The 72,089-nt window shown below is 42.8% G+C and overlaps 1 protein-coding gene and 1 non-coding gene across 2 annotated transcripts; both read left to right on the top strand.

Moving 5' to 3' along the window:
* Positions 1–17,886: 17,886 nt before the first annotated feature.
* LOC124594058 lies at positions 17,887–58,773 on the top strand. The gene is made up of 6 exons (XM_047132407.1): positions 17,887–18,073; positions 26,599–26,739; positions 34,482–34,798; positions 44,987–45,169; positions 45,257–45,360; positions 56,811–58,773. The coding sequence occupies exons 1-6, from the start codon at positions 17,887–17,889 to the stop codon at positions 57,160–57,162; spliced, it is 1,284 nt and encodes a 427-aa protein (XP_046988363.1). The 3' UTR covers positions 57,163–58,773.
* LOC124597359 lies at positions 36,481–36,599 on the top strand. The gene has a single exon (XR_006978527.1). It is a non-coding gene; the product is annotated as a 5S ribosomal RNA (ribosomal RNA).
* Positions 58,774–72,089: the final 13,316 nt, after the last annotated feature.

Below are 72,089 nucleotides of genomic sequence, written 5' to 3'. Positions count from 1 at the left end.
AGTAGAGGGCGTCAAAAAACCGCAGCTATCTGCCCTGGATGTTACAAGCTGAACTTGCGAAAAAAAGAAGAAAAAACTGATTGAAATGATGAAGCACCTGTCAAATAATGACTACATACAGCTTTACAATAGCTAAATGAACACTCTCTCTCTCTCTCTCTCTCTCTCTCTCTCTCTCTCTCTCTCACACACACACACACACACACACACACACACACACACACACACACACACACACACACAAACGCGCGCGCGTTTCTCGAACACTTCCTTGATGACTCAGAATACCATCCTCAAAATTTACAATTTAGGAAAGAGGCAGAGTAAATCGAGCAGCTGGATGGTCACGCCAGATTTTATTTTCAGATAATCCAACGCTTGTCGGAACACTTACTATGTAGCTGGTTTCTTCTCCACGTTGTTTCTTCTCGTTTCTTTGAGTGCGTTTCACGAACACATAAAATCCGTTTTACACTCCAATCAACTTTATTCGCTGCGCTCTTCTTCAACAAAATTAACAACGGACTGAAAAGGGTCGCAGGAAATTGTGGTGCCGGCACTGTCTGCATAGAACACATGCATTCCTTACAGAATGTAGTGTGTCCTCTTATTCAGTGACATGTATATTCTTACAACAGACGCTTGTCTCACTTTAATTCTTTCCACATTTACTCTAAAAACATATGCTGACGTTATTAATATCTCCAAGCATCGTATTAGCGATAATTTGTTATAACATCGAACGTGTGAATAGGTTTAGCAGTTTGAATATACAGGCTGTTTCACTACATCAGAAACACTGTCTGCAGCGTTGCGCGGGCACCAGTAACCTCGCAGGAAGGTTGCGACTGATGTATGACGCTCCGGCCTGTTACTCAACTGTATCAGGAGCGGTAACGGTTGCAGCCGAGAACAAGAGCAGCTGACGAGAAAGAGATGAAACGGATTGCTGGTTGGCAGATACCAGTTGTCCCGTAATCATACACTGACAAAAAAAATCGCAACACCAAGACGAAAGTTGGTAGGGGTGTTTCTACGTCAGCCGCGAACAAGAGCAGCTGATAAGAAAGAGATGAAACGGATTGCTGGTTGGCGGATGCCGGATACCAGTTGTCCGGCAATCATACACTGACAGAAAAAAAGTCGCAACACCAAGACGAAAGTTGGTAGGCGTGTTCCTACGTCTAAAAGATGATATCTATTCAAATTTCGCACCAGTCGCATAAGAGTGGCGCAAATCAGGTTTGCTTTAAAAGCACGCTGCAACGGTCATGAGCCTTAGTTACCTTTGAGATTCGACGAGGTGAGTTGACATTAGTCAAAATCGCCTTGAAAGCGACAAAGACGCCGTTATCAACACGTCACTGAGTCTGAACGAGGTCATGCAATAGGGCTACGAGACGCTGGGCTTTGCTTCTGCGATAATACGGAAAGACTTGGCAGAAATGTAGCCACTATAGACAATTGTTGGCATCTGTAGTCACGAGTATGTACGGTTGCAAGAAGACCGGGCTCCAGATAGCCTAGTGGCGCCACCGACAGGGAGGACCATCGTATTCGGCGTATGGCTCTGCTGCATCGCACTGCATTTGCAGCAACAATTTGAGCAGCAGTTGGCACTACTGTGACTCAACGAACTGTTACAAATCGTTTATTTCAAGGACAGCTCCGAGCCCGACGCCCTACAACTTGCATTCCACTGATCCCAAACCACCGCCATTTGCGACTTCAGTGGTGTCAACTGACAGCTCATTGGAGGGCGGGGTGAAGGAATGTTGTGTCTTACGATGAAAGCTGGTTTTGCCTCGGTGCCAGTGATGGCTGTGTGTTAGACAGAAGGCCTGCAACCAACCAGTTTGCCTGCTAGACACGGTGGAGCTATACCTGGAATTATGGTCTGGGTTGCGATATCGTATGATAGCAGGAGCACTCTCGAAGTAATCCCATGCAACCTGACAGCAAATTTGTACGTCACCCTGATGAATCGACCTGTTGTTCTGCCATTCATGAACAGCATTCCAAGGAGTGTTTTCCAATTGTTGTAAGGTGACATGAACTACAGAACGTCGACGCGTTGCCTTGGCCAGCACGATCAAAAAAAAAAAAAAATTCAAATGTGTGTGAAATCTTATGGGACTTACCTGCTAAGGCCATCAGTCCCTAAGCTTACACACTACTTAACCTAAATTATCCTAAGGACAAACACACACACCCATGCTCGAGGGAGGACTCGAACCTCCGCCGGGACCAGCCGCATAGTCCATGACTGCAGCGCCTGAGACCGCTCGGCTAGTCCAGCGCGGCTAAATACGATGTATTTCTTTTCTTACGAACAGGTACTTCAGTTGTGGAAAATCAACTCAAAACAAATCATTCAGATAAATTCCAAGCAATTAATAAAGATACAGCCGCTGTCCGTGCCTGCATTGCCTTTTCCCATATTTAGTACAAGTCCTTTTTTAACATTGACAGGAAAGCAATTTATGCCAGAATCGTGACGAACATGCTTTGGTATGTTAATGACGCAAAAACAAAAACAAAACAAAATACTGAGCAGCAGAAACGAATCATTATCTGTCGTAGGAAGTTCGCATTTAGAAGACCCCTACAAAATGCTTTGCCCTGCTATAAAATTCCAAGTCTTAGACACATTTTCCAAAAACTTTTTCCACAGTTCAGGTAACATCTCACGTGCTCTCGCGCGTTCTGTAACTTCTGATATGTGGACTGGTTTGCATAACATGCCAGCTTCCTGAGATAAACAGCTCACTAGTTATGAAACTTCCTGGCAGATTAAAACTGTGTGCGGGACCGAGACTCGAACTCGGTCCGGCACACAGTTTTAATCTGCCAGGAAGCTTCATATCAGCGCACACTCTGCTGTAGAGTGAAAATCTCATTCTAGTTCATTAGTTGTCTCCTGAATTCCAGCTGGATCACCGAGTTCTTGCTATGAAGTCTTTTTCAAGTTCTCCCGCTGGAGAAAATATGGCAACAGAGCTTAACAAGTCGCAGACCGCTGTGGTGTTCTAAGCTAAATGCATTTACTCATTCATGACAGTGGCGCTAACATGGTCACAAGTGTTCGAGTGGCTGAGTATGTTTCGTCCATTCGCTTGAGTCAATGAAGGTCCAGCCTGAAGCAGCAGGAGTGATCGCTACTGGTAGACGTCTCGTAACGCTCTTCAGTCATTCGGTATTAGCTCAACTGTTGGCGATTCGAAATGAGCTAAAGATACCGGAACATCTTTTGGTGTAAGGTATCATCACGAAATGGAATTCCACCTTTCAGATAGTAGAGTGCCAGTTGCAACAAAATGAAGTTCTGACGCTATGGAGCTGATCACGATATACTTACTAATTTAACGTCTCATCAAGCAGTGCTTGATGGAGCAGTGCGTTAAGGTTCTGAAGCTCTTCGAAGAAGTAATAAAAATAAGTTCTCTTCAGAGACCATGCGGTTCGGAGGCTTGTCTGATCTGTAAACTAGGATAGATGGTGGTCTGTGGCATTTCTGCCAAAAGAGCACAATGCTGGTGCAATCACTTTGTTTAAGATTTCAGAAATTTATGCTGGTTTGGACAAATCTGGAGTTCGATAGGACTTCGAGCGAGTCTTCAGAGGTCATTAATTAATTTCACAAACCTCGCACAATTAGTTTCGACTGAACTGTCCAAGAGACCAAACTGAGAATCCGTTCCCTGTGGGTTGGAACTGTACCATTATGAAATTAAATTTGAATTGTTCTTCCTGTCATGAAATGCTAAATTTGGTAATGAGGTGTTGCGCTCTTTGTTCATTGAGTTACTTGTACAAGGTATATTAAATATTCAAAAGGATCAATACAGAGGAAGTTCAATTTTGTTAAATATTCTTGTGGTCTAGACGCTTACTGCTCAGCCTAAATTCTCGCTCCTCTTCAAATGGTATCAGAGCGTGGTTTCAGTCCATAGACCTCTGAGTTATGGGTCTACTTTCCTTACTATACTCCACGTGATTGTGTTTTTAATAGCGCCCCAGTGAGGTGTCGGAAAGCTTCAAATGTGGTCCTAACAGTGGAGCTTTACTCTTCCCATGTAATGAAGCGATCTTATATTGCTGAGGTGCAGAGGGTTGCACACTTTTATCATCTGCCAACTGGACAGCCCAACCCACTATGATCTGTAGAAAATACTGCAGCCTCGTGTAAGTGTGGGGAACGGCTGGCGGAACACACCAGCCCAGGCGCCGCGAAATCGAGGAAACACTCATCCCCTCAAACAGAGAAACTGCGGGCCCTTCTGAGGGACAGTTACGAAACGGATCGTGGCGCTCTTCTGTACAACGGTTTGCAGGCGAACGGTTCCCCAGGCGCTGACCTGGCCTCCAGTCATGTCCTAAGTGCACCCCGTGGCCACACAGAGAATTATTAAAATTAGCAGCAGGTAATCTCAGCAATGCTTCCAGAATGAGATTTTCACTCTGCAGCGGAGTGTGCGCTGATATGAAACTTCCTGGCAGATTAAAACTGTGTGCCGGACCGAGACTCGAACTCGGGACCTTTGCCTTTCGCGGGCAAGTGCTCTACCAACTGAGCTACCCAAGCACGACTCACGCCCCGTCCTCACAGCTTCACTTCTGCCAGTACCTCGTCTCCCATCTTTTAATCTCAGCAATCTTCACACATGCCCGCCGCGCGGAGTGGCCGCGCGGTTAGAGGCGCCACGTCACGAATTGCGCGGCCCCTCCCACCGGAGGTTCGAGTCCTCCCTCGGGCATGGGTGTGTGTGCTGTCTTTAGCGTAATTTAGTTCAAGTAGCGTGTAAGTCTAGGGACCGATGACCTTAGCAATTTGGTCCCTTGGAAATTCGCAGACATTTGAACATTTCACATACGCTCCTTGGGAATTGTACCGTACATTACGTATCCATTAACCTTGTAAGAACAAGATCTGCCTGTCATACTACTGATTCAACACATTTGCATAACTAGAATGAAGTGCGGGGCTGGCTACAGATGCATTTCATCTTTCATCAGATTCTAACCTGCGAAGCACTTCGAATGCCTGGTATCCTGTTTGCCTGAGAACATAAATTACCAGAAAAATTCGACAGCAGTCTTTCTGAAGCAGGATAATCATAACCTCTTACACACCTGGGGCTGTACACAACATATCTTCCATTGATAATTTCTGTCTAACTACGCTATAATACAGAAGTTATACACCATAAAAAAGCAATAACTCTTACTGATAAGTATTCGTTCTTTTTACAGGAATATTAGATGTGATCATACTTGATAAAGTATATACACTACTGGCCATTAAAATTGCTACACAAAGAAGAAATGCAGATGATAAACGGGTATTCATTGGACAAGTATATTATACTAGAACTGACATGTGATTACATTTTCACGCAATTTGGGCACATAGACCCTGAGAAATCAGTACCCAGAACAACCACCTCTGGCCGTAATAAAGGCCTTGATACGCCTGCGCATTGATTCAAACAGAGCTTGGATGGTGTGTACAGGTACAGCTGCCTATGCAACTTCAACACGATACAAAAAATGGTTCAAATGGCTCTGAGCACTATGGGACTTAACTTCTGAGGTCATCAGTCCCCTAGAACTTAGAACTACTTAAACCTAACTAACCTAAGGACAGCACACACATCCATGCCCGAAGCAGGATTCTAACCTGCGACCGTAGCGGTCGCGCGGTTCCAGACTGTAGCGCCTAGAACCGCTCGGCCACCCCGGCCGGCAACACGATACAACAGTTCATCAAGAGAAGTGACTGGCGTATTGTGACGAGTCAGTTGCTCGGCCACCATTGACCAGACGTTTCCAGTTGGTGAGAGATCTCGGCAATGTACTGGCCATGGTATCCAGAAAGGCCCGTACAGGACCTGCAACATGCGGTCGTGCACTATGCTGCTGAAATGTAGGGTTTCGCAGGGATCGAATAAAGGGTAGAGCCACGGGTCGTAACACATCTGAAATGTGAGACGTGTAACCAATCAGCCCGTACCGTCACGCCGGGTGATACGCCAGTATGGCGATGACGAATACACGTTTCCAATGTGCGTTCACCGCGATGTCGCCAAGCACGGATGCGACCATTACGATGCTGTAGACAGAACCTGGATTCGTCCGAAAAAATGACGTTTTGCCATTCGTGCACGAAGGTTCGTCGTCGAGTACACCATAGCAGGCGCTCCTATCTGTGATGCAGCCTCTAGGGTAACCGCAGCCACGGTCTGCTGCAAAAATTCGTCGAACTGTTCGTCCAGACGGTTGTCGTTTTGCAAACGTCCTCATCTGTTGGCTCAGGGATCAAGACGTGGCTGCACGATCCGTTACAGCCATGCGGATAAGATGCCTGTCATCTCGGCTGCTAGTGATACGAGGCAGTTGGGATGCTGCACGGCGTTCCGTATTACCCTCCTGAACCCACCGATTCCATATTCTGCTAACAGTCATTGGCTCGACCAAAGCGAGCAACAATGTCGCGATACGATAAACCGTAATCGCGATACTGTACAATCCGACCTTTATCAAAGTCGGAAATGTGATGGTAGGCATTTCTCCTCCTTACACGAGGCATCACAACAACGTTTCACAAGGCAACGCCGTTCAACTGCTGTTCGTGTATGAGAAATCGGTTGGAAACTTTCCTCATGTCAGCACGTTGTAGGTGTCAGTACCGGCGCCAACCTTGTGTGAATGCTCTGAAAAGCTAATCATTTCCATATCACAGCATCTTCTTCCTGTCGGTCAAATTTCGCGTCTGTAACACGCCATCTTCGTGGTTAGCAATTTTAATGGTCAGTAGTGTATGTGTTTCGTTTCGGCATTGGACCCTGCAAATTTGTGTATCGAAGTCTGTGCTCTGCTGCCCTAGTATTACGTAAATGGAAGATTCCCGGATGCAGCTTGAAGGTGTGCAAGTAAGAGATCAATTCCGACACACAGTTTTAACTTGTGCACATTTATATAGTGCTTGTTATTGAACAAGTCACTCCCCGTAGCTGGGTGGTTAGCGTAGATTTGCTACAATGCGGAAAACCCGGGTTCGATTCCTAGTATTTTTGCGTGGTGGGAGGACTGGTACGAGGTGCACTCAGCTTCGTGATCCCAATTGAGGTTCTACTTGACAAGTAGTACCGGTTCCACGGTCTGGAAAGTAGGCGAAACGACCGGGAGGGCGGTGTGCTGATCACATGCCCCTGAATATCGCACCCACATGACGCGACGAGGCAGAGGATGACACGGCGACCGGTCGACAGCCCTTGGTCTTACGTGGCATGGAAGAGAAGCTAGTTCCTATTAAACGAGGTGGTACTGTAGTCAAGACTTTAGTTTTATGGTGGTAAGGATCATCCAAATTCATGTTTTTCGTGTTGTTGGCTCTAATGAGATCACGTCCTCTCTCCTTGACAGACTGAGCTGGAGTTTCATCCCTAATCACGTTGAAATCGGTAGGGCGTTACTCTATCACCACCCTCCCTCAATGATCACCTAAGTTTAAAGGCTGATTAATTTTAAATAAAATATTTAATAAGTTCTAACTATCTTTGGACTTTTCAACTGAAATTAGTTCTGAAATCGTAACTTCCAATAAAAGAGAAGTAGTGAAAGTTCCGTAAAGGAAGTGGTGGCGGAAATACGTCTGCGCTCAGTGCAATGCTCGCCGGACAGCTTTTGTGCGAGGTTTGTGAAATTAATTAATGACCTCTGAAGACTCGCTCGCAGTCCTATCGAACTCCAGATTTGTCCAAACCAGGATAAATTTCTGAAATCTTAAACAAAGTGATTACAAATAATAAAGAGACGCAAAAAATCTAGTTGAGCCTCATCATGTCTTTTGAGAGATTTTTATTAATCAATCTTCCGTAATGAAAGTCAGTAACTTATACAATGAGCAATGGCATCGATAACGCAAAATCCAATTACACTCACATCTCCAGCACAGCTCTAGACCTAAAGGTAATGACATTACGTGCTTCTCCTTGCTAAAGAATAGAAACAATACAACGTAGCATGGGGATCAAACTTACGGAGTGCAACAGACTGCTACCGTTACTCTGCCAATATAAAATTTGATTTGCATTCCTCAGTGAAACATACCGAAATAAAAGGTATATCAAACCCCGCCTTCCCCACTCCCCTGCTTCCCCTTCCGCCCCTCCCCTCCCGATGACTTCGTCGTAATTCTCTACTTTAATCTCCTAAACACAAAACTGTGTATTTTTAAGGATTTCACGCTTTCTCGATGACGATACATTAAGTTTGCTACAAATGAAACGTCAAACGATTCACTCAGCTGCGTTGGTTCCTCGTCGGACTGGACTATACGTAATGGCTTTTCCGCGCCGCTATCGGAAGGGACATGAACCTCTGGCTGAACGCAACCAGGTCGACGAATGTTTCGGGCATCGCCCATCCAGCGCGTCTCCGCGTGTGCCGGGATTTGTGCTGCCGGCCGACGTAAATCACGGCGTGAAATAAACAGAAACATTCGTTACATGACAGATTCAATTTATGGTTTGATTTTATTTCTCAGCTCGGCGGCTTTTATAGCGGCCGTCTTTCCATCGCAGGCCGAGAGGGAAGCGGAGAGTTTGTTTTGTTCATTTATCTCTTCCGAAAGCGATTCTGATCGAAATGTACCATGAGCGGAAGTCTTATTGCTGACAAGATATATTGGTGACAATTTTTCTTCTGATAGCTTGCGAAATAAGCTGAAATGCAAACACGAGCGGGATGCGCAACCGTAAAGGAAACTGTAAATAGGAAATTTCTGTCTCAAGGGAACACTGCTACGTCAAGAAAGAAAAATCTACTTTGTCGCAGGTGCCTTGTACAAATACTTCCTAAGCTTATAAAAATATTCATTCGTATACCCTTTATTTTTTACTAGCATGTTACATAGAACGGTTTTAAAATTCAGATATCTGCGCTTGTATCTCTCTTCACGTTACGTAATGTGTTCCAGCAAATGATTTCAGACTGATGTGTATGTATGGATTCATTGTTTCTAGAAAGAAGTAATTTGATTCTAAACTGCTTCGATAATTCATAAATGTTATATCAATACCTACTTACAATTTTTCATTATCCCTGAATCCGATTTAACGTTATCAAGCTATTTAAAAACTATCCTTCTTATTTATATTACTGATATTGGTACTGTATGCGGAGCAGCTTTGATAGTTTCTGGAAACAAGAAATTCCAGTCTGAATTATTTAGACAGCTGACCACAGTTACACAAAGTATTGGCAGCTTGAAGTTTACTAATTTCTGTCATTTCGGAAGTGAGACGTTCACAAACAGCAGATATTTGAACTCAGGTGATTTTAAATAGACACTGCAGGGTGCGGGTGAAGCAAATGCACTAGGCGCAAAGTAAGCGTGTTTTGTACGAAGTGTCTGCCGTCAATGCGGATAGTTACATCTCTTTTCTGAGAAGGAGTTGTAGGTAACATTCGCGATGCACTGAGAATTGCTTAGTCATTCAATCAAAAAAGGATGTTAGAAATAAGCAGTACCAGTCATCTCATTCACCCATCAGTTCGAGGTCTAATGAACCACCTACAAAATCGAAAAATAAATTTAAAAGTGAAACCACTCAAAGAAAATTCTGTTTCCTTCTAAAAATTAGCTATACGCTAATGTTGACGATACGGAGGGGGATATAAGTTACCTGACAGCTCTCTCATTGGGAACCACTGTTCTAAAAAAAATTGTTCAAAAGGCTGTGAGCACTATGGGACTTAACATCTGAAGTCATCAGTCCCCTAGAACTTGCAACTACTTAAACCTAACTAACCTAAGGACATCACACACATCCATGCCCGAGGCAGGATTCGAACCTGCGACCGTAGCGGTCGCGCGGTTCCAGATTGAAGGGCTTATAACCGCTCGGCAATACAATACAATACAATGTCTAGCTTATTTCAGGAGCTACCTGCAACTCGGAGAAGGCATTTTCATGAGACATTTAAGTGTATGTGATGTATATATTTCAGTTGCACTATCATACATGCATGGTATGAAGTTCAAAGTATGTGTGTAGGTGGTGGACTACGAGAGGAACAATGTTCGTTTCACGAGGTGTAGACTCCTTCATATAGTGTTGCAAGTTAATACTAGTATTTGAAAAAGCACGCAACTGTGGGTATTTCAGCAATCACTATTACGGTCTTATGAAATAGTGACAGTAGTAACTGCGGTATCCCATATCGATACCACCTCACAGGCTTTGTTATGTTGGTACTGGAATTGCAAGTTTCCATTCGATATCGATAGCAACTGCACAGTATCACATGGTCCCAGTCGCGTGCGTCCGCTACGCCACATCTCCAGCAATTCTGCACTCCAAGCGCCCTCTGCCACCGCAATATAGGACGGCCGGTGGCAGCCATTCAGTCACTTGCACTTGGAGCCTCTTCACTGTGACCCCATTCGTGCTTCATCCTTGTTGAAATCTCAATAGCTGGCCTCTGTTTCTTGTTGCATCATTTGTAATAACTCTTCGTTTAGAAAAATTCAAGAAAAGTGAATCTTCTCTTTGATGTGTTACTTGTTCACTCACCATTTCTGTTCCTGTCCTGCTTTGCTATGATAGGTCATACACAACATTAACTATCTTTCAAAAATAGCTTAGTTTTGTGATCAGAACACAATATAACCCTCTTCTTTTTGCCTCTCAGAAAATCTCATTTTACCCCTCAGGGGGTAATTACTTTCAGGTTGGGAAGCACTGTTATGGCATATGGTTCAAATGGCTCTGCGCACTATGAGACTTAACTTCTGAGGTCATCAGATCAAATGGTTCAAATGGCTCTGAGCACTATGGGACTTAACGTCTGAGGTCATCAGTCCCCTAGAACTTAGAACTACTTAAAGCTAACTAACCTAAGGATATCACAAACACCCATGCCCGAGGCAGGATTCGAACCTGCGACCATAACGGCCGCGCGGTTCCAGACTGTAGCCACCCCGGCCGGCGTTCTGGCATATCTAATCAAAAATGAGTGGCTTCAGTTAAGTCTGGTATATCTGAAGAAATTTTTGAACTTTTTCTCGCGGACTGAGGCCTTTATCAAGGTGTTACTTGGTGTTAAAGTGATGTCTCCTGGGCGGAGGGGGGGTTGTGGCTAACATATTTCTCTGCTGTTCTTACCTAGTTGTTACTGTAGACTGCACCGGTCTAACAAGAAGTCATAGCAACTGAAGTAGGTGAAGAGATTTTGTGTTCCATTTTCCGGGAATCGTTTTTCGGCGGAAGCGGGACGCAACTCTTAGAGGTACGGAAATACGCGGCCGCCTTTGGACGCAGGCGCGCGGCGCCGACGCGTGTAGCTGGCGCGTTCCTGTCCACGCCAGCATATTTGCAGCTCAGCAGTGCAGGCCAGCGAGCGCGCGCGGGGCCAGCTTTGACTGGCGCTGCCTACAAAGCAGGGCAGGTAATGAGGCGTGCCGGCTGCCGCCGGGGCCGCCCCCCTGCTACCTGAGCAAAAGCCACGCCCGCCAGAGGCAGCGGCCGCCACTGCGCGAGAACTTAGCTAATTTCGTCCCGCCGCCACACTGTCGCTCTCGGGATATTTCTGACAATATGCGCGACGATTTCATCTTTCATATCCAGTAAACAGGCGCTATTTGGGAAACCTCGCATTCTCACAATAGCCTAAGCGCTCAACGTTGGTATGTTATCAGAATTATAGCTCAGCGTGTACTATTTTTTCATGTTTCAGTTTCCAAACTTTTCAGCAAGCTTTCGGGGAATAAGGTAGGATGAAACCGAGAGTCACGAAAATGTGAAGAATTTTTTTCCAGGTCACACAAACGATGTCTTATCAGGAGACAATCTCTAAAAGGGTGCAGGGTAAGCACAAGGAGGTAGACATAGCAGCAGCCGGTAATGTAGGCGTAATTGTGTTGGGAAAGAACAGGATGCCGCGCGGGATTAGCCGAGCGGTGAAGGCGCTGCAGTCATGGACTGTGCGGCTGGTCCCGGCGGAGGTTCGAGTCCTCCCTCGGACATGGGTGCGTGTGTTTGTCCTTAGGAGTATCAAGGTTCAGTAGTGTGTAAGCTTAGGGACTGATGACTTTAGCAATTAAGTCCCATAAGATTTCAAACACATCTGAACATTTTCAAAGAACCGGAGTTTCAAGCGCTAATAGAAGTCGATGAATCTCAACCAGTAATAGGTGCGGGAAGCTGGCTAACGGCTAAGTAATCTGAAATTTTTATAAAGGACCTAACCGTGTTCAGAAGGGACAGATTAAATACAGCTGGACTGTTTACTGCTGTCAGAAGTAGTTTATCGTGTTGGGAAATTGAAGTAGATAGAAAGTATCTACTGTGTGGGCATTTACATTTGACAACCGGAATAGAGTGATAACCACGCAGTTTAGTCCCTTTAATCTACAAACCAACCAACCAACCTGAAAAAATTAACAGTTGGTGCCTTTTACCGAACATACCCCCACCCCACCCCCCGAACTCAGATGATACAATTGTTGAACATTTCAAAGAAAACTGGGATCTCATATGAAATAGGTATCCCACTCATACTTGGTGGTGACTTCATTCCAACTTCAATATATAGTTGTCCAATCCCAGACTTCTATAATCATCAGAAAACAGTCGGGCAGGATGTCGTGGAGGGCTCCTAGATGCGCTCGAGAGCGCTAGATATACATCAAATATTTTCCAAAGTTCAAATTTAATATATATCGCGGGGAGGCATGTTTCGTCTGTGCGAGCGATATATTTATTCCTTGACTTACGTAAGCGTGGCTCCACGGCGAGCGAAGAAATGTAAGAAAATGGGTATGTGACCGGACATCGTTGCGAGAGGACGTGTATGAAGTGTGTGCAATGAAACAGTGATTGTTAGCCACCGTATTGTATAATTTTTGTTTATTTGAGATTATCAAGCGATATGTAACGTTAACGTGGAGTTGAGTAATACAGTCTGGTGCATTTCTAAGGTAAATTCTCGTCTTCATTTTTGATCAAAATATTCTGTGATGAACTGTAATCTACGACAAACTTGTATAGGACTTCGAACATTTGGCGATTGATGTTTGCTGCTTCAATAACACTGTCAAAAGCATAGAGAAAGTTTTCTCCGCTAAAACGGACTCCTTTCACTCGCAATCATCGAATAACCAAATGCAAATGACAGTATCCCAGTTCGAGAAGGTAATATAGAAGTTTTCTTCCGCTTACATTTCAAGAATTTTACAGGCGACCGTCGGAGTCGGCAGCTGCTTCTACACCACGAGAGTAACTTGTCTACGTGAACGAAATTACGTACGCTGTGGGAGTAGCCAACGCCGCTCTGGAAATTGATACTGTTCTTCACATACATACAAACAGAGACACTACACATACTAGTTCAATAACAACGAGTTTAATATTACCAGCTTAAAAACATTAATTTCTTCTTTTGAGCTATAATATAGTGCGATGGACTCGCAGTACCGTCAGCACAGCGAAGCATCGTGTGGCAGCCGTTTCGTTACGGGGCGGCTGTCGACCCGCGATCTCCGGCAGCATCCAGCTCACTCTGCTTTGTTGCTGGTGTGACAATATCCCTCGGTTTTCATGATACCATTATGCTCCGCTTGCAGTCTTGGGTACTCGGTTGTTTCCCCGAGCTGCGATAGCTTCTGTTTTTGTCGCAATTCCTCAACATTTCCTACTAGCTGGCAGTCTGCTGGTCATTGAAACATGCGGTTAGGCTTCTGTGAGCTGCCAGTGTAGAACTTGGACGAATTTTTAGTGTCCGAACGCGTAAAATATGTTGGCGAAAATACATGTTTAAAGTCGATGCTAGGCATAAAGCGTCGTCCGAATTCGTGCTAAATGCTTTATGTGAAAATTATTTTTAATAATTAGTTCAGGAGCCCACTTGAAGTGTAAATGGTTGCGAAAACATACTTGAACTTTTAGCGACAAATGATCCTGAACCAATAGGGAGCGTCATGACAGATACAGGGATTAGTGACCACAAGGTCGTTTAGCATGACTGAATACCGTAACATCCAAAGCCGCCAAAAATAATACAAAATACATCTATTTCAAAAAGCCGATAAAAATTCGCTTGACACTTTCCTAAGAGACTGTCTCCACTCTTTGCAGTCTGGCTGTGTAAGCGTAGACGAGACGTGGTTTAAGTTCAGACAAACAGTATCGGCGTCCATTGAGAGCCATATACCAAATAAATCAATAAGAGATGGTACTGATACCCCGTGGGTCAAAAAAAAAAAAAAGGCCAGAACACTGTTGCAGCAGCGATGGAAACAGTACGCCAAATATAAAGGAATACAAAACCCCCAAGATTGGCAAAGTTTTACAGAAGCTCGAAATTTAGCGTGAACTTCAATGAGAAATGCTTTTAATAGTTTCCACAACGAAACTATAAATCCGACAGAAAACGCAAAGATATTCCGATCGTCCGTAAAGTACGCCAGCGGCAAGGCGCAGTTAATACATTCACTGCGTGATAACAAATGGTTCAAATGGCTCTGAGCACTATGGGACTTAACATCTGTGGTCATCAGTCCCCTAGAACTTAGAACTACTTAAACCTAACTAACCTAAGGACATCACACACATCCATGCCTGAGGCAGGATTCGAACCTGCGACCGTAGCAGTCCCGCGGTTCCGGACTGAGCGCCTGAACCGCTAGACCACCGCGGCCGGCTGCGCGATAACAAGGGCGATGTTACTGATGACAGTGCCACTAAAGCAGAGTACTAGATACGGTTTTCCAAATTTCCTTCACCAAAGACAAGTAAATACTCTAGAATTCGAATCAACAACAACTGTCAACATGGGTAACTTAGAAGTAGGTATCCTCGGTGGAGCGAAATAGGTTAAAGCACTTAATAAAGGCAAGGCCTCAAGTCCAGGCTGCATACAAGTCACGTTTCTTTCACAGTACGCTAATACAGTAGCACCATACTTAGCAATCATGTACAACAGCTCGCTAGTCGAAACATCCATACCTAAAAACTGTAAAGTTGCACAACTTCCACCATTACCCAAGAAACAAAATGCGAGTAATCCGCTGAATTACAGACCCATATCACAAACGTCGATTTGCACTAGGCTTTTGGAACATATGCTGTGTTCGAACATTATGAATTACCTCGAAGAAAACGATTTATTTACAAAAATGGTTCAAATGGCTCTGAGCACTATGGGACTTAACATCTGTGGTCATCAGTCCCCAAGAACTTAGAACTACTTAAACCTAACTAACCTAAGGACATCACACACATTCATGCCCGAGGCAGGATTCGAACCTGCGACCGTAGCGGTCACGCGGTTCCAGACTGTAGCGCCTAGAACCGCACGGCCACATCGGCCAGCATTTATTTACAAACAGCCATCATGCATTCAGAACACATCGATCTTGTGAAACGCAACTAATTCTTTATTCTTGCGGGGTCGACAGGAGATATCAAATTGATTCCATATCATCAGATTTCGAGAAGGCTTTTGATACTGCTCGTCTCAAACGGCTTCTAATCAAATTGCGTGCCCATGGAGTATCGTCTCAGATGTACAACTGGATTCGTAATTTCCTGTCAGAATGGAGACAGTTGTTAGTAACTGAAGGAAAGTCATCGAGTAAAACAAATATAATATCTGACATTTCCCATGGAAGTGTTTTTGGCTCTCTACTGTTCATGACCAACATAAACGATTTAGGTGACAGTTTGAACAGCCCTCTTATACCGTTTGCAGATTATACGGTCATTTACCGTGTAGTGATGTCATCTTAAAATCAAAAGCAATTGAAAATTGAATTAGACAAGATATCTGTATGGTGCGAAAAGTGGCAATTGACCCTACACAATGAAAAGTGTCAAGTCATCCACGTGAGTCGATATCTTAGGGCATCTATGTTCTTTATTTGTATTTATTTGCATGTAGGACGAGGAATTTACTATGGATCTTATCAGTAAACAGTCCAGCTAGTAAGGGAGAAAACGTGAGTTGGTAAAGAGATCAACTTCCGGATCTCATGGTCCCTCTTGTTCTGTTCGCGAACCGAATAGTCCATGAAGTTGCGATGGGCGCGAGTGCATGACAGTTTGGATGTTCTGGCACCGTTGAGGGTGGGGGAAGAGGGAGGCGGCGGGGGTGGGTGGAGAAGAGGCGGGCGGGAAATACTCCTTCGCAATATTTAATAAGTCGGTAGCGTGCAATCCTCCCTGTTTCTTGAGGGGATCGAAACGCTCCTCCTTCGCTAAGAATCCAGTGTTATGTGCATGGCATGACAGATAGCGCAGCTTTTCGTCTAATTTCTTTTCTAGTTCGGATACTTTTGTAACTACTTGGCAAATGGACGTCAGTAACGTTTCCACTTCCTTCTTTTCCTCATCACACGCGGTCAGCTGTTTCTTCACTCTAACATCTATGCCTGATACTAAAGTTTGCAAATTCGTAACCTTATCCCTATCGTCTTTTCGCGCAAATTCCACCTTTTCAGTTACTTTATTTTCAATAACAGGATCAACAGTATGTTCAAGTTTCTGTTCAATCCTCTCTAATTCCGTCTCAAAGCGTCTATTTTTGCTTCCTATTTTTGACAGTACCTCTGTCATGTCCTGCTTAAGACCACCGATTTCGGTATTCATTACAATTACTTTTTTCTTCATTTCACCTACTTTCGTGATAACAACTCCAATATTATTGTTCACAATCTTGATTGGTTTGGACTGAGAATTAATTGATTCGGACTGAGCATTAATTTTGGCACTAACTGATTGGGTCCGCAGCTCGTGGTAGTGCGGTAGCGTTCTCGCTTCCCGCGCCCGGGTTCCCGGGTTCGATTCCCGGCGGGGTCAGGGATTTTCTCTGCCTCGTGATGACTGGGTGTTGTGTGATGTCCTTAGGTTAGTTATGTTTAAGTAGTTCTAAGTTCTAGGGGACTGATGACCATAGATGTTAAGTCCCGTAGTGCTCAGAGCCATTTTTTTTTAACTAACTGGTTGGGACTGAGCATTAATTGTACTGATCAACATGCTCAACAAATCGCTTATATTTCAAGCTATTACTGGTTTTGACTCTAGCTCTGGTTCTTTCTTAATGGTTTCCTCGTATCCACCGTCACTAGATTCGGTTTTTAATTTTATTCCGAATTCCGTAGCGTCTGTCAATGCCAGGAATTCCATTTTTGTCAGTTCCTGTGTTTCAGCGGTAGCGCCTCTGATGCTAGCCGCGGCTTTCTCAACAATGGGTTCCGCTGCCAGCGTTCCCCTTTGTTTTGCCGATTGCTCCCCGTTACGCACAATCAAATTATCAGTTTCATTTGTGTCCATCATGTTGTCTGTTTTACTGATTAGTGCAAATTTAGAAATTTTGTGGCTTATTTCCGCCACTTACTACTGCAGTACATGAGTGACTTTAATCGTAGCGAAGGAGTGACCCACTTGATAATTCTTTTGTTTGTCACTCTTTTGTATTATTGCCTAGAGTGTTACATTTCTGTGACTTTTTATGAAATAAGGTAATTAGTGATTATACTTCATTTCACATTTTATGGCGAAAACATAAAAGAGAAATATGAAGATTCACCTAGAACTGCGGAAGAGTCAGTTCCGACCCGCCCGGCGCAGTCGCTATAACAATCGCATTTTTCATGTAGCTTCATGCCTATTGTTAGTGTGTGTTCGGTCAACAATCGCAAAACTCGTTTTTACTTCACTTCCGGCTGACGTTCCAGTTTTCAGCAGGGGACGAGAGGATGAGAGGTTCAAACAAGTCTGACCTTGTATGCAGATATTGCGCACCCAGAGTTTTCTACCACGAAAGCGGGTTTAGTGGTCCATTCTGTCTGTGTAGATCGTGCTTTTAACTTACGAATATATTATGGGCAAATTTCTACGCACAGAAGAGGAGATTATAAATGCTCTAAATGAGATTTTAGATAATGAATCTGAGGGCGAACCGCTGGAGTCTTTACCTGAGGAAGAATTTCCATCGCCAATAGTTCCGGATTCTTCATCAGAAGACGATGTTACTCCTGAGAAGGTTCTACTGAAAGCTGATGAGAAAGGTATGCTTCTTATGTGTTTGTTTTAGAATAGTTTTTGTTTATGTATATGTTGCGTAGACACAAATTTCAATTGCAACACTTATGTTTATACTTTTTTTTCATGTTGAATTTTTACAAGTTATATATTACATTTATGAAGGTGGTTTTTTTTTGTTCTAATATTACACAAAATATTCAATACTAAATCGCGTTCTAATACGTATAACTACTATTGCAGGAACAGCTGCCACAAAGACTAAGTCAACTCGAGGAAGTGGACGTCCTCAAGGTCGGCGTGGACAACAACATGCCCACGGTTCTGGACTACTTCAGTTTCCTTTAGGTAGCGAAATTGTAGCACCCGATGGAACTACCTGGAAAGTTGGAGTAATAGGTGACTGTTCAGCTGGAAGATATGGACAACAGAATGTTTTCAAAGATAGGACAGGACCATCTCCGCATGCAAAACGAAACGTGAATGAGACCTGTTACAGTGCGTGGCATCTAATGATAACGGACAAAACTTTGAAACATATTGTAAAATGTACAGAAACTGAAGCACGCCGAGTACTGAGCTCAGATGAGTGGACTATAAAAATTGAAGAACTGGAAGCTTTTATAGCTATATTGTACGTCCGTGGTGCTATTGGAGCTAAGAGCTTAGAACCAGACACATTGTGGTCAGTGAAGTTGGGAAATAATTTTGTGAAATCAGCAATGGCTCGTGACAGATTCAGAGAGATAATGCGTTATCTCAGATTTGACATTAGATCCAAAAGATCAGAACGACTAAGAGAAGACAAGTTTGCTTTGGTATCAGAAATCTGGAATGAGTTCATTGCGAATGCACAGTTTAGCTACATACCGGGTCCATATATAACATTCGACGAACAGCTTTTTCCTTCAAAGTGCCGTTGCAGATTCTCGCAGTTTATGGCCTAAAAACCGGACAAATACGGACAAGAGTATTGGATGGCGGTAGATAAAGACTCAAAATATATTGTGAATGCTATCCCTTATCTAGGAAAGGATGACACTAGGCGGAGTGATGAGCGTCTTGGTGACTTTGTTGTACAAAAATTGATGCAACTTTACCTCAACAAAGGAATAAATGTAACATGTGACAATTTTTTCACCTCCTTAGCGCTCTCTGAGACACTGACAGCTAATTCTACGAGTCTTGTGGGCACAATAAATCGATCTCGCAGGGAAATACCAGTCTGTATCAAGAAGGCAAGAGAACAGTTATACAGCACAGTATTGTTGAAAAACGATGATACCACACTGACTGTTTATCAGGGTAAGAGCAACAAGAATGTCCTGATTCTGAGCACTATGCATCCTTACGTGACGACTGAGGATGGTATAAAAAAGAAGCCAGATACAGTTACGTTTTATAACTGCTCTAAATATGGAGTGGACGTGGTCGACTAAATGTCTCGCAAATACTCTGTCAAAGCACCATCGAGACGTTGACCTGTTCACACATTTTACAACTTGCTGGATTTGGCTGGGATAAATGCGCGGATATTGCTCAATTCTCTAAATGATAAAAAATTGAAACGCAGGGATTTCATCCTGCAGCTGGGGGAGGAGCTTGCTGAGTAGTACACAGCGACTAGAAAGACTAGCGTCCCTGTCAGACCTGAAGATATTCCTGACAGACAAAAAAAGCGAACACGTTGCTTTGTAAAGTCTAACTGTGAAGGAAACAAATCATTTGTAAAGTGTCACATCTGCAAGAAAACTGTGTGCAACAAATGTACATCAAAAGACTATTATTTGTGTTCATTATCTAACGGTAGCCAGTAAAAACACTCAGCAAATACATGTAAATTTTGAAATATAAAATTGTAATTTGTGTAAACCTTGTTTATTTTTGTTAATTTCATTCTAAATTTCCTAGTGCTTCTAACAATAGCCGGCCGCGGTGGTCTCGCGGTTCTAGGCGCGCAGTCCGGAACCGCGCGACTGCTACGGTCGCAGGTTCGAATCCTGCCTCGGGCATGGATGTGTGTGATGTCCTTAGGTTAGTTAGGTTTAAGTAGTTCTAAGTTCTAGGGGACTGATGACCACAGTTGTTAAGTCCCATAGTGCTCAGAGCCATTTGAACCATTTTTTTCTAACAATAGATTCACTAGCAGTAACAATAACCCACTGACATAGGGGAAATAAAGGAAAATATAGCGGGTCATTAGTGACCCAGCCGCGGTTCTAGGTATGTCCAAATATTAGCAATTCTAGTGTTAATTCGCTACGAATCTGCACAATGCAAAATTCGTGCCAATAAACATACCAAATGGACACTCGTCCGTCACCAGCGTCGCCACGTGTAACCTCTCTCTTCCCAATCGACCTACTGGGTAGCCATATACTGACCGTGAGCGCATATGCCTAATGAAATTTTACAGTGAGTAAGGCTATCGTCACGGAAGGAAAATAACGCCGGTTAGTTGGAGAAAAATGTGCAACAGACTCTTCTGAAGGAAGAATCTATTCTAAACTTCAGCTAGATACTGACGATAATTTTGAAATGGGTGGAATATAGTGCAATCGCTCACGAACCACAGAGGGGGGAAAAGGGCACCAGGTAGTATTTACTACAAAAATTACTGTTAATACAAAGAAAACAATGACTGATTCTAAAGGAGATAATCAAACGGTCGCCAGCCCGCTATGGCAAAGAATCTCCAGATCCTTAAGAAAGATAATGGCAAAGGAATTAATGCAATAATCACTGGCGTGGCAACAGAAGGTTGTCACGCTTTTCCACAGCACAACTGTTCACGAGAAAATAAATGAATCATAAAGCACTGAGTTTCCAGTTACTTATTCTTGAAAGTAAAATTAAATGGAGTTACTGGTTAAATAAATGTAACTAAAACTATGTTACGTAAAAAAATTACTTTCAGCAACCTCAGGGTAACATAATGCAAAATTTAAAAAAAGGCAAGTAACTTACTTCTGATTATTGAAAGACTGAATTGAATTCTCTTTAAGCAAATGAGCAACTGATTTTATTTTTAAAATAACAACAATAAGATACATACCAAGCCAGCAGAAGTCACTCGCTAAGCTAAATATAGAGTAAATGAAATGTGCAGTCTTAATTTGTGCTGTATCTTTAGTTATTAGTTTTGCCAGTGAAATTTTACATCACATTAAGTGAATGAAGTTAGTATTTAAAATTGCAAATTATTTAAGCCTTTGTTATGCAATACTGAGGCAGAAAATTTATATTGAAACAAGTCATTAGCAAACGCACAAAACTGGCAGGAAATAGTTAAACAATTTTCATATTCTTACGACACTCGGTGGTTGCATGGAAAGGAAAGGGACCCTCCATGGTAATAATGTCTGAGGACAGTGACAACACAGTTGCCCTACAAGCTTTAACTATTGCAGTTTATTATTCGAGTTACTCATACGTTGTAAAAGAAATGTCGCTGGATAATGCCTAAGTAAGTTTATAATTTCTTACTTAAAACGGTCTTACGATGTTGTAGCTGTGCGGATCACGAAGAATGTAGCCGACGACAATGCTGAGCTGCCGCAAGTCGTCTTCAGAGCCACGGAAAATTGTGGGACAGGCAATAGCTAGAACTACAGTTCCTCCGTTTGCCCACTCCTTCCGTGCTTTCAATACTCGCGTGTTAACGAATCAGCCGAGTCTATATTCGCGCGGGCATAGTTGCATATCGCGTCTGCGGGAGCGCCCAATGAACACTTCCGCACTCTTTCATCACTCAAACTGCTCTGCTTCCTCTCTGCTCGCAACGCGACAGACATTCCATACGCAAAGATAAACAACGGCACAGCTGCTGCCATTTCGTCTGTGCCATCGACACACTGAAATAAAGTTCCCTTGGCTATTACCCAGCAATTTATAATATTTTTATTATAATTACAATCAGTTATATACAGGCAGAAATAAATACACTATTACATCGCTTACCTATTAAATATAGTTTTTTAAATAAAGCTTACGGATTCAGAACCAGAAGAAGAGTACACGTTATCAACTGATATTAAAAGGCGAAAACTTTGGATGGTGCAGAAGGTTTTTTATCCGCATTTTCGGTGTTACAAGTGAACATGGACGGTGAGGGTACGGTGGCAGATTGTGAGCTTTGTTGAAATTTGTGAGCTAGGTAGCTTTTCCCAGCCTTCGCTGTCAGTCGTCGGAATGATCGGACCCCAGTCGACAGGCACTGTTTCTAACAATGTGAACCACAGACTGCTGATGGCTGGACCTTGGTCTCAGCACAGCCTCTTCAGCATGATGAATAAGGTCACCAGCCACACAGACACATTGTGGACCATGTGGTCCTTCCGAACCCATGCTGCCACTTCCTAATGGTTACCTTACTTATCGATTGTCACATTTATTTGTAGTTCACTGTTACCACCTGAGTTTTCTTATTGTTGTTTTGTAATTTGAGATAGTGAGCGGAGCTGTGGACGCCAAGAAACGGAGTGCGAAGTGGGGAACTCGGAACGCTTCCGATGTATTCTTCTGCCTGAGTTCAAAAGACGGGTGACAGCAGAGGAGGTAGCCAGAAACATTTGTGCCATGTATGTCACTGGACACAGCATGACAAGAAACGTCTTGGATGTTCATTTTATAGATATGACATAGTGTATGCCCCTCATCTGTGTACAAATAAGCATTTTATATTTTTGACACGACACAAAGGTCATGTTCCTTCTTTTTACTTCTTTGTGAGATTTTTTTCCTTCCATTCATCACCTTTTACAGTTATTTTGTTTTACAAGAAGTTATTTCAAGGTTGTGCAGATAATGCATGTGCCGCTGTCAAGTAAAAATCATGAATAGCATTTAAAGAAGTTTTAATAGATAGTGTAATTGTAAAATGTATTGAGTGGAAATTCGTGATGGTACATTTTAAATATGTGACAATGCATGTATCTCTTCTTTCTCTCAAATGTTCGGTGTAAATTCATTTGTAGAGTCTTGTCATTGTTCTCATTCTGTTTTAATCTGCTTCTATGTAACTTGACTGATAAGTTGATACTGCTATCTTTAATGTTTTATGCATACGGGCCTGAAGATGACGCCATGAAGCGTTGTAACTGGTAGCGACAAAATAAAATGAAACATAAGGACGGCTGTAGGTGTTTTTATTTTTTGTCACGATGGCAAGAAAATGGTTTTCTCGTTTTAAGGAGGATCGTTTTAATATTAGTGACTCTCTACGTTCAGCAAAGCCTTCAGGGTTGATGAAGCCCGCTTAAACCATTAATCAACAACGATCCACTGCAGTGTACTCTAGAGCAGGCTCATCGAAGAATTGTGCCCGGCGGGTTTTTGTAAGGGATATAGAGTCTCATTCTTACTGTTAGTAGTAGAAATCGGATCCTTAGTTTGCTGTTTTGTACTGTACATGTCAGGATGTGGCTGAGGTGGAAGTCGGGTCTGAAAAAGAACAAGTGTTAATTTTTCAACTCCGGTCGGCAAACTGCCTCCCGTTTGTTGAGAAAACATTTACTGATGACCTAGCCGGGGTACATTATGTGAGTTTAGCGGCCCTAAGGCGCAAACAGATTGAGCCAGGGCTCGAAAAGTGCACGGAGGCAATCGGCCAATGCGTCTGATCTCGTCGGGGGCCTGTCAGAAAAAAAGGGCGATCCACACGCCTCGTTTGCGCAGCTCGGCGCGGTGGACGCTCACACATGATCTCCTGGACCTTTCTGACTGGCTGCTGTAGGAGCTCTGCCTAGGCAAGTGACGCTTCCCTAAGCGTCACCCCGTCAGCAGAAAGGTTGTTTGTTCGTCGAGCACGTGAACAAACCGTGGGATAGCGGCACATACTGGAAAAATCTGGTGTGTCGCCAACCCAGGGCCCGTGCACGGCTTTGTGAAGATCCATTGCCATCCATAGCTCACGCATTTAGGAAAAATTTCCATTTTCTTTTATTGAAAATAAAGGACTCCCGTACTCAATCTGTCAGCACCTGTACAGTACGTAATGATTCTAACCGACCATGTTTGAAAACTTATTAAAATAGGATTAAGGTTATAAAGCTCTTTAATTCTTACAGTCAACATTGTTAAAGAAGACAATTAACATTTTACACGTTTTTCTTTTTCAAGGAAACGATTTTGTCTAGGCTTGGTATAATATTCCGTGAGACTGCTAACCTCAAAGAATTGGTCAGACTTTTATCGCCAAGGAATGAACGGTTCTTAGTTTTAGCAAGTTTTAAAAGAGAGAAAAAGCGCTCACAAATATACGTGGAACCAAACATTGCGAGAACTTTGGCCGCTTGCTTTTGCAAAAGAGGATATTTCTCTCGTGGAAGACAGCTGTAAAAGTCATCCAAAGTTTTACACATAAGTAAGCGGTCCTTCAGGCGGATATAGCACTGTAGGTCAATCAGCTTTAGTTGAAGCACTTGTGAGACGTCCTCTGCCCGAAGGGAAAACGGGCAAACAATTATATCTATCGGCTGGCGTTCGGGCGGTCCGCACGGCCAGCTAAGCGGCACAGCTCGGCCACTGCAGCAACATAACGAATTCGCCCGGGGCGCTGGCCGCGGGCGATCGCGGGCGCTAGCGCCTCAGGGGCACAGTTTGGACGGGCCTGGTCTAGAGCAGGCAATGTGGTGAAATGTGCTCATTCCACCATCGTGCGATATTTGCACGCAATGAGGAAGGTCCAAAAATCGGGTGTATGTGTACCGCATGCTCTAAGCCAAAATAAAAATAAAATTAACGAGTGGTCACAGGTGCATCTCTGCTTGCTCGTCATCAGTGGGCTCATTAACAACACCGACCATTCCTATCGTTACTGGTGACGACAAACGGTGTCTTTGTGCTAATATTTCTTTCTTTCTTTCGCTGACGCCATAGTCCCGCAGCGATCGCAGGGTCGCCGTGGTTACAATGGATTTGGCAACGTTAGTTGTAGGGATGGGCGGATGCCCACCCCGCCGGCACCCCGTACCCCCCAGGACGGAATCAGTGTACCCCAACTGTCTGCGTCTAGTGTAAATCGTGAAATAGTCCGGACGTGTTTCAAATGTCTGCGACGCATGTAACTGAGGCGGAACTTGGGGACCAGCCCGGTATTCACCTAGTGGGATGTGGAAAACCGCCTAAAAACCACATCCAGGATGGCCGGCACACCGGCCCTCTTTAATCCGCGGTGCGGATTCGATCCGGGGCCGGCGCGCCTACCTGAGTCCAGGAAGCAGCGCGTGAGCGCTCTCGTCTACCCCCGCGGGTGGTGTCTTTATGCTAACATAAGGGGAAGTAAGTAATGGTTGAATCCAAACAAAGAAACAAATCTCCGTACAAACACCTGCGCGCATCCACAGAGGAAAACGCTGTGCATCTGCTGAAACAGCGACAGTGGCGGGTACTACGAATTGCTTCCCCAGAGTGCAACCATCACTGCTGACATTTGTTTTCTACAACTGAGACGTCTTGTAGACGCAATGCAAGAACAACGACCAGGAAGACTGCGTGAAGTGACGATACTCCACGATAACGCCGTCCGCATTCTGCTAGACTAACAATAAACTCTATACAGGAAACGGGATGCGAAATCATTCCGTACCCACTTCCTTCACTTGATTTTGTGTCCTCAGATTATCATCTTTTCTGCTCTCTATCCAACAACCATCAAGGAACCTCTCCGGATAAAAATGCGCTCCGAACATGTCTCGACGAGTTCTCCGCCTGAAAACCATGTCATTTCTGCAGACGCGGAATCGAAATATTACCGCAGCGCTGGAATCTGATTTAAACAGTGAAGCAGAATATATTGTTAATGACTAAGGTCTCTGTTGTGTATATCTGTTGTTTTTGTTAGACTTATGGAAAAATGTTACGAACTTCTGCACCAACCCAAACTATCGGATGGCTAATGACAGGAGGATAAGTGCTCCGGTCTTCCTCATACATCGGTATATAAAATGAACGGAAGTACTTTACCGTCAGTCTTTAGATCTCGATCCGAAGACAGTTTAGTGGTTCACAGCCAAAATATTAGCAGACGGCAAAGTTTGATTACAGCTGAATTCCTATAATTTTATAGATCATTGTCTCCACTGTTAGTCATAATTCGCACAGTTAGGAGGGTTTATAAGAAGATTAACTACCTGTTGACAGCGTCATCGATTTACGTTACCAGCCCTATTCCCAGTGGGCCCCAGCTTGGTCCACTTGATATTCTGCGAGTTTGCAGGCTCTATCTACCCCATAGTCGAGTCGCTGTAAGACGATCCCTAACAGTTGCAGTGGGCGTGGCGCAGCAGCTCCGTGCGCGATTTTGTAAAAGTCTCTATAGCAGCACCTCATTGTTGCCGGAGTTCTGTAGACGACTAATGTTGTCGCCTGTAACCATTTACAACTTCGTATTTGAAAGCTGGCAACAGCGTTACCAGGTGCAGGGATCAACTTACGCCTACTCACCTACAGACTGTAAGCAGATACATTTGAGTCTGTGCTGCACGGTAGTGTTTTCAGTGGCTACGGCTGTTACTGGCGAGTGAGGTGAGTGGTGGCGCGTGTGTTGCAGACGCGGTGACGCGGTCCGCGGCGTTCTTCCTGGCGGCGGCGGCGCTTCTGCTGCTGGCCGAGGTGTGCGTCCTCGCGGGGCACTGCGCACGCCACCGCCGCCTCTGCACCTTCGTCTCGGGCGTCATCTGCATCGTCGCTGGTATGGACTTCACGTTTGCAGTTAATTAGTCCCTCACGCACAGTCTCACTATTTCCTACACTGGAGCACTCCGAACGTCATCTAAAGTAGCGTTTAGAATGTGATAAAAAACATGTTTCTGAATGTTATCCACTCTGACAGTGTTTCTTCCATGACTGCATTACTTTAGTAAACTAAAAAACAAAACGCCTTCAGCCACAAATCGTGATTTTATTTCAATGCACTATCGATGCATTTCGATCCCTGGCTATCTTGATGTGCTTGACAACTCTAAATCATTTTTCAAATTTGAGTTCATACTTGTCTGTTTCCAGTAGTAGTCATATGTTCATACTGTCCTTTAAAACCTTGTAACCACTTCTGGAAACAGACGAGTTGAAAAATAAGGTACACTTGTTAGCGTATCGTGCATTATAAACTAATGCTTCATCTATACCCAATGCCGAGCCTGACAAAATCTCCAAACATGTTTGCAACTATGTTTCTTGTTGTTCGCACCCCAGTCCACAACAGCAGCAAACATTTCTCTACGTGTGCTCGTATAGTTTGCAGTATTGAAGCTGTAATCGTGTATACTCATTGCGTGCAAAGCTGTCGCAAAGGCTTAGTCATCTTATTTTACTATAAAAATACAGCGCCCAGCCACTTTTTAATGCGCTTTATTTATGCCAATATGCATTTCGGGTTTGCACCCATCTTCAGCTGGTAAATTACATGTATCTTCAGTTACTGCAGTGGTAAAATATCGACAGCAGTTTGAATGCTGCAGCTGGCCTGTGCAAAAGCAACGATTCCAATCATTTACTTCAATTTCGCGAGTTTAAAGTCACGCACTATCAGTTGTTCATTTTACTTGCGTTCTCCTCTCCTTGTTTTTTTCTTGGCTTTTCTTCTTTTTTTTAACACCACAAACACTTTTTGCCACGTATTTTACACAGGCGCACTGCGTTATCCGCCATGTTGTCGACTGACAGTTTTGTTTACATAGAAGCAGTTTATCTATGGACAGAGTTATGTTTTACGAAAGTTTTGAGGTTCTAGCTAAGCTACTGTTTACTAAACATTGACTTGGGTGATAGAAGTATTCTAAGTAAGATGTATATTAAGTTTTTTGTTTTGGTTACTTAGGCAGTATTGAAGATAATAAACTAACATAACATATTTATATAAAGCAGTAATTCATACATTTACAATACAACAAAGATATAATTAAGGTTTTTATGTTGTATATTACTACATGCATTTGTTGGGTTTATATTAGATTATGTTATATCTTGATTGTGCTTATTAAGTGGTTTGATAAGTAGAGTGTGGAAGTTTTTCAGAAATATTCGGTTTGGTAACTAATTTGCCAGCTGAAGATGGGTGCAAACCCGAAATGCATATTGGCATAAATAAAACTCATTAAAAAAGTGGCTGGTCGCTGTATTTTTATAGTAAAATATCATTATCCACGGCCACGGAGCTCAACGATCCAAATAAAATGGACAAATTGTTATCGTAGTCATCTTGTTGGGCGAAAACATACGGTAGCAAACCTTGCTGGAAGGACTGCTGCGCGAGATGAATATGGAAGAAGGTGCTGCTTTTTGTAACTTCGTAAAGACATCACCGTACGATTTTAAAATTGTAACGAATTTGATAGAACCATTTGTTTCAAAGAAAGTCACAAATTTCAGAAAAGCAATTCATTTGAATCGGAGACTTGCTGTTGGTCTTTAAGTTTTTGGCAATAAGAGATTCCTTTCTAAGGCTCGCACTTTTATTTCGTACTAGCTGAGTACCCGGCGTTGGGCGGGTATGTATTTATTCCAATCTTCTACTTGCCCAGCTCCTCCTTCGTTCTCTCTCTGTCCATCTCATCCTTCATCTCTCTCTGTCTATCTGTTCCTTCACCTCTGTGTCCTCCTCCTTCCCTCTTCTGTCCACCACCTCCTCTTCCCCCTCCCTGTTCTTCTTCTCTTCTTTCCTTTCTCTGTCCATCTTCTCCTCTCCCCACTCTCTGTCCATCGTTTCCTTATGTTTTTCTTTGTCCATTTCCTCCTACCCCTCTCTCTGCTCGTCTCGTCCTCTAGTCTCGCTCTGCCTATCTCTGCCTCCCTCTGTCTCTATGTATTTCTTCCTGTTTCCTTTCTCTCTCCATCTCCTCCTCTCCCTTCCCTCTGTCCATCCCTCCTCCCTCTCTTTCTACCCATCTCTTCCTCCTCCTATTCTCTTTCCATGTTGTGACGCTTAACCTAATAGGATGTCGGTACTTCTTGCTGATGTTGTATCCCCTGACCTATGCGCTATACAATGATATCATCTCGCAGGTACATCCTGTGATATAATGGCAACTGTCTGCAAAATATGTTGTGAATAGAGTTAGTAGTGACAAAGTAGTAAATTAAAACGTCACGCACGACGCGGCAGTTTTTCGCGCATTCGGTGTTTATAGCGTCATACATCCAGGGACATTCAGTGATATATGTGAATACTGTCTGATAAATGTGTCGCGAATAGAGTTACTAGTAAAAGAGTAATAAATTAAAACGTCATGCTTCATGCGGCAGTTTCAACGCATGAACAGCGAAAATGTAGTAAGCGATAAACATTTTTTCCTTTCATCATTTTGTTGGAGATGTCAGCGAGAAAAAGTTTCATAAAGGTTTGAAATTATGTGTAAAATTTGTTCCAAGGCACTGGGTGCTCTCATTCCAAAACACTGTATGACTGAAGTATGGCTGTTCGTACGTTATGGACTACACTGCTTCTTCACCCTCAACTCCACCCCTCTGATAAGTGGGTGATTCTCACTCCCACAGCAACGATTTCCAGACAATAAGTGATATGTATACCAATTTTTGGTTAAAACTGCTCCAGCGGTTTAGAAGGAGATGTGGAACATTCATAATACATACATACATACATAATATGTGTACATCCGTTTTTTGCAATATGTATGGATTTCGAAGCCCGCTGCATCTCAAAAAAGTTCATAGTTTGTGAAGCTTTGGTTGAGGGATTATACAAAGAAAATCCTACTACGTGTATGACCCTGACGTATATGTTCTTTGCTTATTGAATACTTACGAGGCGTGGAAATTAAATAACGAGACTGGCGTCAGAAACGTGATCTATTGCAAACAGAGTTACAATTAACTTTTATCCCCTTCAACATGTATACTTCCCATATCTACACATCATCTTCAATAGTTCTGCTACTGTTGCTTTTAGCTCTTCAACAGTCGGAAAATGTGTTTCCTTCAATACATTTTTCACTTTTGCAAACAGATAAAAGTCACAAGGAGCCAGATCTGGCGAATACGGAGAATGTTCAAGCACATGAATGCGGTTCTCTGCTACAAACTGTTTCACAGATACGGCAGTGCAGACTAGCACGTTGTCTTGAAGCAGAATCCATGCGTAGTTCTTCCATAAATCCGATCTTCTCTTCTTTACTCTTTCCCTCAACTTGACTTCTTTGTGGTATTTCCGATTAATAGTTTGATCCTCAGGCAGCCATTTACTCATGGTACCACACCTGATATAGAAAAAAAAAAGATCAGCATTAACTTCAATTCTGAGTCGCTCATCTGTGCTTCATTTTCATTGTTGGCGATGTGGGACTCTTCCAGAACATCGAGTGACGCCTTGTTTCCCAGTCGTGCTGGAAGATCCAGTTTTCATCGTAAGTGACGACAGGTTGAACAAATCTGGTTCTTCGTTGACTCGTTCCATGACATCGGAGCAGATGTTCTTCCGATAGCGTTTTTGTTCCTGAGAGATTTTTCCGAACCAGATTTGCACAAACATTTGTCATGTTCAGTTCATCATACAAAAGTTTTTCTTACTGTCTCTTTATTTGTGTTCACCGTGTCTACGACTATCCAACTGCTCTCAAGTCGGTCATTCCGTTAAGTTTCATTAATTTTCTCAATGTTTGTTCACTTCTTAAATTCACATATCAACCGAGACGTTCATCACCTTCAATCCCTTCTCGTTCAAAAACTAGCTAACGTGACATACCATTACAACCAACAACTGAGTTTAACGTATAAAAAATTCCGTTGGTGACTTTTATTTTAATTTCACAAGGAATTTGAGGCTACTACGCTGCTCAGTTTTTAAGCTCACCATTATCGCAGCATTACTACCAAATAACGTCCTATCCAGCAAGGCTCAAAAGCAAACTAAAGCAGACGAAGACGAAATCGAAGGTGGCTGCTCTTGAAGGTTCGTCATCTAAATTCCAATAACAAACTACCCTCACACGGCTGCGCGATAGAAGTTAGGCAGTCTCGTCATTTCACTGCCAGACTTTGTGTAATATGTTAGTACAAGCAATCAAATCCTCTCCATTATGAACCTCCTCTACAGTAATGTCACAATCGTGGAAATGGATTTTGCAATTGTTGTCGGTTCCCCTTCTTTATTCACCCTCGCTGGCAATTCCTGCGTTCTGTTATACAAAATTTAATTCCATCTCAATGTATACCTACCTAACGCAATTCATCTGATCTTCCGTCAAAAGAGGTGTCAACTTCTCTTCTGCACCACTGCTACTCGTGTTAAACACAACAGCGATTTTCTGAATGGAGTCCTGTTTCAACTTGGAAATTTTATAGTTTACACTTCACGCGTCCCATAGGTAGAGTACAATAAAATGAAATACCTGTTATCTTGACGTGAAAACAGATATTTGAAGTCATCACATTCTATTAAGGCAACACAATTACTACACGCTGCTATACGAAGTCATGAAGCATATCGTAACGTTAACAAACACTAGCGCCATGCGGTGACAGCGGAAGCAGGCTAGAGATAATGTTTCCTTTTATCCGAGTAGCTGTTTTCGTGTTCGCAACATGTTGCAAACATCGATAGTCAACACTAGTTGCAAACAATGTTGCAAGCATTGTTGCAAAACGTGTTTCACACTCATTCTAAACGCGCTTTAGGCTTGTTCAGTTTAAAGGTGCTACTGCAGGGAATTTTTAAAAAATCCAAGATATTTTGACAGATCATGTTATCACCATAACATGATCGAAATAGTCATATATGTCTTACAAGAAGGCATCAGTTGAGAGGACACATCCTGAGAAATCAAGAAATAGTCTATTTGCATTGGAGGAACATGTGGGAGGGTAAAAATTTTGAAGAGAAACAGAATTTTGACTACTCTAAGCAGTTCGAGTGGATGCTGGTTGCAACAGTTATGCAGAGATGAAGAGAACAGCATCAAGTCTCATAATCCCAGCAGTCTCCTTCTAAATTGTTATGAATCCAAACCAGAGAACAGGTCGTTTTCATTCTAATTAAGTACAAACTATTCAGTCACTTATCACAATTAATGCTCAGAAACTTTATCCTGAAGAAATAAATAATTACATCATCAATATAGGTAACACGTTATATAGCAGAATTTTGGAGTTTCTTTTATCCCACGTATAGGACACGTTTCCTTCTCAGAACGTGAGTTTTGCATCCTACGAGTAACTGTTGATGTACATGACTGATGTAAGTGTTGAAGAGAGTGTAGTGTCGTATCTATGACGTAAATACTAATGAAGATGTGAGAAGGGGCTGGACCCAGTTGGTGGCACGTACTGATCTCCTCTGAAAGAGCACTAAGAATGCCGCCAAGCCCGACCGAGAGCATCCCAGACGTGCTCGATGGGGTTTAGGTCTGGAGAACAGGCAGGCCACTCAATTTGCCTGATATCTTCTGTTTCAAGGTACTCCTCCACGATGGCATCTCGGTGGGGCCGTGCGTTATCGTCCATCAGGAGGAAGGTGGGACCCACTGCACCTCTGAAAAGGCGAACATACTGGTGCAAAATGACGTCCCGATACACCTGACCTGTTACAGTTCCTCTGTCAAAGACATGCTGCAGTGTACGTGCACCAATCATAATCCCACCCCACACCATCAAACCACGACCTCCATACAGGTCCCTTTCAAGGACATTAATGGGTTGGTATCTGATTCCTGGTTCACGCCAGATGAAAACCCGACTATACATGGACTCGTCCGTGAACATAACCTGGGACCACTGTTCCAGTGACCATGTACTGTGTTCTTGACACCAGGCTTTACGGGCTCTCCTGTGACCAGGGGTCAGTGGAAAGCACCCTGCGGGTCTCCGGGCGAATATACCATGTATGTTCAGTCGTCTGTAGACTTTGTGTCTGGAGACAACTGTTCCACTGGCTGCAGTAAGGTCACGAGCAAGGCTACCTGCAGTACTCCGTGGCCGTGGACACTGTGGACGTCCCGTACTGTAGCGCCTGGACACGTTTCCTGTCTACTAGAATCGTTGCCATAATCTTGAGATCACACTTTGTGGTACACAGAGGGCCCGTGCTACGACCCGCTGTGTTTGACCAGCCTCCAGTCACCCTAGTATTCTACCCCTCGTAACGTCATCAATATGTGTTCTTTGAGCCATTTTCAACACACAGTCACCATTAGTACGACTTAAAACGTCTGCATGCTTACTCGCTGCATCGCACTCTGACCTGCACCAATACACCTCTGCGTGTGTGGACTGCTGCCAGCACCACCGTGCGACGACCGCACGTCAAATGCACCGCATGGTCATATACTGAGGTGGTTTAAACACGCAAACCGCCAACCCGAGCGTTGTTTCACCATGTATCGGCATATCCTTAATTTATGAGCCTGAGTGTTTATCAGTTACACTGTTCCAAGTGGTGAGTGTGCTTTTTAACTGGGTGACTATACAGGGTGCGGCACCTAAATCCGTATAACTTTCAATTAGAATTTCTCGCCACATTGTAGTTCCACTGGAGGTTGCGAATGGTGTTCTTGAAAACCATAGCTATTTCGTTAACAGTCAGAATTTCAAAATAGCCGAGATGTTACGGACAAGTGCGAAGTACAACCGAAGAGCCGCGATTATCGAAAGTCTTCGAGCTGGGCGTTCGGCCACTGAAATAGTTAGATCCTTTGAAGTACCCGAGATGAACTGTTTGCGATATCATGGCCAAGTATAATGCTTTGGAAAAGTCTGGAGGAGGTTCCACTAACCTGTCGAGGAGACTTCATTCGAGGAAAAGCATGTAAAAAATTGCGTCACTCATCCAAAAGGCTCGGGCGCTGATTTCGGACGACCCGGGGCAGTCACTGAGAAATTGAAGTCAGTATTGAATGTCAGCAAGCAAAAAATGCGTCAGATGCCAAAGGAGGACCTCATACTAGCCCATTAGTTCAAATTGGCCCTCGGATAACGTTGACGTGTTCTGGTCAAAGGAGTTCTGGTCCCTGAATAACCGGGATTTGAACCTCTCGACTACTATCTTAGGAGCGCAGTCGAAAAACTTACCAATAAGACGAAGCACCGTAATGTCGTACCTCTGTGCACCGCTACCCGAAGCAGGATTCACGAATACGGACAGCGCTGTTTTAAAGAGTGCTTGCGATCTTTGCAGGACAAGATTCGAGGCGGTCATTACGGGGGAAGAGGTTACATCGAGTAGTGTTGCTCTTGAATGATACTGCTACTTACGTGAAAAATGATTTTCATCTTCATTTGTATTTTGTTTCAATAAATTTCCTTTAAAAAGTTTTATTTCTCTAGGTTTAAGCGCCGCACCCTATATTTTGTGCGGTGAGCTTACAATCTTCAGTGATTATATAAAGGGGCAGACATCTACTACTCACCTGAACAGCAAGACGTGTCAGAGGCAGGTGGTAAATTTGGTAACCGGTGACGAGAGTCGGCTTCCCGTGCCCGCAGGTCTGCTGATGCTGATCGGGCTGGTGATGTACATCTCGATCTTCAAGGCGGAGATCGGCAGCAAGCTGCGGCCGCGGTCGCAGCTGCAGCCGCCGCTGTTCACGTACCGCTACGGCTTCAGCTTCCTGCTGGTGGTGTCGGGCTTCATGGCGTCTGAGACGGCGGGCACGTGCGCCGTCTTCCTCTACATCTTCTGGCACCAGCTGGAGTGGGGCCGCAAGCGCCACGACCTGCACCGGAAGCTGTCCGCCTCCTCGGCGCTGCTGTCGCCGCCACCGCCCGCCTGCCGCAGACACCACTTGCCTCCGCCGCCCCCGGTGAGTACTCTGGGACTTCAGAGCAACTATCAGGCTAAACGAGATGTACGACGGCGATCAATCGTGGTGCTCAACCCTAAATGTCGTGACGCTACTTTGTCCCAAGTTTTCACTGCAACTCATTCACCTCAGTATTCCTCCATTCTCAGGTAGTCTTCGAACCATACCGGCGATCCTCTTCAGCCAATCGAATCAGATTTTTCCTGTTCTCCACCTTTGTTTAGGCAGATCCTCGACGAAAGCTAATTGCAAAACACGAATATAGACAGATGGGAAAAAAGAATACCCTGGTCTTATTCCGACGCCGTGATTAAATTGACCAAAAAAATTAGAAAAAAGCCGCTGAGATTCTGAGTCCGTGACCATTTACCATCAACTATGCAAGCGGGAAGAGTCTAACAAGGGGAGGCCGCCAATTGTGAAATTCAGATTCGATTCATACTGCGCATAATAAAAGCTCATGGCCAGAGGTGTAATGTGGCAAAGCACCAAGATGCACTTCTCAGCCGTTGTCGAGAAAATCGACAGTTAAAAGAAACCGTTGCGGTGAAATACTCTCTACGATTAATGATTTTCTACAGCGTCGTGGCGCAGCGCTAAGCGCTCGGGTTCTTAATCCGAAGGTCGCCGGATCGAATCTCGCGCCATGCAACTTTTTTTTTTAGTGTTTGTTTTTCGTAATTCAAATGTGTATATACACACACACACACACACACATATATATATATATATATATATATATATATATATATATATATATATAAGTTGTTGAAAGTCGTTTGTCGTGGAAAAACTGGCGACTTCGAACATCATTATGTTTTCCGCAAACAAAGTTGTATTTCACAAATGTTACTAATTGTCTTCACAATGTTAACCACGTATAGTTAAGGGAAGACGTAGAAACGATATTCCGAAACGAATACGTATAGCGTAAGTCAAACGTTCGAATTGGAATAGAGACCCCACGAACACAAATTTGCTGTGGCAGGTATGAAATATAAACTCCGTTACTCGCTCGTTACACTTGAAGGACAGATGTTGAATGGGCCGAAACGAGCTGCCGCATAACAGCGTAGTAACCTGCTAACTTCGAAAGAAGGTAGATGCGGTCCCTAGCGCAACTTATAACATCGTTAAAAATCAGTGCGGACGTGGGAGCTTTGGTACAGCCTGTTAAACAAACAGAAAAACCGAGCGCTTACCGCTGCGCCACGACGCTGTAGAAAATCATTAATCGTAGAGAGTATTTCACCGCAACGGTTTCTTTTAACTGTCGATTTTCTCGACAACGGCTGAGAAGTGCATCTTGGTGCTTGGCCACATTACACCTCTGGCCATGAGCTTTTATTATGCGCAGTATGAATCGAATCTGAATTTCACAATTGGCGGCCTCCCCTTGTAAGTAAAATCCAGGAAAGATGCCGGGATGATAATAACAGGTCGAGTACTATGGTTGAGCGTGAGATGTCCACAGTCAGAGGCGCTAGAGACTCGGTGGGAGGACAGTGAGCTGTGCGCATACGCAACACGAATAGGGAAGAGCTATGGACAATCATCACCTCTCCACTTATTACGTCAGTAGTTCAGATTGTAGCGTCGGCGTCAGCTAGGACGCTTGCAAGCTGCTGTATCTTTTGCCGCGCGGGATTAGCCGAGCGGTTTGATTCAATATATAAAATCAAGCCAACGGCCATACCATGTTCAATACACCGGTTCTCGTCCGATCACCGAAGTTAAGCAACATCGGGCCCGGTTAGTACTTAGATGGGTGACTGCCTGGGAACACCGGGTGCTGTTGGCTCCATCTCATGCCGGCACGGTAGCGCAGCGTGTTCGGTCAGAGGGTTAGCAGCCCTCTGTAAAAAAAAAAAAAAAAACTTAGTTAATCGATCAACAACGAACACAAACGGATGCCTTACGACGTCCGCCCCGAGCCGATGCAACGAACAAAAACGAACAAAATTGGATTTAAAAAAAAAAGAAAAAAAAGCGGTCTAGGGCGCTGTAGTCATGGACTGTGCGGCTGGTCCCGGCGGAGGTTCGAGTCTTCCCTCGGGCATCGGTGTGTGTCTGTCCTTAGTATAATTTAGGTTCAGTAGTGTGTAAGCTTAGGGACTGATGACCTTGGCAGTTGTGTCCCATAAGATTTCACACACATTCGAATTATTTTTTTTTTTTTTTTTTTTTTTTTTGCTGTATCTTTTGGTGAGCGCATATACACGTGAGGTCTGCCTGCTACTCGCAGCAGTAAATTAACAGGATGGCCTTCTTCTCAGAAGAGCTGCGGAGTTAGGGCTTTCCTGACTAAGCCTCCAATCTAGTAATTTGTTTCCTTGCCCTCCCTCGTAACTACTTTTGTTTTACTGCATCAAATGAGTTCTTGTGCTTATCTCATTTGTGCTTTATCCTGTTATGATGATCACAGTATCACTATTTCACGTAACGTCACTAGCGAACTGGCCGACTGATGATAGCTGGTCGTCTCTGTGGAGGCTAAATATGCATACGATTCCACGCCAGAGTCATATTCACAAAGAAATTGTTGATTCCGTATCGCTAGCTCCAAGCATCCCTGTCTTGTAAGGAAAATGGAATATCTCAAAGAATATTGTTTCGGAAAATATGCACGAAAAACACACACTGATACAACTTACAGTCGTAATAACTGACTAAATGATAGTACACACGAATAAATAAATTACTTATTACATGATCCTGTATTAGGTTACGATGTTGCGATAAAAGCGACCGCAGGTCACTGTCGTTGACTGCATTGCTTTTAATCATAACATTAACAGTGGAATATGGTGCTTGAGATGCACAAATATCTATGAGCGACAGTTTAATCAAGTGCAGTTTGTTTCTGATTTAAGAGGAACTTTCACTTTAAGTGAGTTCCGTTCTTAGCTTCAGCTGTCCAAGAACCGAGCTATGTTCGGGTTTTGATATTCCGCATTGCGTCCAAACATCTCCAGTCCCAAAGCTTCTATTAGCGAAACTAGGGCAGCCTAAATTTGGATGGCTCGACGACAATTTAGATCCTGTTCCTCTCTAGTGCGGGTCGAGGGGCTTAATGACTCTTCCATCCCACGCGATTCTGCAAAGCAATTGTTCTAGCTATGCGAGTGATCGCAAGAATTCTTTGCCGTTACGTTCTCCTCTTCGTACGTGGTAGGCGTATTTTCTTTATAAACACAATAAATATATAACGTAACAGTTTCTCTGAATTTTCACTCTACAACGACAGATGCTAAGCCCGTATCTCTACATACGAGGTGACTCCGTCACGATGTTACAAAATTTTAGAGATAATGGATAACGGTAAATATATCAGTTTGAGGGGCCGTGGTCCGGAAACGTCCAAGTCGAAAGCCATAAGCGAATGTCGTTGTGATACCGCTAACAGTGGAATACATGTATCGTCAATGTTGTTGCTACGACTGTAGAGTAGGCAACTTTCATAGGTGGTAGAACAGACAGAGAAGATAAATAACGGCCAAAATTCTTATCTTAAGAGATATGAGCACTTGTTCATCTTCGAAACTGTGAAACACATCACATTGGTTTCCATGTTTTTCGAGGCGATGGTATGCACAAAAACAAGAAAACAGTGTCCAGTAAATATAGGCTCTAAAACGCATTCCTTAAGAGCTATGAGCACTTTTTCATCTTCGCTACTGTGAAACACATCTTTTCTACTGAAAAAATGTCCATAACTCTAAAGGTGTGCATTTTAGAACTCAGATTTACTAGTCATTTCTTCTTATCTCGCTCCATATTACTTCCTCGAAAAATACTGACACCAAAGACCTTGCAGTAGATATGTTTCACCCTAACGAAGGTGTTATAGAGCTCATGTATACAAGACTTTTTTTGTTTTGGCCCACACTACAACTCAGAAAATTGCCTACCCTACAATTTTTGCAGCAACCGTACCGAAACATGTATTTCACTGTCAGAGGTATCAGAACAACTTTAACTCATGGCTTTCAACTCGGCTATTTCCGGACCAGGGCCCCTTACCTCGAATTCATAAATTTACCCTTTTCTGTCATGACCGAAAATTTGTACCATCATCACGGAATTACCTTGTATAACTAATTTTTCGCCCAATAAAGGAAACAGCTTAAAACTGTCGAACTAAAATTCCACCCCGTAAACCTGTCTTTCATGAACTTTTAACTTCATATTAAGCCACTATAGACGTCTCATGGACTGACTCGAAATCTCCAAGTTTTTATTAAGTATTCTACGTAACTTCAAAGCATTCCATATGGCCTTTGAAATTTGGTAGTGAAAGAGATGAATTCACTGATGTTTCATTCTCCACTTGTAATTTCGCAGAGATTAACCGTATTCAGAATTTATATGTTTTCAATATCAAACTATGTCTTGTTCGTAAGTATGTGATTTCATACGTAAAGAAAAGAAATACGCCGCGTCGGATAAGATGGAAACGAAATGCTCCATTGGAACGACGCCAGCATACATACAGCTTCAGCAGTACAACAGCATAAACAGGCCCACACTGCTCTGTGTATCGTCTTTGCATTCTTACACACAAACATACACACACACACACACACACACACACACACACACAAACACACACAGGCCTACACTGCTCTGTGTATCGTCTTTGCATTCTTACACACAAACATACACACACACACACACACACACACACACACACACACACACACAAACACACATACAAACATTAGACTTCCTTATTTTTGACACAGACGTATTCTCCCAGAAACAAATAAAAATAGCTCCAATCCTCCTGTCCCGATCAAGGTACTGGGAGGTCGCCCTTGACTGTAATACAAATCTTGGAACGTCAAACCTGCTTCAATACATTCTGATTCAGGCGTCCCTCTGCCCTACTCCCAGCTTGTTGGAATGTGACTGAAAATAATCTATTTGCATAATGGATCGGATCTAAACTGCTCGGATTTGTACATTAGTGCAAAAAATTAAAACGGTAAAAAATTAAGAACTTTGTATTTTCTCTGTGCTGCTACTCCACGTGCGTTAAATGAATGAGACATCTTAATAGCTAAATTTATTGTTCTGCATATCCATTCAATATGTGACCATCTTTCTTTCAAGGCTCTGGAAAAAAAAGTAGAACTATTACCCTAGCAACTTGGTGAACCATACCTAATTTCTAACCATGTCATTTATCTTTCAGCGAATTATAGTCCCAATCTGATGTAGCCAAGTATAATAAGTATCAGTTTTTAATCAATTGTTAATCTGCCATTTAGAGTCGGTGGTTAGCCACGAACTTGCGCAAAAAACAACGACCAGTTCATGTTTAAACAGAGAAATTCTAATAGCTAGTGGTAAAAACAATACTTTCTCTGACATTACTTACTGAATTTAGAAAAATGAACCTATCGATGTGGCGCAGTCTTTGGCTTAATAGATCTGCAATTCAGAGGCGGAGTTTCAAACTACCGTCAGACCACCCGGTTTCAAGTTTTCCTTAAATTGGCTAAACTAATACCGGGATGGTTCCTATGAAAACGACACAGGCCTTCCCCAGCCTCCTTCCATTTCGAGGTTATACTCTGTCTCTGCACGGTGTACCTTAATCTTGGATAATGATACTCCGTTGAATTTATCACTTTCATAGCTAAGGCCCTGAATTTCTAAAGCTCCACTGAAAAAATGTTGATACTAATAATTCTATATTAACTTCGCTATGACACGAAACTATATGTCATTTACTGGGAACTGTCTTTACGACACCTCAAAATCTTCCGAAAGTATTTGAAGTGAACAACTTTGGTCCTCTTTATCTATCTTCACTGTACAATCTGTGATAGAGGACACGCTGTATTCCAAGATTATTTTCCTCGCTTCCTGTTACGTTCGCGTGTGGTATGTAAGAAGAATAGTTATCAGGGACTGTCTGTAGAAGCTCGAATCCTTTTAATTTTATCGCCGCAACGACACTGGAGAAAGTAATGTGTCTCTTGACTCGATAGAGCGTCTGCCACGACAGATAACTGGGCTCTCACTCTCCCTCTCGTTCTCGTTCCCAACCCGAATCGGGCAATTGTTCTCTGAAACTTAGCTATCTCTTCCGTTAATCCAGCTTGGTAAGACTTTCAGACGGATAAACAATACTCAAGGACTTATCAAAAGGCGGTTCCATAAATGACCTCTGTCGTCGGTGAGTAACTCTTTCTTAATATCCATTGTCTAATATCGTAGTGACATGTGGATCACCACTGCAGCAAGATTTTTGCAACTATTTCACATTCAACCGCTCCATACACGTACCGGTACTTCGAGGTAATCGATGATTGTGATCTATCCCAATGATTGATCGCCAAATTGTGTTATGAAAAGAAATTGCATCTTTTCATCTAATTTGTTCCATTGCATTACATTACATTTATTTATTTATGTTTAGGCTTACGATGTAAGAGCACATAGCACACACGAGTCCAGCGTTCTGGTCAGAGGGCCTCAGTTTGTTGTACTCTCTCTCTCTCTCCCTCTCCCCCTCCACCCCCCCCCCCCCCCCCCGAAACACAAATACGCTACTGGCCATTAAAATTGCTACTTGCTACACCAAAAAGAAATGCAGATGATAAACGGGTGTTCATTGGACAAATATATTATATTAGAACTGACATGTGATTACATTTTCACGCAATTTGGGTGCATATATCCTGAGAAATCAGTACCCAGAACAACCACCTCTGGCCGTAATAACGGCCTTGGTCCGCCTGGGGATGGAGTCAAACAGAGCTTGGATAGCGTGTACAGCTACAGCTAGCTGCCCATGCAGGTTCAACACGATACCACAGTTCATCAAGAGTAGTGACTGGTGTATTGTGACGAGCCAGTTGCTCGGCCACCATAGACCAGACGTTTTCAATTGGTGAGAGATCTGGAGAATGTGCTGGCCAGGGCAGCAGTCGAACATTTTCTGTATCCAGAAAGGCCTGTACCGGACCTGCAACATGTGGTCGTGCATTATCCTGCTGAAATGTAGGGTTTCGCAGGGATCGAATGAAGGGTAGAGCCACGGGTCGTAACACATCAGAAATGTAACGTCCACTGTGCAAAGTGCTGTCAATGCGAACAAGAGGTGACCGAGACGTGTAACCAGTGGCATCCCATACCATCACACTGGGTGATACGCCAGTATGGCGATGACGAATACACGCTTCCAATGTGGATTCACCGCGATGCCGCCAAACACGGATGCGACCATCATGATGCTGTAAACAGAACCTGGATTCATCCGAAAAAATGACGTTTTGCCATCCCTGCACCCAGGTTCGTCGTTAAGTACACCATCGCAGGCGCTCCTGTGTGTGATGCAGCGTCAAGGGTAACCGCAGCCATGGTCTCCGAGCTGATAGTCCATGCTGCTGCAAACGTCGTCGAACTGTTCGTGCAGATGGTTGTTGTCTTGCAAACGTCCCCATCTGTTGACTCAGGGATCGAGACGTGGCTGCAAGATCCGTTACAGCCATTCGGATAAGATGCCTGTCATCTCGACTGTTAGTAACACGAGGCTGTTGGGATCCAGCACGGCGTTCCGTATTACCCTCCTGAACCCACCGATTCCATATTCTGCTAACAGTCATTGGATGTCGACCAACTCGAGCAGCATTGTCACGATACGATAAACCGCAAACGCGATAGGCTACAATCCCACCTTTATCAAAGTCGGAAACGTGATGGTACGCATTTCTCCTCCTTACACGAGGCATCACAACAACGTTTCACCAGGCAACGCCGGTCAGCTGCTGTTTGTGTATGAGAAATCGGTTGGAAACTTTCCTCATGTCAGCACGTTGTAGGTGTCGCCACCGGCGCCAACCTTGTGTGAATGGTCTGAAAAGCTAATCATTTGCATATCACAGCATCTTCTTCCAGTCGGTTAAATTTTGCGTCTGTAGCACGTCATCTTCGTGGTGTGGCAATTTTAATGGCCAGTAGTGTAGAACTTGCCACCAGCACTACTTGTGCCACAGATGCCTACGATTTTAGTAATAATGGTAATAACAATGATAAATTGTTTGATTACTACAAAATGCGTAAGAATAATATTTCTTTTCATCAGTTCTTAGTACATCTCAACTTCCAAGACACTGAAATTCAGAGAAATACAACATTTGAAAAGCAGTCTTCCGAAATACGTTTGCTATGCAATTACTTTAAGAATTATAAGAGAAACGGATTTGCATAATTTCGACAATGTCGTAATTTACACACTGTAAAATAATCGTGCGCATTCACCATTATCACTATGTCCTTTAGTAGAACGATTGCGAACGCAGGTATTCAAGCTGCGCGAGTGTGTAAATAGTATGAAAGCTGTTTCCTTCAGTCTTTTTCGCCTACCATTGGGCAAGTCATCCTTTCGGTGATTTTTTGGGTAGTGAATGATGTTTTCCTTCCTGACTTGCCTTACTCAGCTTCCGATGATTTGCCAGTTCTATCTGTTGGCTCATGAACTGTCTCGAATTTGTCGTTGATAGCTGCTACCTGTGAATATGTGCCTTTCATTGTCTGGACTGCAGGCCCTTTCATGTGGGCAGACCCTCTCGCAAGCAATTGAAAACCATTCTATGATAAACGTAGCTGCAAATTTCAAGAATTCCTTGCATTTTTGAGACTCTCAGTCTTCAGTCTACTGCATTTTAGCCGTTTTCTATTAGGTCGCTTTCTTTATTGTCTTTCTGACTATTACAAATATTGCAGTTGGTTTCAAACTAACTTCCCTATGAGCTAGTGACTTGAAATTCTAAACATAACTCAGAACTGAGTGACAATGCAATATTAACTCACTTTCTTGGCTGTATGATCCAGCTGGCCCTTATAAGGGTGGGGGTAGGGTAAAAAGGGTTGGTAATAATTTTGGAAATTTCTGGTAGGTTCCTATGGGACCAAACTGCTGAGGTCATCAGTGCCGAGGCTTACACACTATTTAATCCAACTTAATCTATCTTACGGTAAGGACAACACACACACACACTCATCCCCCAGGGAGGACTCGAGCCTTCGAGGGAGGGGGGATAGCGAACCGTGGCAAGGCGCCATAGACCACGCTGCTACTCCGCGCGGCCGGCTGTTGTAATACTCGACGTCTCGGCTGCCCTGCAGGGATTGCGTAATGTGTGTGTAGTGTCACAATGCGTTCCATGCAGCATACGTCGAACTCGATGACGGCTGCTGGGCGTCATTGCCACATTTGCTATGCTAGTATCATCTCTATAGTGCTGGCCTCACGGCGCCGCAAGCTGCACTATGAAACTATTCGCCCCATGGCTCTCCCTTCAGTGTGTATTCGCTGCGCTTTCATATTGTTCTCATTATATTCCGTTGGTTTAATCTGAAATTTCGGTACACCTTATGTTTCCGCTCTTTGAACTTCGTTACTCTGCTATGTTGTCCGTGTCATACATTTTCTCCTCGTTGTTGTCCTTTTCACCCCTGGCCAGTCGGCCGGTCTCTGCTGATTTTTGAGCTGTTTCAGGTCCTTGTCAGATTCTGGTCACAATAAACTGCAACAATACAAAAATTTCACACACACATGACTATAAAGCGTAAAATAATGATTTGAAGTAAAATAATTTTTAATTTAACACGTTTTTAAGTTGTACTAAAACGAATAAAGTGATGTTTCCTATCCCCACACATATACCTTACGCCTTACAGACGGTTCTGAACATCTGTGATAGTGAATTTTTAATAGCTGTGAAAGTACATAAAATATTTATAACGAAAAACATGGGGCACATGCAAGAGATTCATGAATAAATTATCTGTTTCGTGTGCCCCATGCCTTTCGTTATAAATCTTACAAATATTTTGATAGATATTAAAAATTCTTATTATAAATTTTCTGAACTGTCCGTACGGTGTTGGTGATCTGTATGGGATAGGAGAAATTATTTTATATTTTATGGTCGATATAAAAACGTGTTGCATTAAAAAATTATTTTATTTTAAGGAATTATTCGAAAGATGGCTGAGAAATTTGGTAATTTACATATACTCAAATACAAAAGCTTTTATTAAAAAGTTTTTGGAGGGCTGAGTCATGATATCTCACCCCCACGCCTCCTTTGATCCGTTAATCTGCTCCTGGGTAAGAATTTTCTACGAGCGTATTAAGGCCTGCCACTGACATCAGCGTGACGTGTGCAGGTTATCCCGCACCGGCGCTACATGCTGGAGTCCGGCCGCGGGCTCGGCGGGGGCAGCACGTCGCGGCTGCCGCCCCCGGAAGACCACTGCCGGTCGCCGCCGCCGCCGCCGCCGTGCCTGAGCCGGTCGCACCAGGACCTGCGCTCCGCGGGCGGCTGCTTCCACGCGCCCGTGCCCGCCCCCGCGCCGCCCTACCACCGCCACCTCTACCACCACCACACTCTGCCTCCGCCGCCGCCGCACTACCACCGCTACCACGCGCACGTAGACGACGACTGCGGTCCCACGCCCCCTCCGCCTCCGACGTTGCACCACCACGGCCACCACCACCACCATCACCACCATCATCACCAGCGAGAGCTTTCAACTTCAAGGTTTATATTCCACAAGTATCACATTCTCATAACAAAAGCCTACGGAGGACGTTCTACAGGGTGAAAAGTATTTAAACCGACAAACTCTGGGAGGTTGTAGGGGACATCAAATCAAATATTTTTCCCAAATGTCATTTTTTGCTATGAGGATTATTTAAACCGGTGGAGGCCGTATTACGCTCTTCAGTTATTAGAGGCCGTAGTACGATCTTCAGTTCCAGGCAACTGCTGTCCACCAGTGCAGTAGTGCATTGTCTCTGTTTACTAATGGAGCGATACACCTGGAGTGAGTACACTCACATGGTTGGTGCGTACTACGTAGCACACTACAACGGACGAGCTGCACGGATGGTTTATCGACAACAATATCCTAATCGCCGTATCACGCATCATACAACCTTTGCTGCTGTGTGCCAACGTCTGCGTGAGACCGGGTCATTTAGCGGATTACCTGGACAGGGGCGCCGTCGCACGGTAAGAACGCTGCAATTTGAGGAAGCTGTCTGGCAGCATGTGGAGCGGGATCCTTCAATCAGCACTCGTGCAATTGCACGTAACGTGGGGACAAATCAGACGAATGTAAGAACAGTCCTTCGAGAGCAATTGTTACGACCATTGCACTTAGAGCGTGTCCACAACCTGGGCCCAGTTGATTATTCACCCAGAGCACACTTTTCGCAGTGGTACCTGGAACAGTGTGAAATGCATCCTGCATTTCCATCCTCTGTGTTGTTTACCGATGAAGTAACTTTCGGGCGTGATGGAGTCTTCAACATGCACAATTCGCATGTTTGGAGTGAGGGTAACCCACATGCCACAGTTACTAGCGCTCATCAAGTGCGCTTCTTCGTTAATGTGTGGGTCGGCGTTGTTGGGGACTGTTTAATTGGGCCGCATCGGCTACCTAGGCCATTAAATGGCAGGCAACATTACAATTTTCTCGCCAGAGCATTCCCAGAACTGCTGGAAGACGTCCCGCTCCCTACAAGACAACGCATATGGTTTTAACATGACGGGGCGCCGGCACATTTCAGTCGTCGTGTGCGGCGATTCCTGGACCGACGGTTCCCAGGAATGTGGATTGGCAGAGGTGGTCCTGTTCCATGGCCTGCTCGATCCCCAGATATGTCCCCTCTGGACCTTTTGTGTGAGAAGAGATGCGCAATCCTGTTTACGCAACTCCTGTTGCATCAGAAGAGGATCTGGTTGCCCGGACACTAGCAGCAGCAGCAGGAACAAATCAGGATACTCTTGGGGTTTTTGCCCATGTCAGACGGAACATGATCCGATGGTGTAACCTTTGTTTACGTGTCAATGGAGGCATTTTTGAAAATCTACTGTAACTGAAATTGGGTTGTGTTAATGTGTTGTTTCTTGGTCATAAGAAAATGGAAAAGTGTTTGTTGGTTTCATTAATTTGCCGCCGTAGAAATCTTCCTCTACTGGTATAATACTCCTCATAGGAAAAAATGACATTAGGGAAAAATAGTTGTTTTTATGTCCCCTACAATCTCCCAGAGTTTGTCGGTTTAAATACTTTTCACCCTGTATAGTTACTCCGCTGAACACACATATGTTATGAAAGTGAACAGCAACTACTTCATCATTTGTCAAATACTACTCTAAAAAAATGCTGTCCTGAAGGTTCAAACATACACATTTAGTTGCTCGTTCGAGGGCTTGTGTAAATAATTAAGTGCCAAGGTTTTCGTGAGACAAGGATAATTCTGAACTACGAGTTATGATAAAGAATTCCGGTTTAACCCTTAACTCGCGAGTTGTGTCTCAGACCGAGCAAAACTTTTCGAACTCACTCTCCAAGGTCACTTCTGGCAGAAAGCTTAAGTAACTCCTCCGCCCATCCTGCAATGTCTTACTGTCGGTAGCATTATCGCCTTCTTTTTTGTTGTTGACACGTGTTGACACTTTTTGGGTCTCCTAGACCGCGAATCGTGAACTACGAACCTGTTTTCTCCACTATAGCACAAAATGTGTTCGCAGGATTGTGTCAGTGTTTACTGCCCTAAATTTCATGAAATTGTTGGTCTGTGGATGGAGTAAAATGGCAGCAATACAGATCAAGAAATACACGAAAAGACGACGCTTTTACAATAGCCAATGATCACAGCTCTTCTAGCGAAGGATCATTCAAAGGAAGAACTTCAGGCTAGTTGTGATGAGGACCTTTGTTTCTCCAGTAAAATATGCAAACTGTTAATTAAAGTCAAATATATTCTGAGTGATAGTAAAAAAATGTAGATCCTAGCATTTGTTGTCAGTTTCTTAGACTTTCTTCTTGTACCGATGGAGAGAACTTTTTATGCGCAAGTTTCAACCCGGGGATTTAGTTTTACATGAACAGTTACTTGCTAGATAATTGTCTAGAATTTAAAATTTAGGTCTGTAACAGTTTTTTATGTGTACTATCTGAAAAAGGCACAAAAGTATGTACTCCATGCTCTATTTAGTAAATAGAATCAACAATAAGTATTTAAACAACACACACATAATTACAAAAATAAATTTCATATAATTTAAATTAAATTTCGAATGATTTGCGCCCCAAATCTCCGTTAAACGTGGGGGTCCCACAGATACCACCTCGTACTAAACGTTGCAGAAAAATCACCTTGTTAGTTAAGGGTTAAAATGTATAAGTCCAACGAAGATAAATGAAGGCTAGATTCCACACTGACGTTTCCTCTCACTCGTCCCGACAGCCTAAAAATAAAATGCTAACAATAAGTGTGCTTGTGGATCCATCGAGAATCAATTAGCGCTTAAGGTATCCAAGAACTTCTAGTACCAACTAGAGTGCGGAAAAAATTCATAAACAATTTCCGATTAACGGGGTCGAGCTCTTTGACATTTCAGAGAGATTGTTAAGCCGCACTTAAAACATTTAATCGAACTGTTAATATGAAAAACATTTCTGCTGGAAAATTACAGCTTCTGCCAACTATTGACTTAAAACGCATACGAATGTACAGCGCACAAGTATGTTTTGCCTTTGTGGCTGATTAAAACCATCTAAGCTATCGCAGCACTAATCACGATCGATCTTCATAGCTTCAATTTTGTCAGCACTTCTATTTTCGAAAGTTCACGGAAACTCTCTTCAATACGTCGCAGAACTATTACTCCAGGTTTTGATGGAAAGGATAAACATGGCTGTTCAATGGTTTACATCTATGATCTTCCTAAATAACAATTGCTGAAATATTTCAAAGGTTATGTGATTTCGGGAGCTACGGACGAAACATCTGATTTACGTGACAACAACCTAAGTAATATATCATAGCAATTTATTGGGAAGCAAAACTCAGCTTGATAAAGGTATTTTCGCCCACCCAACATTTGAGGATCTTCATAGTTGATTAGAACATTTTGTGGACCTTTGTGTGTACTATTTTCGCTCATTTATCATTTCCTATGTCTCTTTTTAATGAATTTTAATTTAGTTCGGTAACATATTACATAGTCTATTTGGACACTAACGACCACGATCTTGTGTGCCCTTAGACCGAGCGAGAACCAGCGTACGACTAGTGTGCTTCGCGTTCCAATGACGTCCCTGTCTCTTTCTCTTTATTGTGATAAGCTCGCGAAATTAAAATAAAAAGTCACAGAGATAATAATAATTTCAGGTACCTGTAAGTCATGTGGGAAGTGTTGAATAGAGACTGGAGGCTTGTTATGTTCCAGTGTGGCTATGGAGGCGCCTGTCTCGTTCGCAGTGTGTAATATGGGGTACAAAGACGATACAAGGTAAAGGCATAAATGCGGTTATTGCATTCTGGTGCTCCAATAATAATCATCTAAGATGGTCACAGAATTTGTAAGTCGACACTAGTTACCATATTAAGATTTATAAATGAAACTCTGGTCTACAGAGAACTAACAACTTATATGTGATCGAAAGCTGGTAATAATTGAATGCGACAGCTGGTGCATTACGTGCCTTGTAACACCAAGACAAGAATTCTGCAGAACGTCATTGCATGAACATCAGAAGCAGAACCATGTTCAAGGGGTTCTTAATTACTCTTGCCAACGAAGTTAACGACCGGCAATTAGTAACCAGCAATGAACCACAGAAATGGGAAGACGAATCGCACTCCCGTAACTTCTCTAGAGTGTCAGGTTGGATGAGTTGAACAGGAAATGCGCTCGAGCAGCGTTAATATTACAGGGTGACCATAAAAGAATGTCCCAGTTCCAATGGCGTATTACAGCATTTTAAGTTAGAATATTGGCAACAAATCGTACATCAAATTAAAGGTAAACTTACTTAGTTTTCCTTACAAATGTTCAATATGTGCATCTGTAGTTATGTGGCACACATCCAACCTTAAATCCAATTCCTCCCACAGTTTGGTTAACAAGTTCAAAAATGGTTCAAATGGCTCTGAGCACTATGGGACTCAACAGCTGTGGTCATAAGTCCCCTAGAACTTAAACCTAACTAACCTAAGGACATCACACACATCCATGCCCGAGGCAGGATTCGAACCTGCGACCGTAGCAGTCACACGGTTCCGGACTGCGCGCCTAGAACCGCGAGGCCACCGCGGCCGGCTAACAAGTTCAGCGTAATGGAAGCAATTCAGTTGCATGTCTGAACTCTGGCAAATCATTATGTAGCAGCGCACATGCAGATGCGGTCTTTTGCAAAGTCCCTGTGGAAAAATCACATGGCGTGAGGTTACGTGAACGTAGAAACCGGGAAATTGACCATTACGACCAATCCACTGGTCAGGGACTTCGACGCTCAACACCCTCGTACAAAGAGATGCTAATGAGGAGGGTCTCCATCTTGTTGCCAAATAAAATTTTCATGTTTTCCTAACTGGAGAAATAGCCATTCCTACGACGACAGCTTAAACGAAAAAAAAAAAAAATGCTCCGTACTCTTGATGTCAGGGCATAGTGCAGAAAATGTTTTTTTAGGGAATCTCTTGGACAATTTACAAGTTCATTACAATGTTCTGATCTCTACATATGAACATTGTGGGTATCTCATCACTGAACATCACACGATCAAGCAAGTCACCTCCCCGCGGCAAAACTTCTCTTGCAAAGTTATAAAGTACACCGTAGGCACCTGGCTTTAAATCATGTACCAACTGTAGCTGGTAATAGACACATACGTAAATGTTACCTTAAAACTTTCCACACTGTTATCTTTGGCAACTAAAGTTGAAGACTTTCTTTCAGAATACACTCTTTAGTGCTATGAATACGGCCGACATCCTCTTCAGACACTTTTTGGTCGTCCCATGTTCATCCCTTCTCACACACAAACACACACACACACATGTGGTCGTTTCAAACTGACTACACCATCGACAAATAGCTTTGCCACGAGGGGAGAGGCACAATTAAACTTTAAATCAAATGCATGTTGAGCTGAAATTAAAAGTTCACTCTTGGCAAACTGCAGAACACAAAACGATCTACATTAAGGGGTCGCCATTTTGAGTGTGTGCTACTGCGAGTGTGAAAATAACAAGGCATTACTCTCAGATGCGCTTATGCAAAACCCTTTGAACCAAGATTCTACAACGCTTACAGTTGATACCACTACAATTTACGACTGGTACATTCTTTTATGGGCGTCCTTTATTTGGAAACGTGACAGTCACCTAAAATGAACACGTCACTACGCTGAATAGGACTGCAGAAGCTTTGTAGCTGGTTGTTATGAACTGAACGAGTTTTTCGCTAGATTATACACGTCGCAATCACGGATTTTAGTAGTTGGGAGTACTTTCGATTTATTCTAAAATGACTCTTCTTAACTTATCCTTATTTTTTAAATCTGTTAATGAGCATAATAAAAGTTCTTTAATACAGTTTAAATTAGTAATCCTAGTTGCACTAGAGAATTTAGAGGCAGGAAAATACGAATTGATATAATTTTGTGGAGGACAGATCGTTACGTTACTTCCTTTAATAAGCTTCAGAAAGCTAAAAAAACTTTCGTTACTTGCTTTAATAGGCTTCAGAAAGCTAAGAAAACTAAAATAAGGCAAAAGGAAAAAAGTAATGGTGCTTTAAATTACACAAGGTATTGAGTAATTAAGTATCGACGTCAGGTACATGGGAAAGCTGCTCTGTTAATAAAGCTCAGGACATTTGCTCTCAGAGTTGTATTCATTTTCGTGTTGTATCTCCCTTCTCAGAAGGAAAAAAGCAGCGGAAAATTCGGGGTACTAGTATCTATGATCATGATCTTAATTGAGTCCTTATTCTACGAGTACACCGAGAAGTATCTTACTACGGAGACACATTTCGTCTCGCTGTGAGGTAGTTTAGCCCGCATCTCGTGGTCGTGCGGTAGCGTTCTCGCTTCCCACGCCCGGGTTCCCGGGTTCGATTCCCGGCGGGGTCAGGGATTTTCTCTGCCTCGTGATGGCTGGGTGTTGTGTGATGTCCTTAGGTTAGTTAGGTTTAAGTAGTTCTAAGTTCTAGGGGACTGATGACCATAGATGTTAAGTTCCATAGTGCTCACAGCCAATTGAACCATTTTTGAGAAAACCATTGAAGATTCTGTGATGTTTTACTTCTGCATCAAATGGTTAGTGTACAGAAGCATCCTTATCTCTGTACTGCTGGATCGAATTGAATAACTAGGTATCACTCCTAAAAATAATGGCTGTGAGCACTATGGGACTTAACATCTGTGGTCATCAGTCCCCTAGAACTTAGAACTACCTAAACCTAACTAACCTAAGGACATCACACACATCCATGCCCGAGGCAGGATTCGAACCTGCGACTGTAGTGGTCACGCGGTTCCAGACTGAAGCACCTAGAGCTGCACGGCCACACCGGTCGGGTATCACTTCTATGTTGCAATCTTAAAGCAGGAAGGAAGAATATCAAACCATGTCATCCAAGATGATGATTAAAATAATTGCACCCAGTGGGCTTATATTCACTGCTCTGCACGAGAAAAGTTCCAGGGCAATAACTTATATTGACAGACAGCGAAATCCTCCGAATTGGATCCATATTGAAATCTCTAACGCCGGCCGAAGTGGCCGTGCGGTTAAAGGCGCTGCAGTCTGGAACCGCAAGACCGTTACGGTCGCAGGTTCGAATCCTGCCTCGGGCATGGATGTTTGTGATGTCGTTAGGTTTAACTAGTTCTAAGTTCTAGGGGACTAATGACCTCAGCAGTTGAGTCCCATAGTGCTCAGAGCCATTTTTTGAAATCTCTAACAATATGCCATCGCGTGAAAAGTAACGTCTTTTGGCCCTGTATGTTTATCTCCCTACTAGTATTCTTCGAGTGGCCGCTGATAGACGTCGCCTTCTGTGTGTAATGATTCCGTCTGGCCTGGTGTATCCTGTTTCATGAAGCTGTGTAACTACTGTAAGGGCACTGAGTACTATACTCCCTGTTGTGAAGGACACCTACTTTACTGTTTACTCTAAACTTTTTCAGAGGTGCTTTACTGGTACAAATGGTGTGATGCAGCCTCTGTAGTTTTCTACATCTACACCTGTACCTGTGAAATGCTTGGCACTGCATACTTCTCATTTTACCATTTACTCCCATTCTGTTGGCATATTGAGCGCAAGTAGAATGATTGGTACAGTGCCGCGTCGCACACTGTAATTAGTCTAATCCTGTCTTCGAAGTCCCTATGGGAGCGATATGTAGGGGGCTGAAGTATACCTCTATATTCTTCAGTTAATACCGGTTATTGCATGTTTGTAAAAAAACTTTCGCCGGAAACTGTCGTCTGCCGATTCAAATGTCTCGTATGTCTGTGACACTATACCGTGAGTCAAACAAATCTGTGATCATTTGCGCTGCTCTTCTTTCTGTAATTCAGTATTTCCCGTTAGACCTATTGATATAGGTGCCATGCACCAGAACAACATTCAAGGATGGTTGGCACGGGTATTTTACTAGCAATCTCTTTTGTAGAGTGACAGCGTTTTCCCAGTATTCTTCCAATGAACTGAAGTTTTACGTGAATGTCTTGTGTCTGTTCTTGGACATGTCCGAAAGAATAGATACCATGTGGAATCCACAGATGTGTTACATACACTATTGGCCATTGAAATTACTACACTACGAAGATGACGTGCTACAGACGTGAAATTTAACCGACAGGAAGAAGACGCTGTGATATGCAAATGATTAGCTTTTCAGAGCATTCACACAAGGTTGGCGCGACACCTACAACGTGCTGACATGAGGAAACTTTCCAACCGATTTCTCATACACAAACAGCAGTTGACCGGCGTTGCCTGGTGAAACGTTGTTGTGATGCCTCGTGTAAGGAGGAGAAATGCGTACCATCACGTTTCCGACTTTGATAAAGGTCGGATTGTAGCCTATCGGATTGCGGTTTATCGTATCGCGACATTGCTGCTCGCATTGGTCGAGATCCAATGGCTGTTAACAGAATATGGAATCGGTGGGTTCAGGAGGGTAATACGGAATGCCGTGCTGGATCCCAACGGCCTCGTATAACTAGCGGTCGAGATGACAGGCATCTTATCCTCATAGCTGTAACGGATCGTGCAGCCACGTCTCGATCCCTGAGTCAACAGACGGGGACGTTTGCAAGACAACAATCATCTGCACGAACAGTTCGACGACGTTTGCAGCGGTCGCATCCGTGTTTGGCGTGAACGCACATTGGAAGCATGTATTCGTCATCGCCATACTAGCGTATCACCCAGTGTGATGGTATGGGGTGCCATTGGTTACACGTCTCGGTCACCTCTTGTTCGCACTGACGGCACTTTGAACAGTGGACGTTGTATTTCTGATGTGTTACGACCCGTGGCTCTACCCTTTTTCGATCCCTGCGAAACCCTACATTTCAGCAGGATAATGCACGACCGCATGTTGCAGGTCCTGTACGGGCCTTTCTGGATACAGAAAATGTTCGACTGCTGCCCTGGCCAGCACATTCTCCAGATCTCTCACCACTTGAAAACGTCTGGTCAATGGTGGCCGAGCAACTGGCTCGTCACAATACACCAGTCACTACTCTTGATGAACTGTGGTGTCGTGTTGAAGCTACGTGGGCAGCAGTACCTGTACAGGCCATCCAAGCTCTGTTTGACTCAATGCCCAGGCGTATCAACGCCGTTATTACGGCCAGAGGTGGTTGTGCTCGGTACTGATTTCTCAGGATCTATGCACCCTAATTGCGTGAAAATGTAATCACTTGTCAGTTCTAGTATAATATATTTGTCCAATGAATACCCGTTTATCATCTGCATTTCTTCTTGGTGTAACAATTTTAATGGCCAGTAGTGTGTTATATAAATTGCAAGTGGTGTTGGGGGGGGGGGGATAAAGGAAAGGGAGGGGAAGGAGCTAATGGTATAAGTTGCATCGGGAATTTGTACAAAATCAGTGGCGTCGAGTGCAAATGTGTGCCGGACTGGGACTCCAGCCCGAGGTCTCCCGCTTACTAGGCAGTTGCATTAACCACTGAGCCACCCGGACACAGTGTATATGCAAATGCAAAGACTATCTCAGCACGCGCCGCGGCCGACTCACATTCCCGTCTAGTGCCTCATATCATCAGTCCCCGTCCATGTCCTCCACTCTTGTTAATTTTAGATTCCCGCTGGAGGTCGAACGATTTGTCTGAATGAACAGGCATCTCGCATTCATATAACTTCACCTCAATGGGCATTGAATACCACAACCTTCAGTGTGGATGCGCATTTACGTTCGATCTCCAGCGGGAATCTAAAATTAGCGAACATGAAGGACATGCACGGGGACTGCGGGTAGGTGGCGCTAGGTCGGAATGTGAGTCGGCTGAGGAGCTGCCGAGACAGTCTGCCCAGCTGCGATAAACACTCTCTCTGGGATACGCAGTGGTTAACGCAGCTGCCTAACAAGAAGGAGAGCTTGGCTTCCAGTCACGTCCAGTAGACATTTTCACTCGTTGCTGCTGACTTCACACAAAATCCCAAAGCAGCTGGTATCATTAGCTTCTTCCCTTTGCCTTCCTTTCTCCCTCCTCCACCTTCAATTTATGTAATATGAGTCCAAGTCTGCCACCTGATTTATCTAGAGCTGAGTGTGTTTGATAATTCCATGTCACATCCCTACAGACTGTTACATCCAGATACTTGCATTAGTTTTTTGGGGTGCATAATTCTACATTTCTGCGCCCTTGAGGAAAGTTGTCAATCTTTGCACCGCTTTGAAATCCTGTCAAGATCTGATTGAATATGTCACTTTTTTCGATAGTACTTTAACTGTATCATCTGTGAGAGGACTGAGGCTACTAAAGGCTCTTATGTGTTAATATTGTCTGTCAGGTCATAAATGTACGAGGGTTGAAACTTAAAAGTGGCAACTATTTATTTACAGCTCGTGCTAAATATATACGTGTTTCGAAGTTTTACTGACCTTCAGAGTAGTCACTAGCATTCTGTATAACCCGTTGCCAGCGATGTGGAAGTCCTAGGATTCTCTTAGCAGTGCCAGTTGTGTTGACAGTTCGAGCGGCGCGGTCTCTTGCCCGACGAATTTGTAGCAATTCTGAAGTGAGTGCCGTGAAGTGTTTCCTTCAGTTTAGAAATCGAGTTGAACTTACGAGGGCTTAAGTCAGGGGAGTGCAGTAGGTGGTATAGCACTTAGCAGCCCCATCGTTCAAACAAATCGGTAACAACTTGCACTCTACGTGCTTGAACATTGTCCTGCAAACTGATGGTCAGGTCCTGCAGAAAGTGTCATCATTTCTGTCTCTGAGCTGGTCGTAGGCTGTGTTCCAAAAATGAACAGCATAGAGACAGAAGTGATGACACTTTCCGCAGGACCTGACCATCATTGTGCCGGACAGTGCTCAAGCACGTACAGTGCAAGCTGTTACTGATTTGTTTGACTGATGGGGCTGCTAAATGCTATACCACCTACTGCACTCCCCTGACTTAAGCCCTCGTAAGTTCAACTCGATTTCTAAACTGAAGGAAACACTTCACGGCACTCACTTCAGAATTGCTACAAATTCGTCGGGCAAGAGACCGCGACGCTCGAACTGTCAACACAACTGGCACTGCTAAGAGAATCCTAGGACTTCCACATCGCTGGCAACGGGTTATATAGAATGCTAGTGACTACTCTGAAGGTCAGTAAAACTTCGAAACACGTATCTGTTTTGTACGAGCGTAAATAAATAGTTGCCATTATTAAAGTTCCAACCCATGTATAACATAAACAACAAGGGTCCTAACACATTTCCCTGGGGCACGCGTGAAGTTACTTCTACATCTGTCGATGACTCTCCACGTAATATAACATGCTGCATACTCTCAGTCAAGAAATTCTTAAGCCAATCACCAGTTTCGTTTGATGTCATATATGATCGTTCTTTCGTTAATAAGCGTTGGTGTGGCATTGATGTTGAACCAAGTGCCACTGCAGGAAATAAAACTTCCCATCTGTCTCTTTGTAGCCGTTCGTCGTCCTTCTTCCCGCGTGACGCGACTACGAACACGGTGTCGACGACTGCGGACATCAACTCCTGCGCCGGCGACGAAGACGACGCAGAAGGCAGTGGGACACCTGGGGTGGTGTGCACTGCCGCCGGGCCCAATGGCGTCTCCACCGACGACGACGACGATGACGAGTACTCGCCGTCGCTGCAACACGAATTCGTCACGTTCGACTTGGACGACACGCAGCCGCAACTGCATCCGGCGCCGCAGCGAGTCATGGTCGACGAGCAGCAGCAAACTACCGTGTCGGCACTGCGGCCTAGAGGGGACTTCGGGTTAGACACTCTGCGTAGGACTACCCCCGTGTAGCCACCGGCGAACATTGCTCTTTGTCTGCAGAGTAGAGGGACTAGCGGTCGAGACGCTAAACCTCAGCCTTGACAAATTCGCTTCTCTCAACTTTACGTGAGCAGGAAAAATTCCTAGGTAGATCTGAGGACCAAACTGCAACTAGTGTCGTTGCGTATTACACAAAATGTACACTCGGAGAACGCCGTCACATTTACGCACGACACATGTTAACTCTCGGATATGCGGATTATAAGCGTTGTAAGTTGTCTGCAGTACCTGCAACAAAACACTTGTCATACAGGGTAAGCTATTGCGACCTAGAGTCAGAGTCGGTGAAGTACTTTTGGCGCGTAACAGTGTCGTGGTATAAAATACAGCGATAGTTGTATATTTACAACTGGACAGCTTCTCCACCAATAGTCAAATAACAATATCGGCCAGTCTAAAAATCAGATGATACAAATGGGAAGCCGGAGAGCAAATATTTTACTGATGGGGTACTTGTTTTCACAATTAAATCGGTTTTCAATAGTCAATCATATGAAAGCTTGTGCAATGACGAATTGCTTTCGTAATCGTTTCCTAGTGTCGTTTGCAATCGGGCAGTATTTTTCTGTTCACAGCGACGTTCGATTTGCAATCGCTGGCAATCTGGTCAGCGAGGCTACGGCCGTTCTCGAGGTTTTTACTGGGAGCCCGCTTGGCGTATACTGCACCCTCTCTAAGCTTTCTCGTTGTGATGAGTCGCTCCTCAGCATGAAACTAGTTTCTCTAGAGTGTGTGGGCCTACAGCATTCATCTGGGTGTTATAATAAGCTGATTTGTCACTTTTACAGGGATATATGCAAAGTCTGTGCTCTGCTAGGCGTTTGTTTCGTAGAACAGCCCGCGGTTGTCGCTAAGCTGAAACCTGGCGTGTAGGACTTAACAAGAAAAGTACTTCGCTACTCCTCATTCTTATCATTCAGTCATCACACGAACGGCCAAAGTGTGACGCCAGATGACAGCTGGATGGATGGGGAACTCAGTGGCATATATATGGCTAAAATTTACTCGCAGCTAAACATACGGCGAAAACTGCCTGCGACAATAGCAAAAACATTGGTTACTAATTTATGTTTAGCTTGGTGCGATTACACACCCAAAAATTTACTGATGTACTCTTGTTATATTTATATTTTCTTCAGATGCTATATTAGCACAGGATGGCCTTGATACGAAAACCCAAAAACTAGTTAAGTACAGAGGTCATTGTCTTCTTCTCCTTCTCTCTCTACGACAGACGGAAATTCACACCTAATGACATACGTTTACTTTAGGAAGCAGGCAGTTTTCTTTCTTCGGCACCAGTCCTTTATTTTCTGGCTGTGAGATCATCATTTGCGTTACACCCAATCAACATGCGGAACTCACCTCCTAAATTTTGATTCATTCGATCTCTCAAGTTTCGTTAATTCACTAGAGAAACTATTCAAAACTGAGAATGGAATGTTAATACTCTCCAAAATTGTGTTCTTTCCTTTTATGCAGTAATGGCCCACTGCTCAATCACATTCTAGAAGCAACGACCTGTTGGCAGCATTAAGTTTTAGTACTTCCTGAAGTCTGTCGCGGGTATAAAATGCTTTTTCTCATAGGAGTCACTGTCGAAGACAATGAGCAGCGAGATTGTAACACAAAACAAAGAAATCAGCTTTTTTCTGCAGATACACAAGAGAAATTCTGTGTAAATCAAACTATGATCATTTTTTTCGAAAATACCTCACAACATTCTTTCTGTTTCCGTAATTGAGAGTTTCCTTAAACCCGCTAAAAGAACTCTCCGAAGTCATGAATAAGGTTCTTAGTATTTCTCTTAGAAATTCAGTTCCCACAGAAGCATTTACGTAAGAACTAGAAAACATGTTAGTCCTGTTATTTTTGGATTTCAGAAATAGAAAACAATATTCTTTACATGCAAATTCATTAGCTTGTTGTAAGTTAGCATTCTAACGCAAAGCTGTTTATAATCAGAAACAAGGATACATAATCACTTTAAAAAGTCAGATTGCAATATTCTACAAAGAAAGTGCATAATAAATAGCGAGACTCATTTAATTGAAAATATATCTCCATTTCCAAAAACATTTTAAAAATTTCGACTACAGCGTAAATTGATATTAATGCGACAGCAATACACAGAAACAATATAACAAAGAAATATTTGATTAGTGATTAAATCTTATGTGATGGTCGAAGTTATGATGACTATACATATGAACAGTAAAAATGTATAGGTTGTAAAAAACTGTGTTGGTACGAGTTAAGATAGTTATAGAACTAGTACTGCGATATTATGAAGTGATTCCATAATAAGTGTATAACAGATTGTGTGGAACCGTAACAAAGCCACAACTATATTCCCATGTACTGTAAAACCATATGCAATGACGATGATAACATTCAAAGTTAATAAACGGTTTATTTGGTTGTACTATTCTTGTTGATTCTAGCAAAATGATTAAAGTGTCTTGTTACACATTGCTGATTATGATATTATACATACTTTCAACTGGTGCAGATATGTTGTTCATGTTTCTCATTGTAATATTGGTTTATGTATTTGTATTGCAGATGATGCCTAATGAGTAGTATCAGAAAGTATTTCTTCAAGTTGTGTGTTGAAGTTACTTTGTGGAACATTGTATTTATTTCATCATTTGTCTCCTGGCTGTCCATTTCTTAAATTCTACTCCAGAACTGTCGTCCTGACGTCATAAAGTGTTCATTGAAACATTTCTGTTAGTGCTCCGTTTCGATTCTTTGCGAAACAAGGGCGCTCTTGTTTGAATCCCGTTTGCTCAAAAGACAGCGTTATTAAATAAAACCTAGATCCCCAGTACATATGGGTAAAAGTCCTCCCATATACCTCGAAGATGTATTGTATGATAAGTATATATATATATACATGCATATATTAAGATTTTAAGAGAATATTTTAAAAAGAATACTAGGTTTTGTTGGAGATTCCGTTGTTATGATCATACTGTTTTATAGTAAAGCAATAACTGCTTGAACTGTTATGAGCATTTGAACAAAAGTGAGTTTTTAACACACAACAAATAAAGCTAACAGTGATCACTATCACAACAAACTTAGTTGTTCGTTCATTACTCAGCGTTTGTGAAAGAACATCACACTCCTTTTAGTGAACCATAGTTCAAACACGCATCGTAATTCAATTCCGTGAACATCTGTTTTTATTCGAAAAACACGAACAATACAATCCACCTGTTTCAATACCCCATCAACTTCGTTACGTCATTTTATTCTATAACCGAATTTTCTAATGTAATGATCAAATATAATTTACAACATTAATGCCCTCACTCATTAAAAATATGCTTCTAATAAGGACTTACTGAAAATAAAATTAAGAAAAAGTGTTCACATTTGTCTATAAACTATAAAATAATGTAACTAAAATAATTAAAATGTGTGGATTCTGTTTTGTAAATAATTCTAATAAAAAGTATAACAAACACGTATTTTAAGTGTTTTGCCATATGAGTGCGCTAAGTTACATAAAGTTGATTTCGTTTATTTCAAACCTGAAAAACTTTTCCAAGCAACGTAGATCGACCAGCTTGCACAAGGAAAGATATGTGGAAAGAAATCGTCATTCGAAATGAAATCATTGGAGTCATCATTTGCAAAGCAGAAAAAATATGATCTAATATGATAATTATAAAATTCGAAGAATTTTCATGCTGTAATAATTTAGTTTGAATTTCGGTTAATCTTGTTGCCATAATGATATTTCCCGTGTTTTCCGAATATCTGACTATTTCATCTGTGTTTCTGAGATCATCATATGGCTCAGAATAGCATGGGGGTAGCAATCGAAATAGAGAGAACTGCATATATGACAGATGCTGCGAATGCTGAAAGAAATCTCGGTTATGTTGCTACTCGTACTGACCTCAACAGAAATCGTAGAAGTATATACGCTTAGTTGCAAATGAAAGACCACCAGGAGCTATAGCTGGGCAATACTGCTAAGAGGGTGTTCAGATTATCTTCCAATCTGCACTCAATGACGTCGATCTAGTAAAATGCCATGGCAAATTGCTTGTACTACAGGAAGACACACAGCTGGATACACAATCTTCATTTACAGTGGGTGGTTTGTCTTATATGGAAAGCTTATTAGTAGGCCCTTCCAATCCAAATGCTGTTGTGCAGTAAGAAAATGTTTTTCTAAACTACGTCCATTCATACAGACTTGTGTTCTGCTGGTGCAGTACAAGTGGAAATTTCGCCACGAGGTAAGGTAAGTCAGCATAAAAATAAGTTGTGAAAAGTCAGTCAGAACTTCAAAATTTCAACGCAGGACCAGTGATCAACCGCAGCGTTTCGTGTTTGCATAATTAAGAAACTCGGTGTTTACCACGACCTCCACATACTGCTACAGTGGCATAGGTAACATTTTGCCCGCCGCTTGCGCTCAGGCGCCTCGTCACGTTCGCACGGCTGCCATGCGTCGGAGAGTCGAGTCCTCCCTCAGGCATAGGTGTGTGTGCTGTCCTTAGCGTAAGTTAGTTTAAGTTACATTAAGTAGTGTGTAAGCCTAGGGACCGATGACCTCAACAGTTTGGCCCCATAGGAACTAACACAAATTTCCAAAAAATTACCGAACATGATGCCAAAACAATATTCCAGACGAAAACTAATACCAGTCGGCGTCCTAACGGTAATGTGATACGCTCCCTAAGTGGGTAAAAGACTGCGAACTTACATTGAAGCAAATGCTGGTCAAGTCTATAGCGAGCGACTGAGAGAATTATGAAGATGGAGTAATTAATGACGGAACGATGATATACTTTCTTTCAATAGCAATTAAAGTAATTATTGAATTCTAGTGTGACGACAAACCTGAAATGTTAACATTCAGAATGCAAATAAATTGTGTTAGTGCTGATAAATCTCACCTGCTGGGACAAATAGACATACATGCAATTAGTTAATACAGCGCTTTGACGGCCACTAATTAACTTTAAAGCCGTTGTAATTCTAGCCATCTATATTGGGTATAGATCTGTTAATATCACTGGCGGCAAATAAAACTGTGAACATCTATCCATCGTAGTACTCGGATACGAACAAATCAGTTTCTTACCACAACCAACATTCAGTAGTTCAGGCGAAATCATTGATACCTTTTAGTACATAAGAATGCTGCAAAAGTACTACAGGTACTACATATCACTAACAACCAAGACGATCTGAAGCAAATGCAGCAGAAAATGAAGGGCCCTCCACACAATACGAGCAGTTTCTATTTTGCATCATATTGACGTGTTCCGATGTAGCTTGTAATCGGCTACCTGACACCATACTGCTATCGGCTGCCTCCAACTTGAAACGATGGCGCATTGGGCCAAATATGCTCTGTAACGAGCACACACGAAGAGTATTACCATGGACAGCACTGAGTAATCCGAAAACTCTAAAGTTTTTTGACTATCATTTGGCGATTAAAGTGATGAGTAACTGCTAAATAATTTTTCATTTTTCGACGTATTTGACACAGTTCCTCAAATTTTCATACTGTGCACTATTTTCTTTTCTTTGATCTGTAATAGGCCCACAATACAATATCTACCCCAGCCACTTTCCCAAATAATATTTGTCTACTACACCTGCACTGCCCCAGATGGTGTCTCGTGGCCAATAATACGGTACTACTACTTTTTCTCTCTCTAGTGCCAAGTTAAAACGCCTCTGCAGGTGCCTTAACTATTTTCCACTTCATATGAAAATGATTTATCATGGACTTCTTTCGTCCCACTTTCTTTTTAGTACCTCTTTGACCAGTACTCCTTATGTCCACTTAATGTGTGAAGTCCTTCTACAGCACCTTTTACGTCTACACCTGCAGCTATATTCTGCAAACCACTGTGAAGTATGTTGCAGAGGGTACGTCCCAGAGAGACCGATATTCGGGTTTTCTTCCCGTTATATTCATGTAATTGTTTAAATACCTCTGTGCGTGCTGTAATTAATCTAATCTTGTCCTCACAATCCATATAAAGATGATATGTAAGGGACTGAAGTATATTCCTATACCGGTAGTCAACATTTAACTCCGGTTCATGAGACTTTGTTAGTAAGCTTTCCCAAGATAGTTTACACCACCTTCAAGGGTGTGTCAGTTCAGTTCCTTCAGCATTTCTGTGACTCTCTCCCACAGATCAAATAAACCCGTAACCATTCATGCTATCCTTTTCTGTATATGTTCAATATCCTCTGTTAGTCCCACTTGGTAGAGGTCCCATAAATCTGATCTTTCGAGTGATTTGTAAGTAATCTGCTTTGAAGATTTATTGCATCTCCCCAGTATTCTATCACTAAACCTAAGTCTACCACATGCTTTACCCATGGTTGAGTCTATGTGCTCATTTCCGTTCATATCCCTACAAAGTGTTACAACCAGGTAGTTGTATGAGTTAAACAATTCCAACTGTGACTCGTTAATATTACAGTTTTGTGATAGCACATTTAAAGTAAGTTCCCAATTTTTGCATCACTTTGAAATCTTGTCAAGATCTGACTGAATATTTATGCAGCTTCTTTTTGACAGTACTTCATTAAGAATGCAAAAAGTCTGAGGTTACCACCACTATTAACTGCAAGATCATTAATAAATACCATGAACTGCAAGGGTCCAGCACATTTTCCTGAGGCACATCTAAAGTCACTACTACATCTGTCGATGACTGTCCATCCAAGATAACTTGCTGTGTCCTCCATACAAAAAAGTCCTCACATGAAATCCCATATACTCGTACTTATAAATAAGTGTAGCTGTAGTGAGTCAAATACTTTTTGTACATCAAGAAATACTGCATCTACCTGACTGCACTGATCCAAAACTTTCAGTTTGTTATGTGAGAAAAGTGTGAGTTGGGTTTCACAAGAGTGATGTTTTTGAAATCCATGCTGGTTGGTAAGGAGCAGGTTATTCTGTTCAAGATATCTCATTAAGAATATATTATAAGATTTTCCAACACATCGATTTCAAGGATACTGGATGGTAGTTTAGTGGATCACTTCTACTACTCTTCTTGTAGACAGGAGTCACTAGTGCTTTCTTTCAACTACTGGACATAGTTTCATTGTTCAAGGGATCTAGGCTGGATTATAGTCAAAATACAGGATAAATCAGCTGCAAATTCAGCATAGAATCTGATGGGATTCCATTGGCCCCTGAAGCTTCATTCAGTTTTAATGACTTCAGCTGTTTCTGAACACCACTGGCACTAACGCTTATTTCACTCAACTTGTCAGTGGTATGAGGATTAATTGAAGATCATTATTCAGGATTTTCCTTTGTAAAGGAACATTTGAATTGGAGTTAAGCATTTCTAAATTTGCTTTGTTGCCCTCAGTTTGAGTTCATTACTCATCCACAAGTGACTGGACACTAACTTTGGTGCCAGTAACAAGCTTACACACAGCCAGAATTTCTTTGCATTTTGTGAAAGGTCATTTTACAATATTCTTTTATGGTACTCATTAAGACACTCAAACAGGTTTCATTCTGCACCTCTCTATCAATAGTCCAACAGAATGAGATTTTCATTCTGCAGTGGAGTGTGCACTGATGTGAAACTTCCTGGCAGATTAAAACTGTGTACCAGACTGAGACTCGAACTCAGGACCTTTGCCTTTCACGGGCAAGTGCTCTATCATCTGAGCTACCCAAGCATGACTCCCACCCCATCCTCACAGATTTACTTCTGCCAGGAATGCTAGTTCTGCAAGGTTCGCAGGAGGGCTTCTTTAATAGTCCTATACTTTGTTTCACACTTATTATGCAGTACTCGCTGTTTACTTAGAAGTTTCTTTACAATGACTGTACATCAGGAGTATCCCTCTCATTATGAACTATTCGATACATACCTATCCATTGCAGGGTTAACAGTTCTTTTGAACTTTTCAAACATTTCTCTACATGCTACTGCACTGTGCCAAAAGTTTCAGGTTCCCCATTGAGATGTGATACTATTTTTTTATCTAGTTTATTTAACATATATCTTTCTACTTTTTTAGTTGCCATTTGTCTGTTGCCAGAACTACCTCGTGGTTCCTGGCACCAGTTTCGATGTAGATGTCCTCAAAGAGGTCAGGGCTGTTTGTTGCCATTAGATCTAATATACTGCCACCATGAACAGGGTTCTGAACTTTCTGTTCTAAGTAACTTTCAGAGAAGGTATCTAGTAATGTTAAACAGGATGTTTTTTCATGCTCACCACTAACAAAACTAATTTTCCCAATTGATTGTTGGATGATTAAAATCTCCACAGACAATTATTGTATGACTGGAGAACTTATCTACAAGTGAAATGAGGTTATCTGTGAAGTCTCCAGTTTGAATCAGGAGGTGAGTCTGGTGGTCGATAGAAAGACCCAGTTACAATTTTATGCCCATCCATGATACTGTCATGCCCAAACAATTTTGGATGCAGCTTCAATTTCTATTTTGGTGGATCTGAGCTTCTTTTCCACTGTGACAAATACATCAGCTCCATTTCTCATTAGCCCACCCTTGCTATGTAGACTTAAATTTTTCCCAAATAATACCACTGATATGAACTTCTGATTTTAACCAGTTTTCTGTACCTAGTATTATGTGAGTTTTGCTACTTTTCAGGTGCACTTCCAAATCTGGTACTTTGTTGCAAATGCACTGTTACTTACTAGGAATTTAATACTGCCACCTGTGGGGGGAATTCCTTTAGATCTTACACTAATATGTCTGGGTGTCCTACAGCTGCTGTTATCTGGACTGGATGGAAACTCATCTCATCATTTGTTTAAAAAAAAAAAGAAAAAAAAGAAACTTTATCTGCACCCCCACACACAGTCATCTACCTCGGTAGCAGTCTCTCCTGTGTAACACACACCTGACCCTTTGGCCAACTCTAGGAACTCACTGCTTAGCTTGCCGCAGAACCTTCAAAGTCTCTGATCCAATCCTTCCACTCCACTTAGAACAGTGACAGAAACTGTGAGCTTCATTCAAACTCCATGCGCAAGGCCAGCCTTCTAAACCTTCTCTCCCAGACGCTGGAATGAGTCAAGTATGACTTGGAGCCTAGATGGCTGGCACTGTTTGTTGCAACATGCATCATGGTCTGCAGTTAGTTGCACTATGTTTCCTTATGGCTGCCGGAACAACCTCTTCAACATGTTGAATGAGGGCCCTGTTGAATGAGGCCCCCAGTCACACACAATAAGTGCACCTGGTGTTCTTTCCCACCTCTTTCTACCATTTCCCTAAAAGGTGCCAGTGTTCAACTTACATTTGAATTGTCAACAATTAATAGACCTCTTCCCTTCTGTGATTGTCTTTCCCATCATTCTTACTCACAGCAGCTGCCAATCCTTTGACAACAGTCAGGGAGAATTCCAAATGCTTACAAATATCAACTAACTCACCCTGTGTTAGAGAACAGCATTCACAGTGGGGCTGCACTGTCATTGGTGCACTGTTTTACAGGACAGTAAACAAGTAACGTCATGTAAGGCTGCTGCTTATCTTTTAATCTGTTGAGCTAAAGATATTACTAATTCTCTTTATAAAGACTGAAGCAATTAGTGCACAAAACAAGATTTGTATGAAGGCAATGGAAAAACCTGTGTTAAAAATTACTAGTTTCCTTACTTTTTGAGATTACAGCCACTTACAAACTCGAAAGTAGTTTTAACTTATCACAAATGTAGATAATGTACACTCCTCTTGAAAGGAAAAGCTCGATGTAATGTATGTTAGTTACAACATATGCTACAGTAAAGAAACTAAATCACAAACGCTGATTTACAATGAAGTAGTATATGTACATGGCAATGATAATTTACAAAAGTTCTGAAATATGTGCTTCTGTTTACATACTACTTCTTTCCCTATGATCCAAATTTCGTTTGCACTCAACTGTGTTCTTTTTCAGAAAGAACCACTTCACCACCTGATTCTAGAAGTATACTAATAGTATTCTCTCCCAACCCATGTTTACTGATCATTAGGAGAACATCTGCTCTTATGTTTGTCTCCCCTTTTTTTTCTACTTCTCCTTCAGTCCTGATTTCTTCATCATTTACCTCTTTACCTTTCTCACCACTTCCTCACTATTTTATGGCCTACCTCCTTCATTATATTCACCTCTTAGTAATCAGCAACCAGAAGATTTATCTACTTCCTCCGTGCTACTACTGTTTATGGTGCTTCTATTGACAATGAACCCCAAATTGCTATTTACATGAAAACTTTTTTACTTTTGTTATTGCCTCTTCCTTGCGTCCCTCCTTTTCAAATGTGTAGCTCACTACATAGTCATAGATCTTCTCATCTAACACCAGGTGGCTATAACTGAAGTGTATCTGCTCACAGAGGTTCAGTGTGTAATTATCATATCACAGTGAAACTTGGTAGATATGCTAATGTGTTGATGTGGAACCAATTTACACTGGAAAAAATTAGTAGCAGTGGCCACTAGATGCAAATCTTGCACTGTACAGTATCTCTTTGACGTCTTTGATGCTCATATTGAACAAACTGTGTAAGCAGTGGTTAATAATAAAATCAACATCATGCCTTTCTCACTTGTTTGACCTTTTCTATCCACATCCCATTCCTAATCCGTTAAACATGTAAACATTTCTATACATCTTTCTTGCATTCACAGTGACAGATTTGCATCTTGTGGCCAAAACTGAAACCAATTTTTTCCAGCATAAATCGATTCCACATCAACACATTAAAATATCTACCAATTTTCACTGCCATATGATAGTTACAGCCCAATATGGGCTTCTGTGAATAGCTGCACTTTAATCATAACCAACCTGCATTCTAAATTTGCAGTTTTTCCTCTTCACACTCTGTTTCCAGCTCTGTCTGTGTCTAAGTTTTTGAATACCTAAAGTTAATTTTTTCAGTGCTCTCACTTTTGTTAGCCACCTATTATTCTGTTTACACTTCTTTCATACTGGCCCTTCTAACAAAATTTACAGTGCCTGTAAATGTAGGCCTGAACAAAAAACTCTCTTTCCTTAAACTTACACCTTCTCCTCCACTCCCACAGTCATAATCATGCTTTGCTTCTGTTCTGGAGCTTGAAACTTCGTAGTTCACCCCAGACCCTCACTTTCATGGTTTTACATTATCGGTTCTGTACTTCCATTGCTTTGTGAAGTATGTGTTCCATGTAGTCTATGTTCTGTGCAGTAAGTACTGGAAATCTGCCACCTCTATTTCTTAAACCTCCTGTTACTGTCTGATTTCCTACTCAATGAGGTGGGTTAGTAATTAAGACACTGATTTCACCTTCAGGAAGATTATGTCTCAATTCTCTACCCAATAGTCTTAGTGTAAGTTTTCTTTGGGTTACCAAAATCACTAAATACAAATTCTAGGATGTTCCTTTAAATAAAACACCACCAATTTCGTTACCCATACCTTGACAGTCTAAATTTGTGCTCTAACATCATCATTGTCAATGTATATTAATCCTACATTTTCTTTCCTTTTTTCCCAAGTATTCTTAAATTCATCTATTCTTCCCCTTGGGTTTCCTCCACAATGTTTCTAGTGTAGTGTGATTTTTCTCTCATAATGTACACAATCACCACCCAGCTCAACATTTATATCTCAAAATTTACCTTGTAACCTTCACAGTATGATCCAATATTGTCTACATTCTTCTCACAACTCAGTTGTATCATAAAATTATTAATATTAATAGCTTGACTTTCACTTATTTCCAAAATCCTTGAATATCATGTGTGTGCTTCTTTCACACCTCTGAAGGCTCTCCTTCATTATGGGAATTATGGAAAATAATGAGTGAATGAATGAAAAATTAAAGTACTTAAGGCACACAGAATCTTATGGAGATAAGTGCAGTTTCTTGGTGTTTGGAGTTGACTGCAGTTCAGAGTTAGTATGAGCGTCATATATTGTGATAAGAAGGAAGGTAAGTTGTAAATCCATTAAATACTGAGATCTAGTGCAGGAGTAAATACTAGATCCATTTTCAATTGTATTGTTTAGTAGCGAAGGGGGATAAATATATAGCCCAGCTGTATTTCGGATGATACCACTCACAGACAGTGCACTATGATTTGGAGAGGAAAAATATGGGTGCTGATACAGACTCTGAACTTGCAAATGTTTTAGGTGGTAACATTTCGAAGCATAATTGTGGGAAATAACACAAACAAACTGCTAATTTCACCCAAAAGTAAGGCACACAGAATGTTAAAACCTTATAGACATAACATGCCTTAGCCCAAAAATCTACATAAAGCTGCTAGGAAACCCAAAATGGTCATCAAAAACAATAGCAGTGCCAGCTGTGACAAGCTCCTTACCTGGTGTGGTTGTTGCCATTAGGGTTTTGTAAATCTTGATGTCCCATATTTTGCTGTACTGAAAAGAAATCCTAGAGACTGACACAATGAAAGATGATCCTAAATGATGTAGACCACATAATATGTGAATTTTGAAAATGGTGCACCTCACTTGATTTGCATTATAATGCTGTTGATGCCTAGATCCAGTTTTACAAATCACAGTTTATACAGGTAAAGAGATGGACATCTTATACACATTCGGAAAAGAGTCCATGCAAGTGTTAATCAAAATCACAGTATTTGTTGAATTTCCTAACGGCATACCATACAGTGACATAAACATGAAAGCAACAATGCACATAACATAGTTTGCAGTATGATCACCATAATTGGTAATACAGTATAGTGTTTCTGGAATATTAGCACTTTGAAGTCTCATATTAATTTTTTCATATGAGATGTTACAGAGCAAAGTTATTTTGTGATTACAGACACTTTGCATTAAATGACATGTTGATGTCATCTGAAAGCTTGCCTAACACAGAGTCTCACGTGATCCGACATGAAGATGTTACTCAGTGGTCACAGACGTTGACATGAATTGACATAATGTTGTCAATGTATGAGCCCATGGTACAGACTGGTGATTTTTGGGGAAGGGTGACTATTTAAAGACAGATGTAAAAAGACAGATGTAAGAATATGTTGGAATTTCCATGACTATGTAATGCTTTGAAAATTGGCTATGTTAAATTTTACTATTCTGCATGAGCTCAAGACTTTACTATTATCTGACTGATGACAATTTTTTTCAGATTAGTGGATTACAAAATTACATGGATCATTAGTATTTATCCACCACTTGAAAGCCTCTATTTATGAGTAGGGCATCTGTCTTGAAATAAATCTTTTTGAGCCAAAATCATTCAAATTATTAGTCAGTAACTGAATTAATTAGTGAGAGGTATTGTCTGATTCGGGAGAAATATAGTGATAAAATTATATTGCCAAAGTTCAGAATCCTGTAGACATTAAAGTAAAACAGCAACTGAAATTTAAAAATGAGCAATTGAAATTTTGAGGATTCAAACTTTTAATGTTAGTCATTTCAGGTAATTTAAACTACACTCCTGGAAATGGAAAAAAGAACACATTGACACCGGTGTGTCAGACCCACCATATTTGCTCCGGACACTGCGAGAGGGCTGTACAAGCAATGATCACACGCACGGCACAGCGGACACACCAGGAACCGCGGTGTTGGCCGTCGAATGGCGCTAGCTGCGCAGCATTTGTGCACCGCTGCCGTCAGTGTCAGCCAGTTTGCCGTGGCATACGGAGCTCCATCGCAGTCTTTAACACTGGTAGCATGCCGCGACAGCGTGGACGTGAACCGTATGTGCAGTTGACGGACTTTGAGCGAGGGCGTATAGTGGGCATGCGGGAGGCCGGGTGGACGTACCGCCGAATTGCTCAACACGTGGGGCGTGAGGTCTCCACAGTACATCGATGTTGTCGCTAGTGGTCGGCGGAAGGTGCACGTGCCCGTCGACCTGGGACCGGACCGCAGCGACGCACGGATGCACGCCAAGACCGTAGGATCCTACGCAGTGCCGTAGGGGACCGCACCACCACTTCCCAGCAAATTAGGGACACTGTTGCTCCTGGGGTATCGGCAAGGACCATTCGCAACCGTCTCCATGAAGCTGGGCTACAGTCCCGCACACCGTTAGGCCGTCTTCCGCTCACGCCCCAACATTGTGCAGCCCGCCTCCAGTGGTGTTGTGACAGGCGTGAATGGAGGGACGAATGGAGACGTGTCGTCTTCAGCGATGAGAGTCGCTTCTGCCTTGGTGCCAATGATGGTCGTATGCGTGTTTGGCGCCGTGCAGGTGAGCGCCACAATCAGGACTGCATACGACCGAGGCACACAGGGCCAACACCTGGCATCATGGTGTGGGGAGCGATCTGCTGCACTGGCCGTACACCACTGGTGATCGTCGAGGGGACAGTGAATAGTGCACGGTACATCCAAACCGTCATCGAACCCACCGTTCTACCTTTCCTAGACCGGCAAGGGAACTTGCTGTTCCAACAGGACAATGCACATCCGCATGTACCCCGTGCCACCCAACGTGCTCTAGAAGGTGTAAGTCAACTACCCTGGCCAGCAAGATCTCCGGATCTGTCCCCCATTGAGCATGTTTGGGACTGGATGAAGCGTCGTCTCACGCGGTCTGCACGTCCAGCACGAACGCTGGTCCAACTGAGGCGCCAGGTGGAAATGGCATGGCAAGCCGTTCCACAGGACTACATCCAGCATCTCTACGATCGTTTCCATGGGAGAATAGCAGCCTGCATTGCTGCGAAAGGTGGATATACACTGTACTAGTGCCGACATTGTGCATGCTCTGTTGCCTGTGTCTATGTGCCTGTGGTTCTGTCAGTGTGATCATGTGATGTATCTGACCCCAGGAACGTGTCAATAAAGTTTCCCCTTCCTGGGACAATGAATTCACGGTGTTCTTATTTCAATTTCCAGGAGTGTA

This window comes from Schistocerca americana, chromosome 2 (assembly GCF_021461395.2).
Source record: "Schistocerca americana isolate TAMUIC-IGC-003095 chromosome 2, iqSchAmer2.1, whole genome shotgun sequence".
In the NCBI taxonomy this organism is placed as follows: domain Eukaryota; kingdom Metazoa; phylum Arthropoda; class Insecta; order Orthoptera; family Acrididae; genus Schistocerca; species Schistocerca americana.
The sequence above is the reverse complement of the archived record's forward strand: the minus strand, read 5'-3'. Positions and strand labels throughout refer to the sequence as shown.

What these genes read in the sequence shown, in the direction of transcription:
- LOC124594058 (XM_047132407.1), top strand. Translation starts at nt 17,887, where the DNA reads ATGGGCAAATTTCTACGCACAGAAGAGGAGATTATAAATGCTCTAAAT. An exon ending in ACGCGCCCGTGCCCGCCCCC is followed by an intron (nt 45,170 to 45,256) that starts GCGCCGCCCTAC and finishes GCGCACGTAGAC; the next exon opens with GACGACTGCGGTCCCACGCC. An exon ending in CGAGAGCTTTCAACTTCAAG is followed by an intron (nt 45,361 to 56,810) that starts GTTTATATTCCA and finishes GTCTCTTTGTAG; the next exon opens with CCGTTCGTCGTCCTTCTTCC.